The 67,435-nt window shown below is 56.2% G+C and overlaps 3 protein-coding genes across 3 annotated transcripts; 1 reads left to right on the forward strand and 2 right to left on the reverse strand.

The window, feature by feature from the left end:
* Window positions 1-27,003: 27,003 nt before the first annotated feature.
* Mcm5 (minichromosome maintenance complex component 5) lies at window positions 27,004-48,212 on the reverse strand. Its single transcript, XM_026409985.2, has 17 exons — window positions 48,116-48,212; window positions 47,748-47,922; window positions 46,281-46,407; window positions 46,070-46,198; window positions 42,147-42,319; window positions 40,693-40,848; window positions 38,801-38,967; window positions 37,419-37,590; window positions 36,505-36,616; window positions 35,039-35,182; window positions 34,663-34,728; window positions 34,350-34,526; window positions 33,473-33,585; window positions 30,653-30,781; window positions 29,692-29,834; window positions 28,103-28,230; window positions 27,004-27,117 (listed from the first exon to the last, which is right to left on the reverse strand). Exons 2-17 carry the CDS (start codon window positions 47,912-47,914, stop codon window positions 27,016-27,018), a joined length of 2,205 nt encoding a protein of 734 aa, XP_026265770.1. The 5' UTR covers window positions 47,915-47,922; window positions 48,116-48,212; the 3' UTR covers window positions 27,004-27,015.
* Window positions 48,213-51,813: 3,601 nt separating this feature from the next.
* Hmox1 (heme oxygenase 1) lies at window positions 51,814-58,585 on the reverse strand. Its single transcript, XM_026409984.2, has 5 exons — window positions 58,495-58,585; window positions 56,961-57,081; window positions 54,970-55,461; window positions 53,883-53,982; window positions 51,814-52,410 (listed from the first exon to the last, which is right to left on the reverse strand). The coding sequence occupies exons 1-5, from the start codon at window positions 58,515-58,517 to the stop codon at window positions 52,280-52,282; spliced, it is 867 nt and encodes a 288-aa protein (XP_026265769.1). The 5' UTR covers window positions 58,518-58,585; the 3' UTR covers window positions 51,814-52,279.
* A 5,010-nt stretch (window positions 58,586-63,595) lies between these two features.
* LOC144254939 (small EDRK-rich factor 2) lies at window positions 63,596-63,917 on the forward strand. The gene has a single exon (XM_077798939.1). It carries the CDS (start codon window positions 63,646-63,648, stop codon window positions 63,823-63,825), a length of 180 nt encoding a protein of 59 aa, XP_077655065.1. The 5' UTR covers window positions 63,596-63,645; the 3' UTR covers window positions 63,826-63,917.
* Window positions 63,918-67,435: the final 3,518 nt, after the last annotated feature.

The following is a 67,435-nucleotide window of genomic DNA, read 5'->3' on the forward strand; positions in this document are numbered from 1 at the left end:
TCCTCCTCCGTGAGCCTCCTCCTCCGTGGGCCTCCTCCTCCGTGGGCCTCCTCTGTGGGCCTCTTCGTCTTTGCTGTGTCTGTGGTTTTTCTCCTACTGTCAATTCAATGTGCCCACAGAATTTCTGACTTATGAGTTTTGAAGGGAAAAAGAATAGTTTTGACCAAATATTTTCATGAAGTCTAGAAAAAAGGGTTCCCAGCCCCAGATGCCCTGCCCTGTGGGAGCTACGACATTGGGACAGTCAGGGGACCAGCCCCCATGTCCTCAGCATCACCCCAGGGACGGGAGGCTGGGTTCCCAGCCCAGCACCAGATGGCTCCTAGGACCAGCAGGGCCAGGCACCTCCCAGGGTCCAGGGGCTTCCTACCGGCAGAGGAGGCCCTGCTCAAGGTCACACAGGAGTGGGTGGGGCTGGAGTCTGATGGGCAGCCCTGCCCCTGCGTGGACCGTCCCGTGGCTCCCAGTGCCCACGAGATGAGTCCTCCCCTGCCCTTGGCCGGCAAGAGCTGCTGCGGCGCCCACCCTCGTCCATCGGCCCGGCGCCCTGGCTCTTTAAGTCCAGCTTTGCCGTTGGGCACGAGGACAAGGCTTCCCAGAGAGGCCCCGGGGGGTCGGGAAGGGGATGGAGTTGGGGCTGCGTGGCCGACCCAGGGTCTTCAGGGTCACCTGACCCTCGGTGAGGACTGCGACTTCTGCTGTGTCCTCCTGGGAGAGGGTCTCTGAGGCCCCCCACAGGGTGCTGTGCCAGGGGCATCGGGGGCACGGCCAGCCGCAGAGCTCGGGACCCCTCCCCACGGCCTGGGACCAGGCCCTGGGCTGCCCCTTCCCTCCCAGCTCCGGGGGCTGGAGGCCTGCATGCCGCGTCTTCTCCGTCCTCCGTCTCCATCTTCTCTGCCGCTCGTGGGCACAGTAAGGGCACCTCTTAGGGCCAGGGCACCGTCACCGCCCAGTGCTGGCCGTCGGCAGATGACTGGTGACGATAAAGTACTGCCCTCGGGAAGCCGCAGTCCACCAAGGCACCGGGCAAGGAGCCGGCCTCTTCCTCTGCACCCAGCGCTGCTCCTGGGCCCCGGGCGACGAAGAAGGGCGCCCGCCTGGCCGCAGCTCAGGGCCGCACGTGCAAAGGCCCAGGGGAGAGGACAGCACAGCCAGGGCTCAGCCAGGCCCCCCCCCGGAGCAGCTGACCCCCAGCTCTTCACCCTCAGCAGGATTCCTCTGACAAAACTGGGGCACGGCCAGGGGTCAGCTCTGTGTCACCAGGATAGTGCAACGTGGCTCCTGTCCTGGCCATCCGCAAGGGGAGGCCACAGGAGGTGTTCTCCTGTGAGAAAAAATAAATAAATAAATCTGGGCCACAAAACCGTCAGGGGCCAGCTGCTGTGTGACCTTGGGTAAGTCATCTGACCTCTCTGGACCTGGCCCTCATCTCTGTGTGTGGAGGTTGGGGGAGGGGGAGACGCCCATCAGCTCCCCCCTCCCCCCCACCCCCGGGCCTGGGAAATCATGCCTGTGGTCTGGGACCCTTGTCTTAGGATGTCACTTCCCAGATGTCTCCCTGTCCCCTGGGACTTGCTGCAGAGGGAATGCCAAGCCCCACCCTCTTTGAAACCACTGGCTACTCATTCCAGGCTGCCTGGCGTCCCGACCGGTCACTCACCACCATCCTGCAGCCCAGGGGAGAGGTGAAACCCTGCAGAGCGCCAGGCGGGAACCCGAGTCCCGAGTCTGAGGCTCTCGCGGGTGTGCAACCTCTCAGCCCTCACCAGAACCAGATGAGGGGACTGTTCCCATCCCCACCTTGACAATAAGAAAGCTGAGGACCAGAGAGGTAAAGTCACTTGCCTGAGGACACCCAGCCAGTACCTGGCTGGACCCAGCCCTGCAGCTCCACAGGAGGGAGCCAGGAGGGGGCTCAGGTCAGGGAGCATCTGGGAGAGGCTACGCCAGGAGCCATCCTCACCTCCCGAGATGGCAAAGCCACCTTGGCCCTGCTCAGGGTGGAGGAGAGGGCCACGCGCCAGCACTGCCCAGCCAGCTCCCCGAAGGGCAGAACCACGTGACCGCCCTGCCCTCATGAGGCCCCAGTCCAGGGCCAGAGACAGCGGAAGGGCAGGGCAGGGGTGAGAGGGGGCTCCCAGGCCAACCCCGAGGTCGGGAGCTTCCTGGGGAGGAATCTCCCACGAAGGCTCCTCGGTGGCCTTGGGCAGGAGAAGGACGTGCCGGGCAGAGGGGCTCTCGGCCACCAATGCCCAGCACGGACAGGGTGGCTGCTAACACCCACAAGAGCCCCCCACGGCTTTACGAACAGGGAGCCCCACAGAGGGCGACACGACAAGTTCGTAAAACAAACTTTGTTTTAATGTTCGAGGACATGGAGCCGCTAACGCTGACCGTCTGGTGGCTGCGCAGAAGTGTCATGCGGGTCCCGTCCGTGGGCACCATGAATAACGATCAGGAGGGGCCCCTCCAGGGAGGACCCGAGAAAGAAAGGCTGGGGGGTGCTGAGGGGCTCGGGGGCTGGAGGGGACAACCGGGGCCTCGGAGCCGGCGGAGGGAGGCACCCACTGGGAAGGGAGGCCCACGGGCCAGGGACCCCGAGGGGCACAGCCGGCGTCACTTCTCCACAGCTGGAGGGAGGAGGCCGGCACCGGTCAGCGAGGCTGGGCCCTGTGGGAGCTGGGCTGGAGGCCTCGACAGGAAGCAGAGTGGGCGTGGTCTGAAGGTCTCTGACTCGGGATTCATGGACCCCAGAGCCGACTCCTTTCGTCCCTGCGAACAGAATCCCAGGCAGGAAGGACGTCACGATGCCCAGCACGGGGCTGGGGATGAGTGTTCTGGACCATTGACAACGGCTTCCTTTGCCAAACCCTTTCCCAGCCTGCTCGCGCTAGCATCAATCATGTGTCCCAGTTCTGGCTGTGTCTGCTGAGCAACTTCTAGAAAAGATCTGTGTCCTCCCCCTCTCTGCAGCCCACCCACCTACAGGCAGGCCTCTTCAGTCCTTCCTTAGGGGATGATGGTGTAAGGTCATGAAGCTTGGCAACCATTTTGAGACTGCAAGGTAACAAAGCACAGTCGAAAAGCAAGCGCTCAGGGTAGCCAAGTTCAGGATGGCAAAGCTCAGCAAGTCTAAAAGTGCCACCTGTCACAATGTGCATTTTCCCAGTTAGCCCTCATCATGCCTCAGTCTTCCTGTCTCTCAAATGGCAATGGTGAGATAACAGGCGTTATTCTCACCATTATAATAACAGGCGTTATTCTCACCATTATAATAACAGGCGTTATTCTCACCATTATAATAACAGGCGTTATTCTCACCATTGCCATTTGAGAGACAGGAAGACTGAGGCATGATGAATCATCTTCCCGAAGCCATGGTGGCAAGGACGGAATTTGAACCCAGGGAGCTCCAGCCTGAGGCAGCACATGGGGCAGCTCTGGCCCTGGGGTTCAGGCCCAGCTAGAGGCTCCTCCAAGCCCTGCTAACAGAACGGCCTCCTCACCCGCCCCCTACCAGCAAGTCCATCCCCAACCCACGTGCCTCCAGGCCCTGGGCAGGGCAGGACACCGGGCTCCTGAGCCTGGCGCTGGTCCCAGGCCCCAAAGAGGGAGCGAGGCCCTGCAGGAAGTGGGGAGCTGGCCCAGTGGGTACCCAAGGGGGCAGCAGAGCTGGCCAGGCTGGAGCCGGCTCACACTGAGGCCAGGAGCTGCCCCCAGCTTGGGTACTTGCTTCGGCTCCAGTCCTGCTGTCCTGGGCCTGCGAGCCCCATCTCACCTGGCGCTCTCAGACTTAGGGGACAGCCCCCAGCAGATGGCCCAGCCAGCCTGGCCCACGGCTCAGAGACACGCAGCCTGACCCGTCCTCCCTCTGCCCAGGGACGGCTGGGTCTGGATCAGAGACACTTGGAGGCTGAGACTAAAGAACTTGGGAAGTGAGGGACCCGTCACCTGGCTTGATTGTGCCCCTGGCCATACGACTGTGTGCATTTGTCAAGACTCGCAGGACTGAGCCTTAAAAAGAGAAAATGACACCCCAAGAAACCTGACTCAAAGTCGCATCTATAAATACAAAAGGAAAAAAAAGAGAGCGCACACCTCAATCCCAGGGCTCAGAGGCTGAGGCAGGAGGATCGCAAGGTCAAAGCAACTTAGTGAGGCCCTAACAACCCGGGAGACCTGTCTCTAAATAAAATACATAAAAGGGCTGGGGACGTGGCTCAGCGGTTAAGCGCCCTGGGTTCAATACCTGGAACCAAAAATAAATAAATAAATAGAGTTGACAGAAGGTTCTGAACCAAGGGGAGAGGAAGGCCCGTGGCACACAGGGTGCCCAGAAGGGGGCACCAGTCCCTGGGCTCCGGCACAGCTCGGCAAGGGGACAAAGGCCTGCACCCTCCCATGGCCACAACCCCCGGCACCTAGCAGTCCCCAGCCAGGGCCTTCACCCTAGAACAGGTGTCCCTCCTGTCCGTCCTGTCCCAGGGGGACTCGTCCCCTCTCAGAGCCTTTTCCCATGTGAGGTCCATACTGGGCTTATTCTTGTCACAAGTGAGACAAAACTGCGGCTCAGAGAGGCCAGAGTGCCTGCCCACGTCCCCAGCCCATCCTGGGAATCACAGCCCTGCTGAGCTCTCACCTGCATTGTCCCCATGGTCCCAGGGCCCTAGAGGGAGGCACTACTGGGGTTCCTAATTAGAGCTGAGAAAAGTGTTGCACAGAGTGGTTCAGTAACTTGCTTTGAGCCACACAGCTAGTAAAAGGTAGAGCTAGGACTCCAGCCCAGGGGACTGGCTCAGGGTCCCATGCTCAGCCATCATTCTCTTTCCCCCTGAAGAGTTTGAGCAGCCACTACCTCCTATCTGTCCCCAAGAGTGTCTGCTCAGGGCCTTCTCCTGTCCTTGATGGTCCCCTGTGGCCACACCATTCTGCTAGTAGAGCAGCTGGCACCATGTGCAGGTTCTCAGAGCAGTCCCAGGGGAAGTCACCCCTGGACAACACCATCCAGTGGCCCCTCCTGGGGCCCCTCCTGGGTCCCTCACCTGTCCCTCCATTTCTTCTGCATCTAGAAAAGTTGGGGGCGGGGAGGAGCTGAGACCGTGGTTAATCGACAAGAACAAATTTAGAGGAGAAAACATTATTTGGGTCTCCTGGTTTCAGGGATGACCAACTCTGTTATTGTGGGCTCGAGGTGAGGCAGGACATCATGGCAGAAAAGTGTGGCGGAGGAAAGCAGCTCAGGACGGACAACAGGAAGCAGAAAGAGAGACTGCTCCACTCACCAGGGACAAAATACATAACCCACGGCACGCCCCACTGACCCACCTCCTCCAGCCACGCCCCCCACCCACCCACCTCCTCCAGCCACGCCCCCACCCACCCACCTCCTCCAGCCACGCCCCCCACCCACCCACCTCCTCCAGCCACGCCCCCGCTGACCCACCTCCTCCAGCCACGCCCCACTGACCCACCTCCTCCAGCCACGCCCCCACTGACCCACCTCCTCCAGCCACGCCCCACTGACCCACCTCCTCCAGCCACGCCCCACTGACCCACCTCCTCCAGCCACGCCCCACTGACCCACCTCCTCCAGCCACGCCCCACTGACCCACCTCCTCCAGCCACGCCCCCACCCACCCACCTCCTCCAGCCACGCCCCACTGACCCACCTCCTCCAGCCACGCCCCACTGACCCACCTCCTCCAGCCACGCCCCACTGACCCACCTCCTCCAGCCACGCCCCCCACCTCCTCCAGCCACGCCCCACTGACCCTCCTCCTCCAGCCACGCCCCCGCTGACCCACCTCCTCCAGCCACGCCTGGCCTGCCTGTGGTCACCATCCAGTTAACCCATTCAAGTGGATTAATGCACTGGTTGGGCTAAGGCTCCATAACTCGTCCACCTTCACCTCTAAGCTTTCTTGCATGTGTGAGCTTTTGGGGGACACCCCATAGCTGAACCGATCAGCACCCAGGTTTGGTCCCAGGGAGGGTCCCCCAAAGACAGCCACACTTGCTCTCTACCACTTGATCTTGTGCTAAAATAGAGTCTGTCTCCCTCTTGACTGGGAGCAAGATTGCCCAGGGCCACCGCAGCAGGGCAGGTGTGGACCTGCAGAATTCGGTTTAATGCAATTACTTCATGATGGACTTGCAGACGGACAGAGTGGTTCAGTAACTTGCTGAACTGGGAACAGGGTGGTGTGCCCTTGTCCACAGCTGTATCTCCAGGGCCTGGCACTTAGCACAAGGGAGGATGGATGGGAGGGTGAATGGCAGGAAGGAGGGGTAGATGGACAGAGAGGTGGGTGGCTGAGTGGATGGGGATGGGTGGACGAATAAGTGGATGGAGGGGGGATGTGTGGATGGATGGGTGGGTGGGTGGAAGGAGGAAGGAAGGGATGGAGGGAAGGATGGGTGAATAATGGGTGGATGAGTGGGTGGGTGGATGATGGGTAAATGGGTGGATGAATGGAGGGAGGGAGAGAGAGAGGGATGAGTGGGTGAGTGATGGGTGGGTGGGTGATTGGTTGAATGGAGGATGGAAGGTGGGTAAATGGGTGGATGAATGGAGGGAGGGAGAGAGAGAGGGATGAGTGGGTGAGTGATGGGTGGGTGGGTGATTGGTTGAATGGAGGATGGAAGGTGGGTGGCTGAGTGGATGGGGGATGGGTGGTTGGGTGAATGCGTGGATAGATGGTGGATGGATGGGTGGATGAGTAAGTGGATGGAGTGGGGGATGGGTGGGTGGGTAAATGATGCTCAGGGAGACCACTTGCCCCCACCCACACTGTTCAAAGCTGAGGACTCCAGTGACTCTTCTCTCTTGGTCCCATCTCTTCTCTGTAGGCCTGGTCTCTAGGGTCGGTGGCTCAGTCCCTGATCAGACAGTGTGAGGCTGAAGAACAGTCCTGGCACAGGAGGAAGATAGAGGTCAGAAGGGGCCAGGGCCGGGCAGCTGGAGGAGCAGAGCAGGCCCCTGGGGGCCGAGGAGAGGCCGGGGGCAGGGAGGGTTGGGGAGCTTGCTCTTCCCTCTGTGTGTCTCAGGCTCCAGGCGGGAGGGTTTGCTGCTGTCCCCCCCCCAGAGGCGCTGGGGGGAGCATGCATCAGCACCATCTGGCTGGGAGATCTTGGGGGGTCATCCTGCCCCCGAGTCCCACCGCTTCCCCTGTAAAACGGGGGTGACCACGATGCCATCGGAGGAGGCGTCACAAGAGGAAACAGTGTGGGGGGGTGGCACAGGCAGGTGGCCCCTTCTTCCCTCTCTCCTCTTCCTGCATTGAGGACGTGGTGCCCAGAGGCTGGGGTCTGCTTCTGTGGGGACAAGCCCCGGGCCTGCCCTACTCTGGCTCCGCTGACGGGCGCCAGGGCCTGAGCGAGGAGCCTGGTCCCAGTGCCCGTGGGGCAGGGCCAGGCACCACCACACGCCCGGTCCCCTGGGAGGGCAGCGGGCGGCCAGGGCACACGAGGGCAGCGTGGGAGGGGAGGACTTTGCTCTGAATGCCCCTGGGCCTTGGGACCGTGTCCCATGTGCACGTCTCCTCCATCAAACCCAGCGCTTCTAATCAGAAGCAAATGGAATCCAGCCCAGCGCGCCATTCCCAGGACGGGCAGGACGTCCTGCGTGGGGGGATGCTGAGTGTGTTCCTCCTGGTCACCCCACAGCTGTCACAGGTGGCAAGGGTCCCACCAAATCCGTATGGTGAAGAGCCGACCCTGTGCCTCGGAATGCCACAGTGCAGAGCTGGGCTCTCTTCTTTCTTCTTTTCTTTTCTTTTATTCTTTTTTATTTACTTATTCATTTATTTTGTAACCTTGACAGCAGTCAGTTCATCACATTAACTGTGGTTTTTGAGCTTGGTGACAAGGACGTAAGCACCAAGTCCAGGCTTCCGTGGTGAATCTTCACCCCATTACTCTTTCTGGTCGGTTGTGTCGGATGGAAACTTCTGGCTCCTTCCGCCCCACGGCTTTATTAGCCTGGTGTCCCTGTGCCCATCTGGAGTCCCCGTGTCCTTCACGGTGGCTTTCCAGGTCCCTGTGAGTGCCTGGGGACAGCGTCTAGGAGCCCCCGTGTGGTGCCCTTGTGACTCTCGGGCGTGTGCTCCCAGGTCACCGCCTCCGTGGCAGGACGACCCGGTTCTCACTGCCCACTCTGTGAGCCTTCCTAAGGCTGCCGACGGGGGACTCTGGGGCCGCGGACGAGCCAAGCCAGTCCCCCTCCCAGCTGTGCCTCGGGCTGCCTGCAGCCCAGCTGGTACAGGGCCAGGCCTGTCCCCTGGTGGCCTGTGTCTCTGTGCCATCAGATGCCCCAACCCAGCTGGAGACAGGCTTTATACAGAGGAATGAAGTCACACCGAGGTCTTCGGGGGTCCGAATCCAGTGCCACTGTGTCCTTAAACGAGGAGGAGATCAGGGCACAGACACTGTGGGAGGCCACGTGAGGACCCGGGAAGACGACAGCCACCTACAGGCCACTGAGAGAGGCCTTGGAGGAAACCAGCCGGCCACACCTCCATCTTGGAGACCCTGCCCTCCTGCAGTCCAAGCCTGGACCCCAGACAGCGGTGACTCCAGGCCGTCTTCTCGCCCTCCTCTCTCCGCCTTCACAAGGCCAAGGCTCATATCCCTGCCCCCTCCTTGAGCATCTCGTGGGTTGACACCCAGCGGGATGGTTCTGTCTTCTGTCCCTCTTCCCTCCCTCCCTCCTTGCCACGGTCTTAGAAGTCTTTCAGTTGCCAACCGGCGGTGACACATTTGAAACTAGTTTAAGAGAATCCGTTGACTCATAGAATTCAAAGAACTGTAAAGTTGAGGGAGCCATCTGAATGAAGACTTAGGTGTGGGCTTCAGGCCTGGCTGACTCAAGGGTCTCAAGTGATGTAGCCAGACTCCATTTCTCTCTCCAATCTGTGACGGGATCGCCTTCTACAGGAGACCAGAGCCTCCAAGAGGGCCAATAACACATTCCGAGCCCTGAGCCACAGTCAAGGGCAGGGGACATTCTGATGGGCCAAGTCTGAGTTACAGGCCCACCCCTGGAGTGCAGAGGGAGGGTGGGCCTCGTCCACTGCTGTGGTCCAGATAGGAGGTGTCCCCCAAAGCTCATGTGTAAGGACAGTGCCCTAGAGGGAGGCGAGGCCCCAGAGACCATCTGTCACTCTGAGTGGGACAGCATTGGGAACAAGAGAAGTCACCCCTCCAGCACCCAGAGGCCCAGCCTCCACGGCCCGGCCCTCACACTGCCTCACAGAGACCCGGGCAGGGCTGTCAGTCTCCCATGGGACAGAAGAGGACACCGAGACCCAGGGGGGTCCTGCACAGCTGGAGTCCAGGCTCCACCCCTAGATGGGCGCGCAGGGTTTGCTGGGCCGGGTGAGGGCTGTGGCAGGAGAAGGGAGAGCCCCAGCGTGGGGACCTGTCCTCCATGGCTAAGTGTCTCTGTCCCTCGGTCCCTCTCTGACTGGCCTTTCCCAAGGACCCTGGCATCTCCCTCCCTCTCTCCTGAGTGCCTGTCTCTGTCCCTGATGCTGTTCCTCTGTCTCATCTCTGTCCCTCCTGTCTGAGCGCACAGGAGGGTTGCAGCAGGGGTAAGGAGCTCTGGTCGGGCCCTGGGGACCCGGCCTCCGCGTCTGGAGCAGGGAGCCTGTGGTCTGCAGCAAGAGTGGCCGGGAGGGCCCAGGCCAAGGCCTGCTGTGCCAGACTCCTGGACAGACAGACAGAGTTCTCAGGGAGAGAAGGAGCAGGAGGCAGAGGCTGAAGCAGCACGGGGGGATCTGGTAGCAGCTCCCGGGGAGCAGGCACGGCCGGGCCCACGGGGCCTCCCATCCAGTGCAGAGGCTCAGGCCCTCCTCCGTTTCCCAGCCTCAGTCTCCTGTCTGCAAGGGGGAGGGGTGGTGTCACCCCCTCAGGCCTGACGCAGGACCTCAGTGAGGTGCAAGGAGAGCCACCAGCAGGCCCAAGGAGCAAAGCAGTGAGGACACGGTGTCCCCCCCCCCTCCCACCAGCCGCACAGGTTTGCTCAACGAGAACCAGTCCACAAGCGGCCGAGCTGTGTAAACCCTGCTGTCTGCCTCTCTGGCCACCCTGGCCCGGAGCCAGGCAGGGATCTGGACATCAGCGGGGGCAAGACCCTCCTCCCGAGCACACGGAGGACAGCCGTGGGCTGCTGTCACTGACACTCTGCCGGGTGCCAGGCGTTCCCCTGTGGCATTTCTTTTAACCCAACGCAGCATCACTTGACCTGGGGAAGCCAGGGGTCACCCACCCACCCACTCATTCCACACCAACTCCACAGGCACCCGAGGCCCCAGGCCTGCTCCCTGCCTTAGGCAAGAGCGGCCTGTGAGGGACTCGGGGTCCCCACCGGGCAGAGCCCGCATTCCGCTGCAGTGACAGTAGAAACACGAGTTTCAGCGAGTGGCCCTGGCCACAGGAAAGTGGGCGGGGTCAGTCACGGAGGACAGTGGGGTGACCCAGCAGGGCCCTGGGAGAGGCAGTCGCTCAGGGCCTGCTCTCGGGGGGTCTGGGGGAGTGGGCCGGTGGGACGCGCAGCCCCAGGCCCCCAGCGCCAAAGGCAGGAGCCAAGTTCAGCCCTCCCTGAGTCTGATCCTGCCCCTCGTCGGCCTGCCTAGGTCACCAAGGAGCAGACGAGCAGGACAGAAAGGAGGAAGGCCGGGAGCCAGGGCCTCGGCAGCCCAGGGCAGGTAGGGCCCAGCTCCTTCTGGAGGTCAGGCACACTGAGAGGGACCGTGCCTTGGGGGATCCTCCTCAGAAGCCAAATGGCCTGGATTCCCTGTAAGTGGCCTTCTCCACACAGGGCGTGGTCACCACCTTGGCCCAGTGCCTCGCCCTCTCTGCCTCCCCCTTCTCCCCCTTCCTCACCCCCAGCAACACTGCTGACAAAGCGGGGCCCAGAGAGCCACTTGGTCAGGAGCTGAGGGCACTGTCCGCTTCTGTAGGAGGACAAGGGACACATGTCCACAGGAGGGGAGGCCAAGAGGCAGCAACAGCAGCAGAACCCGCCACCCGGCCCAGGGCGCCAGGGAGGAGGCCCAGGAGGTCAGAGCCCGCTCGCTCCCAGCCAGCCCGGCTCCCCAGTAGGCAGAGACCCAAGACACCAGGTCAACCCTGTCGGACACCATCAGCCCCTGGAGTCGCCTGGGGGCTGCTCCCGCCCTGGGAGCCCGTGGCCGGTGGGCAATCGCCTGGCAAGGGGCCCAGGGTATTGCCTTGCTAAGGATAGTCTCCCCCACACCGAGACCCAAAAGTTGACTGAAATATTCCTGTTGCCCTGGCAACCGTCTCCGCTGGTGCGCCCTGTCGTTCTCCACCACAAACCCTGGGAGGAACTTTTCCCTTCAATTGGAAACTTGCAGTTGCCAAGGCAACTCCCTGGAGGCATCCTGAGGCTGCAGGTGGACCGCAGCTGGGGTGAGGGGTCTTCTATTGTGGCCCAAGACAGCAGCCTGGGGGAGAGGAGGGTCCCAGCTGTGGGAGGACAAGGTGAACACATGCAGGGCAGGGCACGGGGACCAAGGGGACATTACAGGAAAGGAGACACGCTCATTCATCCCCTCGCCTGCTGGCTCAGGCACCCCGAGCGCCTGTGTTCTCGTCCACAGTGCCCGGTGGATGGAGGCCGGGAAGCCGCTGCACACACACACACACACACACACACACACACACACACACAGAGCTCTCAACATGGAGAAGGGGAGCAGAAACAGTGCCAGCTTTGGTGTCAGACAGGCCCGGGTTTTCATCGGGACTCCCTAACTCTTCATCTCAAATGCAGCACAAGAGTAGAACTGCTCTGAAGATACTGGGAACATCAAAGGAGAGAGTCGAGTCAACAGTCTGAGTTCCCCACCACCACACTGAGCCTGAGTCTCGCCTACCACACTGGGCCAGGCCTCTCGCACCACACTGTGCCTAGGCCCCACCATCACACTGAGTCTGGTCCTCTCTATCACACGGGGCCTGAGTCTCCCCCACCACACTGAGCCTAGGTCCCCACCACCACACTGAACCTAAATCTCACCAACCACACTAGGCCTGGGCCTCTCACAAACACTGAGCCTAGGCCCTACCACACTAAGCCTGAGCTTCCCCACCACCACACTGAACCTAAATCTCACCAACCACACTAGGCCTGGGCCTCTCACAAACACTGAGCCTAGGCCCTACCACACTAAGCCTGGGCTTCCCCACCACACTGAGCCTGAGTCCCCACCATCACATTGAGTCTGGTCCTCTCTATCACACTGAGCCTGAGTCTCCCCGACCACATTGAACCTAGGTCCCCACCACCACCCTGAGCCTGAGTCTCACCAACCACACTGGGCCTGGGCCTCTACCACCACACTGAGAATGAGTTTTCCCAACCACTCTAGGCCTGGGCCTCTCACAAACCCTGAGACTGGGCTTCCCCCACCACACTGAGCCTGAGACCCCACCATCACACTGAGTCTGGGCCTCTCTATCAGACTGAGCCTGAGTCTTCCCAACCACACTTAGTCTGGGCCTCTCCACTATACTGAGCCTGAGTCCCCACCACCACACTGAGCCTAGGCCCTCACCCCAATGAGTCTGAGACTCTCCACCACACTTAGCCTGGGACTCCACTATACTGAACTTGAGTCTCCACCACCAAATGAGCCTAGGCCCCCCATACTGAGCCTGAGTCCCCACCACCACACTGAGTCTAGGCCCTCACCCCAATGAGTCTGAGTCTCTCTACCATACTTAGCCTGGGGCTTTCTACCACACTGAGCCTGAGTCCCCACCACTACACTGAGCCTAGGCCCTCACCACACAGAGCCTGAGTCCTTACCACCACACTGAGCCTGAGTCCCCACCACACTGAGTCTAGGCCCCACCACACTGAGCCTGAGTCTCCCCCCTCCACACTGAGCTAGGCCCTCAGCACACTGAGTCTGGCTCTCTCTCACCACACTGAGCCTGAGTCTCTCCCACCACACTGAGCCTGAGTCTTCCCCACCACACTGAGCCTGGGCCTCTCTACCACACTGAGCCTGGCCTCTTCACCTGGTTTGTTCCTCACTGGGGGTGAAAGGGTTAATCCCCAGGTAGGCAGCTGGTGGTAGGAGGGTACCCACATGGGAACTGGGCCAAGACAGGACGGGTAGAGAGAGAGGACAAGTGCTAGCGAGCCAGTGCACTCCCTTCCCCAGGTCTGTCCAAGGAGGAAGGGGATGGGGAGAGAAAGAGGAGATGGGACACCCAGGGTGTGGCCTGTTGTCCTCTGGACTCTCTGGATGTGTCCTAGGTAGTCCCGACACCCCAGGAGGAAGCTTCCACTCTCCTGTTTTGCAAACTGGGAGGCTGAGGTTACAGAGGTGGAGTAAGGTCGCCCTAAAGTACGCAGCTGATCCAGAACCCACGTGGGCGGGGTTCTTTCCAAATTTCCTCACTTAATTCTCATAATGTCCTAGGAGGCGGATTCCATTATCCCATTCTGCTGATGAGAAAAACAATCTGCAAGATCAGACGGCTCCCCTGGGGTCACGCGGCGCCTGGGCTCAGAGTGGCCTCTTCCACCCTGCTGTCCCCTGCCCCTCGGAACCAGTCCTCCCTCTCCTCACTGAACCTCGGGGAAGGGGGGAGCCAGAGGGGCTAAGCCAACAGTATGAACATCCAGCCCCCTGCTGGGACCTGGGCCTGGCCTGGTGGGGGACAGGGCATCTGCCCAAGCCACAGGGGGATGGAGCAGGGCTGGGAGGTCAGGCAGCAGCGGGACAGGGACTGGGGCAACATGAACAGCCCAGAAGCCCCTCGGAAGAGCGAGGCCTGGGTAGAGAAGAGGGGAAGGCGGGGCACCACCCGGGGCCCGGGGAGCTGCAGCCCCCTCAGCTGCCCCCTTCCAGAGGAGGAAACCACCATCTAAACACCGAGTGATACAGGCAGAGCTCACAATGACAAGGGACATGCGGTCTAGGACCCAGGCCGTCTGTGGCCCCGTGTTGGCCATGCTGGCAGCTGCAGAGGGTCAGGTCTGTCTCTGGCCCTGGCTTCCCCCACACTCAGCCCAGGTGTCCCCCAGCTGCTGGCCCTTCAACTACACTTCCTGCCCTGAGCTGGCTCCCCCACGTCCACCAGGCCTTGTCCCCCTGGAACCCTGACCCTCGTCTCCTGCCACCCAGAATGTCCTCCCTGCAGAGAGCCTCTCTCACTCATTCCTGTGGCTGGAACCCAGGCAGGGCTGGGCGGGGGCAGGGTCCACCAGCAAGACGGCCACTGTAGCCATCGCTCTGGACGAACTCCCATAGGCCCCAGATTTTCCAAAATAAAAATTTTCAAAATACTCAACAACAGAAACCAAACCCTTCCGTCGCCTTCTCTCCCATCGTCCTGTTTCACTTTCCTGCGTGTTCCGCTCCCCACCCTTGCCCTGTGTCTACTTGTCTATTTGCAGGTGGCTCTGAGAGCCGGGGCTTGATTGTGCCCACATCTGTACCTCAGGCTGCTCCTGGTACACAGATGGTGCTTAATAAATGTTGGCCAAGTCATCCAAAAGACTCAATGCAGTGCTGAGGTGTGTTCTTGTGGCCGGAGCCTTCGGCCCAGCCCTGCTCTGCTCACAGGTGTGGGGTTCAGTCACTCACTCAACGAAGGTTTGAGGACACCCCTTCTTGCCAAGTCGGTCCCGGGAGAAGGCCCTGGTAGCTGGTGACATGCCTGGACCTGCTGGGACCCCCAGAGGGAATCCCCCTCCAGGGTTGGGCCCAGGCAGGGCTTCCTTGAGGGGGTGACATCTGGGGTAGTCAGTGGAGGGACAGGCAGGGTTTCCAGCCGAGGACCCAGCACAGCCAGAGGCCCCGGCAGGTCTGGCTGGGCGCTGGTCAGCTGCCTGCTCCGCCCGGCCAGGGCAGGTCGTGGGCCAGCGTGGAGGTCAGCATGGTCCCAAGGCTGGAAGAGGAACCAGGCCTGCCCTGGGGGGACCCGCCCGCCTCCTGCCAGTCCCAAGGTGACGCAATTCCTCCCTAGGGTGGGCCTCTAATGCCCTGCTCCTTCTGAGGTCCAGGCAGGAGGAAGTGCTGTCGGGCCAACCCTCGCCAGCCATCCAAGGTGGCCGTCTCCAGCGCAGCACCTCTGTCCCTGCAGAGCCCACGGCAGGCGGCTCCCCTGGCCCTGGCTCTTCACCCCTCCCACTCCCCCACCTTCCCTGTGGCTGCGCCACGTCTCCCTCCAGGGGCAGAGTGGATTTCCCCAGCACCCAGCTGTTGGGCTTCACCATGAGACTTGCTCTGACCAATGGATTGCAGCCCTGGGCGGGGACCATAGGAGACACTGCATGGTTCCCCATGCTCCTGGCCCTTCAGCCATCAGCATGGGACAAACAGATTCCACGTAGCCTGGTGGTCCATGGATGAGAGGTCCCTGCCCCGCTGAGCCCTGCACCCTTTATTGATCCCCTGCTGACCTGCAGACTGCAGAGCAGACACCAATAACTGTTGTTCTAGCCTCTGGATCTGGGGGTTGTTTGTTACATGGCATTATTATGATAGCAGCTGACAGATACACAGCACTGAGCAGCTTTCTCCTTGTGTGGCCACCCTCCTTATTCCACAGGAGACCACAAGCCCCTCCAGGGCCAGGCCCCCCACCTGTATCAGGATCTCGTACAGGGTCTGTGCATCACACAACTTCAGATAGGAGTTGAAGGAAGAAGTGACTCTGGAAGCCTTTGGCAGAAGAGCGACATGATCAGACCCGTGGTTTAGGAAGACTCTGGCTGCTGTGAGAGGAAGTGGGCGTCAGTGGGAAGGAAGCTGAGGAAGCCCCTGCGTGGTGCAGAGGGGGTGAGGTGCTGGTTCTGGAAGGAGCACAGGAGCAGGCAGACCTGGGAAGAATGAGGCAGAGCTCCACAGATTCAGCCTTTCCCGGAGGGTGTGGGACCATCTAGTCACAAGTCCCACCCTCCAAAAGAGGAACCTGCGGTCCACAGTGACCTCTTCCCATTGGCCAGGGAGGGCTGCCCTGGGTCCTCATGCTGACCTCCACCAGGCCCTTGAATTCCAGTCTCATGTCTCAGGTGACACCAGGGGGACACCAGAGTGTGAAGGAGGAAGGACAGCTCCCCACCAGGGGTGGGGACCCAGGGGGAGCACGTGCTGCTTTCTATGGTCTCATTAACTGCTGAGCCATTTCCTGGGTGGCTCCATGGCCAGCCCAGGAGACCCCTTTCCCTGGGTGGATGGTGGGGACCAAGGAAGCACAGGGCCAGGGGCCTCACCAGACCATACAACTGCCCTTTCGCTCCCACCCTGTCTGTGCCCTCGCCTGGCCCACCCCCACAGGTTTCATCCTGAAGCAGCAGCAAGTCCCCGTCAGCCACTCCTGAGATTAGAGACCCCAGAGGCCGGCTGGGCAGTCCCTGGGGAGGGGTCCTCCTCCGGCAGCGAAGTGCCCAGAGCCCACAGGGAGGGGCCGACAGTGGAGCCGTCCTCCTGCCCTCTGCTGTTCACAAGCATGTCCCCACACAGCTCCAGGTCACCCCAGCAGCCCAGGGAGGCTGCTTCCCCCCAGGGACGGGAAGCCTCGGCCAGCTCAGACCTGGAGCTGGGACCGCCACTCTGGCCCCCGACTGCCTGCCACCCCCAGCTGGTTGCACGGTCCTCACAGGCACAGGGTGCTTCCTGGGGTTGGGGACGCGAGCTGGTATCTGATGTCTTGTTGTGCAGGTGACACCGAGGCCCAGGAAGGCTTGGCTCGGCCAGGGGCCCCGGGACTCCACCTGCGAGTCTGGGCCTTGGCCAGGACACTGTGGGCTGATTTGTCTCCATGGAGGGAACCGAATCCTTAGGCCTGGCCCTGCGTTTAGAAAGACTCTGAGGACGAATTTGGGGGGCAACGCTCAGAAAAATGGAGAGGGAAATTCGACGGTGGGAGGCGGGACAGCCTCGTGGTGAAGAGCAGCTCCGGCCGGGTCTTGAGGGGAAGCTGATCTAGAAAGCTCTTCAGGCCGAGTCGGGGAAGCTCCCAGTTCCCGCCTTCCCCCTCCGGCGGAGGCAGCCCCTCTGCACATCCCCACACCCTCAGGGCGTTTTCCTTGGGGGTTTCTGTGTCTGCCTCGTCCACTAGGCCAGGAGCTGCCCCCGAGTCATCTGTTCACCCAGAGACAGTGCCCAGCAGTCCGGGGTGCTGCGAATATAACAAAGGGGACAAGGTCGGACATATCCGTGGTGTGAGAGAGTTCTAGAATCTGAGGCAGGGCTTTCCTTTGACCCCCAGCTGGGCATTTGGCCTTCTCAGTGGGGAATCCGGTGCTAGAATGTTCTAGTCGGGTCCTTGCGTGGGTTCCTATGTAAGTGGCACCTCCTCGTGCCTGGCGCTGGGTTGGTGCTGGAGATCTGGAAGGAACCAGACACAGGACCACGGATCTTGAAGATCAGGACTTACAGCACGGGGTGAGCGGGCACCACAGTCTGGGTGTCACTCCTAGTTTCCAAGTACAAGCTGTTACTAACGTCTCCACTAAACTAGAGCAAACCAAGTGCCAGAAACGTTTTCAAAGCAGAGTCCCCACATCGGACGTAGGGATACGGCTCCCTGAAGGCCCGGGAGCCCATTAGACTGCAGAGCGCACCAGGGTCCCTGTCGGGAGCAGCTGCATTGGTGTGTCCCCACCTGACAGGTGAGATGACGGAGGCTCAGGAGGCTCACCCAGCCAGCAGGTGGCAGAGCTGGCGAGAAACCCCAGCAGTGTGACCCGAGTCTCCATTCTCACCAGGACAGTGCAGCCCCGGCTCCCAAAGACCAAGTGCACCTAGAAGGCTCCACTGGTGTCTCACTGGCCAGGAGCACGTCACATGGTCCCTCTAGCTGCAAAGGAGTCTGGGAGGTACAGGTGTCCCTGGGCTGCCTAGAAACTCCTGGCCTTCTCCTAAAAGGAAGAAGGGACAGTGGCCACAGCTGTCCCTGTGTTGGCTCCGCCTCATTGCTAATGCTGATAGCGGCACTGTCATTATCGTCACCACTGTGGCCCCTCCCTGCCTGTCCCCAGCACCCAGCCAGCCCCAGGCTGCCCCACTTTCCCCATTCCCACCCACGACACAGGGGCTGGCTGCACCCCCACCTCAGACACAAGGGGGCACGGGGGCTCCTGGCCGCGCTCTGGACCCAGCTGAGTCCAGATGGGTCCCCCACTCTGCCCTCCCGCAGCCCCGGTCCAGCAGGAGAAGCTATTTCGAGAGCAGCTGCCTGGCAGATGGCACCTCGTGATGGAGCAGCTCTCCCTTGAGCAGAGTTATGAGACCCACGAGCGGGGACTCGGGACTCCTTCTCCTGGGGCTTAATGACAGCAATGCGCCCTGTGGGACTCACTCACAGCCCGCCCCTGTGGCATGGGGTGCGGTAGCTAATTTTGCACCCCAGGCTTTCCCACCCTATTCTGGGGACCGGCCCGTCCTGCCCGCCACGGTACAAGAAGTAGCTAGAGCTGACAGCAGACTGTGGCAGCTTGTGGCTCTGGCAACGCGAGGCTCCAAGAGATGAGGACACCCAGGAGAGCCAACCTGGCTGGTCTCTGGATGCTGAGGGAGGGAGGTCTTGCTTTCCTGTGGGGGTGTTCAGGTCCCTACTTGGGACTTTCAGTGACTGTGTCCCACACACTGTGGAGAAGGAGAACCAGTCGTGGTTCAGGGACAGCCAACAAAATCCATAGTCGAAGTGAAAGAAGTCTTTCTTTTCCGCCTGTGAAGTGGCTGGGTTTCCAGGGACAACTGTCCCAAACTCACTGCACAACCAGGCTGCCGGGGACACGGCCGCTCCAGCCTCCCCAGAAGCCACCGCGACAACCGCGGGCTGCAGAACTAGGCTCGCACTCTGCTGAGATCCACACAGCAAGGCAGACGTCCCTGTCCCCATGAAACTCACGTCCAGTGAGAGTATCTGTGCATCCAGACACCAGCGCAAGCCAGAGAAGCGCGGTCCTCAGGTCGCGCACAGGCTGGCACCCTGCAGGGTGAGGAGCCCGCACGTCACCGCAATGCTATCACAATCTCCCATGCTGCCCTGCTGCTGGAGTCGGGGACCCCAGGCCCGGCAGGGGCCCTGCTGTCCTCACCCGCCGTCTCCCAGCGCCATCGTTCTTCTCAGGGCCTCAGTCGCTCACTGTCATTTGGGAGCCTTCAGACCACAGACCACTCGTCTGAGCAGTTAGGAAGTTCAGGAGACACCGAGGGTGGGAAAGGCCTCTGACCTGTGCACCTGGGACAACTGTGTTACTCCTCAGTGAACGGCCTTGACCCAGAGGGAAATGAGCCAGGGAGCGAGAGATGGCTCGACCGAGCTCAGAGCCTCAGCCCCGGAGGACTAGAGGGGAGGACTAGAGGGGAGGACTAGAGGGGAGGACTCTTCCTGAGGTCTGGGGGGAGGACGGCGCAAGAGGAAAGAAAGGGAGCAGCTGGGTGGGTCCCAGAGGGGGTGGCAAAGAGAGAGGTGCTGTAGGAAGTTACCTGGGGCTCCAGAGGTCCCCAAACCCAGAAGCTGGAAATAGCAAATGCTCCTGGTCTCCTGGGGCAGGGTCTGCTGCCTCTCACGGCGCAGTCAGGGCGGGATCCCACAAGACGCCAGTTCACTGCTCGGCTTGGCAGCTGGTTCCCAAAGGAGAGAGGGGAGAGACAGAGAAACAGAGAGACAGAGAGACAGAGAGAGAGAGAGAGAGAGAGAGAGAGAGAGAGAGAGGAGACAGAGAGAGAGAGGGAGAGAGAGAGAGAGGACCAAGATGGAGCTGCAGCCCACCGTACTGGTCTCAGGTGTGGCCCCCACCACATCCCACTGGGTCTGGACTTTGTGCCTAAGCCAGCCACACTCAGGAGGGAGGACGGATGACACAGGGTATGGGCCCCAGATGGGGGACTTTCAGGGTTATCTTAGCAGCTGCCCAGCCTGGGCCTACGAGAGAGGTGCTGCTCCAGAGTCCAGCTCCAGGCCTCTAGGGAAAGGGAAGGGATAGGTGGGCAGGAGGGGCTGTCCCCTGCTCCTGTGCACCCAGGCGCTCCTGTGGGATCCAGCCCTGGGAAGCCAGAGGAGGATGGAGAGGCAAGTGCAGGGTTACGTGTGCCGACCGGGGCAACGGCATGACATCTGACTTCCGGTACAATGAGAAGCCCCAGCCAGATGTGGTGGTGCACACCTGTAATCCCAGCTACCTGCGAGGCCGGGGCAGGAGGATCACAAATTTGAGATCACCTTGGACAGTCCAGATCCTGTCTCCAAATGAAAAATAGAAAGGGCTGGGGATGTAGAGCAGCTCTGGGTTCAACCCCTAGGGCTGTAAAAATATAACAAAATAGGAAGTCCCAAGGCCCCCAAAGTCAGCAAGATGTCATGCCAGGAGCTACTGGGTCTGTTTTCTGGTCCTGGGGAAAACAGACAGGCTGTGTGTCTGAGCAAGTGGCATGCCCTCTCTGGGCCTGAGTCTCTCCATTTGTAACAGGACAGTGATCTGGTATTACAGGTCTGGTCAACTCCAAGGGTCACAACTCCCTCTTCTGTCACACCCAGGGAACACTCCTAGGACCCACACACCAGGGCTTCCTCTTGGAAGATAAAGATGAAGGATGATGAGATGCCAACCACCTAGGGCCTTGGCCCGCCCCCAGCAGCGCCTGCCCCAACATCCAACAACCCTGCCTCCCTCCTGAGCGCCGGGCTCCCTGGTCTCCTCCCTGAGCTGCCTGCGCTGGCCTCACACTGTCCACAATCCAAACTGCCCCTCCCCAGCCCCATCTGGCCTCATGTGCCCCATGGGGCTCAAAGAGGCCAGACCAGACTGGACTGGAGGAAGGGGCTGAGCAGGTGGCCTGGGCCAACTAACAGACACCAAGGGTTGGTGCTGGAGATTAGGTCTGGCCTCCTCCCCATGAGAGGTGGGACCCTGTGATGTCCCCTCTCCCCCCCAGATCTGCTGCTAAGGAGCTGTTCCACGTGGGGGCTGTGAACACAACTGTCAAAACAGTTCCCTGGCTCCCAGAGCCCCTCGGCTTCATCTCAAAGAACAGGGCCACCCTGCACCCACAGCCCAGGCCTTCACTGGCTGCATCCTCTCGGGCCATGCCAATCTGTGCTCTCAGTCCCTCTGTGCCAGCCCCGATGTTCTCTCTGGATCTTTCTCCCCCAAGGCAGAAACATGCTTTGTTGGCTCTCTCTATTCCCCCTGTCCAGGAAACATGTGGCCGCTTGGTGAATTTAGTCAAACGAACTAAAAACATCAATAACCGTAACAGACTCTTCCAGGGAGTGCACCTGTGCCGGGCACTCTAAAAACTCTGTGGACACACGGAAACCTCGCCCACGCCCTCCAGTGCAGGCAGAATTACCCCGTGGCGTGAATGAATGGATGAGTGACAAGGAGGGATCACCTCCGCCCAGCCATCTACAGCTCTCTGGACTATTGCAACCTCAGGGAGGTAAAAAGGCAAAAATATCCCTGGGAGTGGTGGCACACACCCGAAATCCCAGTGGCTCCGGAGGCTGAGACAGGAAGGCCACAAGTTCAAAGCCAGCCTCAGCAAAAAGCAAGGTGCTAAACAACTCAGTGAGACCCTGTGTCTAAACAAAATACAAAAGATAGGGCTGGGGATGTGGCTCAATGTTCGAGTGCCCCTGAGCTCAATCCCTGGTTACACCCCCCCCCCCCCGCAAAAAAGGCAAAAATACCATCATTATCCCCATTTCCCTGATCTGTGTTAGCCAGGATGGATAAGATTAAACTGAGTAACAAACAGCCTCATGGCTCCAAAACAACTAAGGCTCAGTTCTCACTCCAGCAATGTGTCCCCTGCAGGGGTGGGGACGGGGCCCTGCTCCCCAGGAACTCACCTGGAGGAACAGAGCTAGTTCTCAAAGGCCGCCTGGGACCTCACGGCTCACTCGAGAGGCAGGACATGGGATGCTTCATGGGCCCAAAGGGGACGGTGGGTTTGGCCAAGGGAGTTGGGGCGAGTGTAGAGCAACTGCTCCAAGCTGGGCATGGAGGGAGACGTGCAACTCGGCTGGGCCCTGACCCTGGAGCGCCCCTCCTGAGGGGAAGCAGACAACAGCCAACAGCCCATCCAGCCAGACTGGGGCCGCAGAGGCGGACCTGCCAGGGCCCTGGCTGGCTGGCTGGTATTACGTGTGTGAGAATTCCTGAATCCCACCTTCTGAGCCACTAAGATTATGATTCTCACAGGCAGCTGGCAAAGTCCGGGGCCAGACACCCCTGGGTCTGGATCCCAGCTTCACCCACTGCTGGGACTTAACCTCGCTGTGACTCAGTTTCCTGGTTTGAAATGGGGATGGAGATACCTACTTCCCCTGGATCAAGAACTGATTAAATGAGACCAGTGTGTCAGGCATGACCCCAGGGTGTGGACCCACAAAAACCTTTGTCCAAACAAGGCCAGCGTGAAGAGCTGCCCAAGCCCAGCTTCTAAAAGGGAGCCAGAAGTTTCCAACTCCCGGGTGGGGAGCCAGGAGGTCCTGGGAAGCCCTGGGGAGGCAGGCGCTGTGCAAGCCAGACAGGGCTCCCCCTGCAGAGCAGGAAGTGCTGCCTGGTGACTGGTGCTCTGGCGCCCTCTCGTGGAAGGAGGAAGACTAAGCGCAGGTATGAGGCCTCACTGAGGCGCCCAGCCCAGTATACAGCAGGACCTGTTGGCCACCAGGGCTCTGGGAGTAGGAGCCTGGCTCTGAGCACCTCCTCTCCTCCCAGCAATGAAGCCCAAGCTCCAGCCCACTCCCCAGGAACTGACCCACTGACCAAGAACTTCCATCCAGAGCAAGCCCAGTGGTCAGGCTGTCTGACCAGCAGCTTCTGGGGCCCCTCCTGGGCCTATAGGCCCCCAACAATCCACGTCCCAGGGCAAGAATGCACCCTGTGTCTGCAAAGTCCTCCCTAGGAACTACAGAGGCTTGAGAAAAAACCCTGACAAAGGTCGCAGGGATCTTTGGGCCCCAGTATGACATCACATGACCTGGAGTCTGTTCTCTGCTCAGATACACCTGTGTCTGTCCAAGATGAAAAGGCCAGAGTCCTCATGAGATCCCATGGCTACCACTCAACAGCTGTGTGACTCTGGGAGAGTTACCTAACCCCTCTGGGCTGTTCCTTACCTCTAACGGGAATAAACCCACTAAATCACAGGGCTGTGGGAGGTTGAGATCAGGATGTGCATCCAGTGCTTCTGCGGTGCCTGGCCCATTGAGCAGCGGGTGTGGTCCGGTTACCACTCAGGCACTGGGGAACCCTAGGACCTGCACATCCTGCCTCGCTGGACCTGTTCCAGCATCCCTCCAGCCTCATCCCCAACCCCTCCCTGTCTCCCTCTACAGGGACAGGGACTTGGCTCACTGCTGAGAAGCCACATCTGCCTTCTGAGCTCACTGTGCGGTGTGCCTTTCCCACTTCATCTCTGGTGAGACAGGCTGAGGCTACCAGAGGGGCACTCAGACTGTCCTGTCCCTCCTTAGCTTCCAAGAAAACCCGTTCTGCTGGCCAGGGGACTTCTCCTCTGTCCCGGGCACCCAGGCCTCCAATCGTTTCTGCCCTGACCACCCCTCCCCTGTAGGATATACTGTGCCCCAGCCCCTGGGCCCCAGAACGGTGGACTGGACTGTTAACACTGGGCTGGGGGTGCAGCTCGGTGGCAGAGCTCTTGCCCAGCATGCACAGGCCCTGGGGTTTCCCCCAGCCCCAGCGGGCAAGAGGACACGCCAACCTGGACACCTCTATCTAGGACTTCCAGCCTCCAGAATGAAGAATGAACTTAATACACCCTCACCCACTTTGTGGCACTGTTATGACATTCCTGGCAAACTAGCAAGTGCCCCTGGCATAGCCCTCTTCCCTGGGGCCTGCTCCAAGCTGGTCCACACTGGCCTTCTGCTAGATGCTGGGGAAGGTGCCAGTCACCAACTCACCCCCATGGCTGGTTCCCCAACTCCCCACTAGCAGAGCTTAAGACTCAGAAAATAGAACCCAGAGATCACAAGTGCTTCTCACAAGGATCAGGTTATAAATAACCTCTGTACCACTTTGCTGTAATGTTCCCTGCACTATCGAGGTAGAGACCGATCACCATGTGCAGGCCTTGCCCTGGTCCTCCTTGAACGGCATGGCAATGCAGTATCCCCTTTTTTCAGGTGAGCAAATTAGGGCTGAGGGGTACAGGATGTGGATGAGCTGGGATTTGAACCCAGGCCATTTGGCCAAGCCCGTGTTCCTCCTGAACCTCACTCGGCCTTTAACATTTTCCCTTGGGGTCGGGGGGGGGGGGGGGGGGAGAATCCAGGCCTGCACACAGCACACTGGGCGAGCCCACTACCCCTGAGCTACACTCCCACCCCTCATGGCCTCAGACTTCAGTAGAAAATGCAGTTTGGGGGTCTGTATCCTACCAAAAGCCTTAATGGAAACCACTGGAAAGCAGTCTGGCGACGGAAGCCAGGGCCTCACATGTGCTAGGCAAGTGCTCTGCTACTGGGCACATGCCTGTCCCCAAATGTTCTAAAACAGATGTCTACTTTTGTTCACCCAGACTTGAAGCTTCCAGTTAAACCCTGTTAAATAAACATCAAACTGCCATTTTAAACTTATATATGAGTAACTGCTATGGCATCCCAAAGCATGAAAACTCCCACTAGCCTGTCTGCAAGGTTACCTTTTGCATTTTGGGAATTTGATAGTTTTTCTTGAAGAGAAAGCCACTACTTACAAACACATCTAAAATTACACATTTTCATTAACACTTTAATGTTGTGTGGATTGTCTACTTCCAACAAATAGAAAACAAAGTTGGACATAACTTCACATAATTTTAAGTAGCAAGTGCTAATGGTCCTCTGCAAGACTTCTGGTCTAGTGGGGGTGCTGAAGACCATGTGAGACCTATTGTGTCCCATCTGTCCTCTTCAACAGCTGCTCGAGCTCCCTCCCGCTGCCAGTATTGGGGGTTGAACCCTGGAACACCGTACCATTGAGCTACATCCTCCACCTATTTTTATTCCTGAGACAGGGCCTGGCTAAGTTGCTGAGGCTGGCCTGAACTTGTGATCCTCCTGCCTCAGCCTCCAAAGTGGCTGGGATGACAGGTGTGCACTACGGCAATGACAGACCTCCAGGCCTCCGCCACTACCGAGCTGAGGGCTCCCCTCTCAGAAGCTGGGTTCTGCCTGCTTCTTCCTGTGTTTTTCCCCTTGGCTTTTTGGGGCTCAGCTAGCTTGCACAAGGCCTGAGGTATTTCCTGGCTCAGGTCTTTCTTCAGCTCCAACCCCCATGACTGCCAGGTTGCTGGGCACGCTCCAAGTCCAGCCATTCCTATGAGCCTCACATCCTACCCCAATCAAGCCAGCAGTGCCCTCTGGTCCCACAGCACTGCATCTGATGGTCCTGCCACTGCCCTGTGGGACAGTAGCCAAGCAGGGCTCGTCTCCCCCACTTGATCAGCTACTCCAGAAGGCCAGGGCCATCTGTGCCCAGTGTTCACTCAGACTGGCCACAGGGAATGCCCGGGAAGGGAATGGAGGCCACGTGCCATGGGGTTCGGCCCAAGCCTGGCTTGAAGCCTGACCTTGCTGCACTCCCTGCCAGTTACATCTCCATCCGTAAGACAGAGGTGATCCTGGTGGCACCACACCCAACTGGGGGAAGGGCACCAGCAACACCAAGCTGCTGCTACAGGTTTAAGGTCACTCAAGTCCAATATGAACACAAAACAGGCAGTGCTCAGGCTGAGGGATGCAAGCCTCCACCTGAACAAGACGCAAGGCTCATAGCAAACGGAAATGCCGCCTCAGGTGCAAGGAACCAAGATGCCACCCAAAGCAAGCATCTGCTGTTCCACGTTCTCCTAAAAATCAGAAAAGGAACAGGCTTTGAACGTAGTGAGTCAGGGGAACATGACTTAGCTCCTCTCATCTCACCATTTCCTGGAAAAGGGACGCCAGGTCTTTGAGCAACTGGCAATCTACGCACAAAAACACCCTTGTGATGAACAATGACCACGGCGATGCCGGCTTCCTTGTTCCCAGCTCAGTAGCTTCGAGTGCCTCCTGACACTCAGTGTTTATCTGTAAATACGTCACCTGCTAATAAAGCACCAGGAGAAGTTCCAGCAGAACTCAAAGTTCAGATTCCCTTGAGACGTCACATTTCTAAATGTTTTAAGTATCAAATATTTTATTTCACTAACTTTTCCTCAATTTTGTGAATCTTAGATTCTAAAAACCGAAATACAAACTATGTCAATATTAAGAAAAATAAGGACAAAACACCAGCAGTTTCCCTCCGGCCCCGTGGCCCTCGTGCTTCTGGCCAATCAGTGCTCATTGTCACCTCAACACTTGGGCTCCGACCCGTGCCCCCCACCCAGGGTTACGGGCCCACTGGACCCCAGCCCTCTGCTCCGACCTGCTATGCTCTAAGGCTGGTAGAAATCCGTTGCCAGACTCCACATGCCACTGGAGCTCTGATGGGCTGCCAGGCCTTTCCTGCTCTTAACCCCAAGGAGCAGGGAAGCTGTACCTGCTTAGGACAACGAAGACTGAGGCACAGAAGGGCTGAGCAGGGCACGGCAGGGCAGTCCAACCTGCGGTGCAGAGCACTGAGGCACACACTGCCTCGCTGCACCCACTGGAAGGGACTCAGGCCAGTGTGGCCCCGACAGAGGAAGACCCCGGGGCACAATAGTCTAGCGACTCACCCAGGCACCTTCGTGAAGGCACATGTTGGGAACCAAGATGGGTGGCTCCAAAGCCTGGCCCTGCTCCAGCTAGCCCCACCATGAGGGAGACGCCACCAGGTGCAGAAGCCCCCAGGTACTGAGCACGGCACGCTTTATTCTTTCAACAGACAATAAGCACATTTCCTGAAATTGCAGTGAAGGCAGTCGCCTGAGGCAGATGAGGGCTCCTTCCTCCAGGGCAGAGAGGAAGGCAGACGGTGGCAGAAGCCATGGCACAGTCCCGATGGCGCAGGAGCTAGGTGCAGCTGGCGTCCAGGAAGGCAGCTCACTTGAGGCGGTAGAGCACCTTGCGCTGCAGGCGGTGCTGGATCTCGCCCCTGCGCAGCATGAGCTGCAGCACCTTGTGGATGGCGTGCTCCGGGTACTTCTGCAGAGCACAGGACAGATACAGGAGCATGTCCCCGGGGACACGGGAGCCCATGTACCCGCTGCTGATGGCTGTTTTCAACTCCGGGCTGCCCTGGCTGTAGGAAGGGCTCGGACTTTCTGAGTGCCTGCTGTGCACCAGGCATTAACTTATCCCATCCCCAATAACCCCATGCAGCCGGCACAGCCCCATTCACAAAAAACGGAAGCACAGAGGGTTAACTCTCATGCTTGGGGTAACATGGCAATTAAGTGGCAGAGCTGAGACTTAAGTCCCTGTAACTCCAGGCCTCAAGCCTTGTCATCCCTAAACCTAAGATTCAGTCAGCTAGAGACCACCTGCCCCAGAGTGTGCTCTCGGGATGAAAATGAAAATAATATTGCAGGGGGAAACAGAAGCGAGGACTTGCTGTGATTTTAAAGGTGGCAGCTCCCCCCAATTTGGCACTGGGAATTTATCTCCAGGGTGGCTCTATCTGAGCACATCCCCACATCCCCAGACCTTTTTTCTTGAGTCAGGATCTTACTAGGGCCTTGTTAAGTTGCTGAGGTTGACCTAGAACTTGCAATCCTCCCGTCCCAGCCTCCCAAGTTGCTGGGATGACAGGCGTGCACCACCACGCGCGGCCCTACCTCTTCTCTATGGGATCAGTAACCCTGTCCTCAATGAGCGGGAAGGCTCACCCTCCTGGCTCTGGCCCTCCCTGCCCCGTAAGAAGCCAGGCAACCGAGGGGAGGAAGAGGAGGACTAGGGGAACTGAGTAGCCTCTTCCCTATCCCCTGGGGAATATTAAAAAGTATCCTTGCCCCTGACTAAAGCATCCCTGGGAGGGAACCACAGTTGTAGCACCCCACCCCACACAGGGCCCATCTACTGAGCAAAAGGACACTAGTGCTGGGTGGTAGGAGTTGGGCCAAAGAACACTTCCTATACCCCATGCCAGGCTCCCAGTCATCCTGCCCACCCAGCCCTAGCAAAAGCCCACCTGCTTGGTGAAGTCCTGGATGATGCTGTGCTCGGACACCTGGGAACCAATGGCAAAGCGGCGCTTGAGCTGCCTCTCGATGCGGCTAAGCATCTCCTGGTCCTCCTGGCTGGTGAAGCCCTCCACCCCTGCAGGTGTGAGATGGGTGGGTGTCAGAGTGTTGGGGACCTCTGGCCCAAGCTGGGAGGCCTGGAGAAATGGAGGCCTCCAACCCAAGAAAGGGGCCCGAGCCAAGTCCAAAAGAGTGCACTGGAGAACACAGGGCGCTGAGGGCCAGCCACGACCAGCCACGTGAGGAAGGGCGCTACAGGCAGAAGGCACAGCAGGCACAGCGCAGAGGGGGGACACGCCTGACTCGCTCAGCAGTCCAGGGGCCCCAGTGCCAGCATGGTGACTAAGGGCCAGCTCCCACGGGCCCCTGGGGGCCACAGCACGATTGTCTCAATTTTGGTGAAAGAAGAGCCACGGCAGGGCTCTGAAGAAAGGACACGGGCAACTTCTATGTGACAACTGCTGGCAAGCGAGTCCTACAAGACTGGACCCACGGATTCCATCCAGCTGGACAGCCACAGGACAACTTCCTGATGTGGCCACCCTAGAGACCACATCCAGAGGGTGCCAAGTAGCCTTCGGCAAGGAGATCCATGATTTCCAACTTCCCTGAGCTGACAGTGTTCCCTCCACCTGGGGTCTCCAGGGAGCCCCAGTTCCTCACTTCACACAGGTCACCCTGAGAGCCCCCACCACCGATGGAAAGTAGCACCACTCCTCCAGTATCCTGGTCCTGTGTCATGTCCCCAGTGCACCTTTCACTTGCATTTGTCTGTTTATTATCTCTTCCCCTCAAGAAAAATAGAGCCCACAGGGCAGAGACCTCCTGATGGTCTGCTTACGTCCCCAGGACCCAGAGAGTGCCCGCCTGTGGGGAAGGGATGGCCCACCTCTAAAGGGCCTGCGCACATCCATGCTCAGAAGGGCTGCTGGAAGGCTGGCCAGAAGCAGGTGGTGTGCACAGGGACAGGGGCCAGGCAGCCTGCACTCCCACTAAGACCCCTGACCGGGGGGCACCATGAGAAGGGCTCTCGGAGGGTTGGCTTTCTCATGGCTAGCACAGGAAGGACGGACAGACCAGACCAGCTGGGTGTGGCCATCCAGGAAAATGAGAACAGCTCGGGAAGCACCGAACAGTTCTGAGCTCAGCACACGGAGGGCTGACGACTGCTCCTAAGCAACAACAAGGTTACCCCCAAACACCTGGACTGGGGACTGAGCCAGGGGCACTGCACCACTGGCCACAGCCCAGCCCCTTTTATTTTTTGAGACAAGGTCTCACTAAGCTGCTGGGGCCTCTCACCAAGTTGCTGAGGCTGGCCCTGGACGTTCCTGTGATCACAGGTGTGCGCCAAGGCACCCAAGATTTCTTTTAATGAACTAAGCCACAAGACTGCATTCAAGGGTCTGGAGAGAAGCTGCCTCCTCCCATCCTAGAGGATAGCCTGGGGGACAGTGTGTAGAGGACGCTCAGAGAAGCCGCACCCAGGGCCGTGGGCACCCAGGGCCCTGCCCATACGGCCCCAGCACCTGCTCACCTGCTAGGGTGCCCGATAAGGCCGCATCCAACGTGGACACTTGGAAGAGCCTGAGGGCCTCCTCCACATCTGCCTCGGTGGCAAAGGGCTGCAGCTTCATCTTGCTGAGGGCCTCTGCAATGCGCACAATGGCCTCCAGCTGCCTGTGGGAGCAAAGGTAGGCGTGCTCAGGACTGCCGCAGCCCACACCGTGCCCGGGGGGACTCGTCCAAGGCAGCAGTACCATGGTGGAGATGGCCACTGCCTATAGTCCACCTTAGTCATGGAACTCTGCGCTTTACTCCAGCACTTGCCAGCCCTCTAAAGGACACTTCCCAGCCTCTTCTGGTGTGTTTGTGTGACCAAGTGTGCCCAGTAAGCCACAAATCTGACCCTGCGAGGGGACGTCAGGAGGATCCTCAGAGCATGTGCCCTTCTATCCCTTCTGCTCCTGCAACGTGGAAGAGCAGCTTTCTGCAGCAGGAGCGGGCTGACAGAGGACACGCTGCAACAACTAAAGAACCTGAACAGGCCGTCACCTCCCGACACTGCAAACTAGAAATAAACTCCGGGCTACCTAAGCTGCTTGAGTTCTCTACTGCCACAGCCAAATCCACTTCATCCATCAGTGCTGAGGGAGGACTCAACCGCACAGGCCCCTAATGCATCCACTATGCAGTCTCCACACTCACAGCAAGGAGGGGCGGAGGCTGAGACAACTACGACTGCTGGGCCAGAAGCTGGGTCCAACACCCTGACTTCCAGGTCTGGGTCCTCCACTCACCTTCAGGCTGTCTCCCAGCGGGAAGCCAGACCAAATTCAAAAGAGGCGAGGTTCAAAGCTTCCCCAGACTTCAATAAACTGAGAAAGGCAGGTCATCAGGAGGCCACAGTGCAGACTCCTGAGGCCCTCCCCACCTGGACCCTCCCCGGGCCTGTGCAGGGTGGTCAGCAGCGGACCTCGGAGCCCTTGCTCACTCACCGCACAGTGATGGGGATGCTGGAGCGGCGGTCACTGTCCCTCTCGTGCTGGCGGGCCCCACTCCGCATGATGATATAGCGGTTCTTGAGCTTCTCTGCAGCCTCTGCTGATAGCCGAGGACCACACTTCCTGCAGGACGGTAGGGAGCAACTAGCCTGAGCCCAGGAAGGAACCCTGGGGTGCCCACCGTGTCCCCAGTCAGAGCTCCTGCTGGCATGGGTTAGCCACATCAATGAGAGGGACTGAAGAGAAACCTGGGCTGCCTGTGGGCAGGCACCAGAGATCAATGCAGGGGACAAAAACTGGTGCCTCTGTCAGAAACAGGTGGAGGAGGTCTAAGCACGTTTCCAGTGGTGAACCCTACTACTGGACATCATGGAGTGGCTACCAGCTGGCCGTCCTCACGGCAGCCTCCTGCTCCTCCACCGCAGCACACCTGTGGACACATCCACAAGAGGCTGGACAGGGCAAGTCCAGGAGTTTGAGACTCACCAGGAGGACGTGCAAAGGGAAATCTGGTCGGCCTCTACCTCCATTTGGCCTCTCCACCCCAGGCCAACTGACAACCTGACTTAGGGGCACCCTAAAGCTGAGGAGACTGAGGACCAGAGGGAAGAAGCAGCTCCCCAGGATTTGGTGGTGAGGAGACTATATTTCAGGGCTCCCTGACTTGCAAACATGGGCCTTAGCTTCTGAAGACTCCGAGCTTCATCCTGGCAGAGGCGTCTGAATTAGGGACCTACCTGACCGCCATGGTGGACGGACCAAGAGCCCTCTACCCTTGAGGTTTGGCCTCTTCAAAAGATAACCGAGAGATGGGACGACCTCAGGGGTAGGTGCTGGCTTCACATGCCAGAGGCCCTAGGTTCAATCCCCATCATCAAAAACAAATAAAAGAAAACTAAGGTGTTGTGTGTCAAGAATCTGGCTCTGACAAATCTTTACTCCTCACACTTCAGATAGAGCCCTAATATCCAGAGTATACAAAGAACTCAAAAAATTAAACAATAAGAAAACAAATAACCCAATCAACAAATGGGCCAAGGACCTGAACAGACACTTCTCAGAGGAGGACATACAATCAATCAATAAGTACATGAAAAAATGCTCACCATCTCTAGCAGTCAGAGAAATGCAAATCAAAACCACCCTAAGATACCATCTCACTCCACTAAGATTGGCAGCCATTATGAAGTCAAACAAGTGCTGGCGAGGATGTGGGGAAAAGGGTACACTTGTACATTGCTGGTGGGACTGCAAATTGGTGCGGCCAATTTGGAAAGCAGTATGAAGATTCCTGGGAAAGTTGGAAATGGAACCACCATTTGACCCAGCTATTGCCTATCTCGGACTATTTCCTGAAGACCTTAAAAGAGCGTACTATAGGGATACTGCTACATCGATGTTCATAGCAGCACAATTCACAATAGCTAGACTGTGGAACCAACCTAGATGCTCTTCAATAGATGAATGGATAAAAAAAATGTGACATTTATACACAATGGAATATTACTCAGCACCAAAATATGACAAAATATGGCATTTGCAGGGAAATGGATGGCATTAGAGCAGATTATGCTAAGTGAAGCTAGCCAATCCCTAAAAAACAAATGCCAAATGTCTTCTTTGATATAAGGAGAGCAACTAAGAACAGAGCAGGGAGGAAGAGCATGAGAAAAAGATTAACAACGAGAGGTGGGAGGGAAAGGGAGAAGGGAAATTGCATGGAAATGGAAGGAGACCCTCATTGTTATACAAAGTTACATATAAGAGGATGTGAGGGGAAAGGAAAAAAAAAATACAAGGGAGAGAAATGAATTACAGTAGATGGGGTAGAGAGAGAAGATGGGAGGGGAGGGGAGGGGGATAGTAGAGGATAGGAAAGGCAGCAGAATACAACAGTCACTAAGATGGCATTATGTAAAAACATGGATGTGTAACCAATGTGATTCTGCAATCTGTATAGGGGGTAAAAAATGGGAGTTCATAACCCACTTGAATCAAATGTATGAAATATGATATGTCAAGAGCTTTGTAATGTTTTGAACAACCAATAAAAAAAAAAAAAAAAAAGAATCTGGCTCTGGGGACTGAGGCTGTGGCTCAGCAGTAGAGCATTCACCTGGCACGTGTGAGGTGCTGACTTCAATTCTCAGTACCACATAAATAAATAATATAAAGGTATTGTGCCCAACTACACACACACAAAAAATGTTTAAAATAAAAAGAACCTGTCTCTGGAGGCAGGCGCCTGAATTCATATTCTCCTATGTGAGACCCTAGAGCTACTGAGCCTTGCTCTGCCTTGGTTTCCCCAATGGTGCAATAAAAGGTGATAGTATACCTCATCACCTAACCTCTCAGGTTTGGGGGGACAACTAGGAGTTTAACAAAACACTCAGAATGTGTATGTGTACGATCATGATTACTGAAAACCTGTGAGCGTTATCATAACCCTGACACTCACGGGCCCTTGCTTGGTGCTGGGCTGGGCCAGGTCCTTGTCGTCCTGTGCAATCCTTACAGAGTCAAGCACACTGTCCAAGGTCAAGAAGGGTGGGTGTTACCCAGAGCCATGTCCACGATGACCTCCCTGTGACTGACTCTAGGGGTTCTCAAGACCATCTTAACTCCCACTCCTCATGGAGCTAGAGAAACTGAGGCAGAGTCCTATGTGTGAGGCCGGAGAGGAGCAATGCAGATCCCACAGGGCCACTCCACAAGCAGCCTTGTCGGAGGCATCCCAAGCCAGGAGGCAGGACCAAGGCCACTGGGCCCCTTCCCTTCACATGGGGGGGGGGGGCTGTGTCCTGCACTCACGCTCGGCAGTACGCGATGAACTTCTTCAGCTTGTTCAGGTCGATCTCGCCCTCCACGGCCTGTGTTTGTGTCAGCGCGCTAACATGCAGAGTGATCACATGTTTGGCCAGCATCTGGGAGCAGAGGGGTCACCAGGTCATCCCACAGGCCTTAAAGGTCAGGCAGGCGAGAAGAGCTGATGGGGCCCTGGCATCATGAAAGCAGCAAGAGTGCTCAGGTCTCAGGTGTGCTCGCCCCACAGGACAGGCCCCAGCCCTTCTGCACACATCTGCCCAGATACCATGGCTCGGATGGAGTCCAGCCTCCAGTGCTTGGGAATGTGTCTATTTTAAGGATGGACACTGGATCCAACCAACAACTCTCCACCCTGGGACTTTTGCTGGACCCTCCTCTTAACTTAGGGGCAGATAAGCTACCAGCTCAAAGACAAAAGCTCACTGGTCCACCTCAAGGAGAGCAGCTGCCTGAGAACGAAGCTTCCAGGGGAAAGCAGAGGAAGAAGAGCTGCCCAGCAGCCTGGACCCACTGCTGGGCACGTCCATTCTACAAGCCTTAAGTTCTTCTTTCAGAAACCTACTAACCAGAGCAGGGCTTCTCTTACGTGTAACCCAGCATCAGCCCCTCTGTTCCACAGTAAGAAGGTGACACCCAGGGAGGGTGATTGGGCCGAAATCACACAGGGTCTCCCTCCTGGCAGAGGCCAGGCAGGCTACAGGGCTCCAGGCACCTCTGAGGCTCCAGTCTACCATTTTGTGTTCTCCCCGCTAACTCCTATGTGACTATGGGGGCTTCACTGGCCAAGCACCTTGTTCCCCCTCCTCCAGGACCACAGGCTGGTCTGAAGCCCTGTGTCCAGTGGCCCTGCCCCTGGACATACCAGATCCCTCTCCTCGTTGTGCTCATCCTTGACAATGAAGATCATGTCGAAGCGGGACAAAATGGTGGGCATGAAGTCAATGTTGTCTTCCCCCTTTGTTTCATCCCAGCGGCCAAACACTGAGTTGGCAGCAGCCAGGACGGAGCACCGTGAGTTCAGGGTGGTAGTGATGCCAGCCTACAGGGACAGAGCAGGAGGGGAAGAGGGGAGACAGGTCTGTCCCACATACGCCCAGGTGGTACACGCTCACCTCTAGGCAAGTCTGGGCAGGCAGGGTCCAGAGCAGGCTGAGGAGGCTGACCAGGGTGCTCACCTTGGCGATAGAGATGGTCTGCTGCTCCATGGCCTCATGGATTGCCACACGGTCATCTTCCCGCATCTGAGAGGGGGAGAGAAACATGCACCACGCTTACCCAGGTAGGAAGCAGTAACAGAAGAAAAACCAGCAGGAGTTACCATTCTAAGGACAGGCTGTGGCAGTGGCAGGAACTTGGTCACCTCTAATCATAGTGACAAGCACATGGGCTTGGCTTTACTCTCCCTCATTTCTAGATATGGAAACTGAGGCTCACAGAGGTTAAACAACTCTCCAAACTTGCCCTAGAATAAATACAAGTCTCCCAAGTCAGGAGCACCTGACGTCACACACCTGGGTCCCATCTTCAACTCACTCACCTCATGAGACTCACCTTATCAAACTCGTCAATGCAGACAACCCCACCATCGGCCAGGACCATGGCTCCGCCCTCCATGATGAAGTTCCGGGATGAGGGGTCTCTCATCACCGAGGCAGTCAGCCCTGCAGCACTGCTGCCCTTCCCAGACGTGTACACCTGGGGAGAGGCAGAGGTGGTGGCGAGGGCCCAACACCAGCTCCAACCCATGCTCTGACTCAGCATGTCAGTCAAGGGGCCCAGTGGGTCATGATTGGCCCAGGTCTCACATCAAAGCAAACCGCGAAACCTGCAAAGAACTCAAGGCTCACTGAGAGCACCTCTCTCTGGCAGGGAGGAGCCTGGCTTCAGCTGGCCTGGACACTCACCCTGGAAAAAGCATGGCTCAGCGGTTCCTGCCATCTCCCACGAGAAGAGCACTGACTCCCAGAGAAGGGAGACACACTGCTAGGTAGCCTCAGGGCTTAGGTGGGGATTACTGGTTCCCACATGGCTGGCCCCACCCAGAGCCCCCTGGCATCTACATAGACCTGTGTGCCACATGCTGCCACTGAGCCCTTGGAACATGGCAAGACCAAGCTGAGATGCCATTTAAGTGCCAGGTGCACACCGACCACAGCACTAACAAGAGCATAAAGCGCTCCCTGGATAGCTGCTGCATCGGGGCGGGTGCAGCGGAATACGGCAAGCGTCTAGCCTGCAGAGCGCAGGCTCCTCTCCCGGCACCACAAAATAAACCACCATCATCAACACAACTGTTTAAATCACGTTATATAAATTACACTGAGAAAATTTCTGACCCCTTTCACTGGTTTCAGTGTGGCTGCTAAAAGACAGAAAATGATGCACGGCTCACACTCCTAGGTCACATGAGCTTCTACCATGGGACAGAGCTGGACACTTCCTCTACTCCTGCCACCCACTGTGCAGCCTTGTCCACTGACCCCAGCGGCCACTCCCTCCCCGACTTGGACAGCCAAACCCACTCGATGCACAGGGGGCCCGGTTCAGATGGCTGGTGCCAGCCCTGACCTGGTGCTCACCATCAGGGGCACCCTGGGAAGACACTTCTCCATTCCGTTCCCTCAGGGATAACGTGGGGTAATGGCTCTCACTGCAGAGCTGGGGAGTCAGTAAACACACCCCAGCACTTCCGCAGTGCCTGGCCCTTGATCTTCACAATTATCATTACCAATGTCATTAATCTCAGGGAGATAGGAGACTTGCTCAAAATCCACTGTCCACTACTGCCCTGGCTGAGAGCCCGTCTCAGTCCAATGCGCTCGCCCCGACACCCAACCTGCACATGCCTGTAAGTTCCCTTTCTTCCCTCCCCTCTGCCGTCCCCACACAGCTAGGAGGGAAGAGGAGGTTCTGAATGAGCCAGCCCACCCTGGGTCATCCAGGGACCCCACAGTCCTGCTCATAGCATCTTCCTGCCTGGGATAGCCAGCTGGGAAAGGGTATCCCAGGCCACTCACCCCGATGGGAGAGCACTTCTCCACGAACTTCAGGAGCTGGGATTTGGCCGTCCCGGGGTCTCCCAGCATCAGCAAGTTGATGTCTCCTCGGCGAGTGAGTCCATCTGGGAGTCTGGGGACACAGGGAGAGAGAATTCACTTGAGTGAGGGCTTACCTGGGCTGGTCACCCCAGCCTCTCGTGAGGACAGAGCAGTAAGAAGGCAGGAGCTCTGGTCTAAGACCTCGGTTCTCAGCCAGCTCTGTGGCTCCCTGACCACGGCAGGCCTGGCCTAACAATGGAGGGCAGAAACTACCTCCCAGGGGAGGAGAGGGAAAGGAAATGGTGCTTATAGCTATGCGGGGCCACACCCAGCAAGAGCTAGAAAGGAAAGGCCTGTGGGTGGGCTGTGCATGCTACAATGGAAAGGGAGCCAGAGGGTGGCTCACCCAGATGCCTAGGACCAAGTCCCTTTGCTCTCTCTGCCTCAATCTCCTCATCTATAAAACAGGCACAAGAGCAGCCTTCTCACAGAGTTCCTGCAAGGACTGCTGGGTTCAGACACTCAGAAGAAGCCTGGAGCACAGTGGGACTGCAGGAAGTGGCAGCTGTTAGCGTTTCGAAAGGACATAATGTCCTGTGTCAGGCTTTTCACCCATTTCTTTCACACAGAAAGTTGGGTTCAGATAAGTGGTGTCTCTCGCCCAAGGACACACAGTAAGGAACAGTGTTACCCAGACTCTAAGCCCAGTGCTCTCACTGCTCCTGCCAGCTCTCCCTGGCCCACTTCCAGCCAGGGCCAGAGGAGCCTGAGACTGGCACCAGGATGAACAGCTAACAGCAAGCCTGGAACACGCGGAAAGAGCACTGATCCCCAACCACCTAGCAGCTGTCCTGCAGGCCATGTCACTAGCCCCCTTTCCCCAGGCCCTTCACCTCTTGCGGGAACCCCCAAAGAGCAGGCAGGCAATGGCCTTCTTCATATCTGTGCCACCAAAGATAGAGGGGGCGATGCTCTTGGAGATGACCTCATAGACGTTGGGGAGGGCGGCCAGGCGACGGAACTCTTCCTCCTCCTGTGGGCTCACGGCCCCAGCAAAGCTGCGTCCTAGGTGGGCAGGGAGGGTGCAGAGTGTGAGGGGATCTACTCCAGCTCACCGTCCAGCGGGGCCCCCGCTCAGGCACCCCGAGAGCAGGGCCCACACAGCACAGCTGCAGCCTAAGTAAATGCTACCCTGGAGACCAAGCCCTCACGAGGGCCGGGTAGGCTCTGGGTGCAGGAGGACGGAGGACGGAGGGTTCAGAGGGCCAGAGGGTGTCGGCCTCGGGGACTACTGGCCATCTCGGCCAGGGAGTAATATGTCTTCAAACAGCACCGCTCACTCTGGCTACCATGAATGGGAGGGCAGGATGAGGACCAACAATCCAGGGGAGAGGGCAGAGGCTCAGACCAGGTTGGGGTGATGGGCAGTGGTCAGATCCTGGGCACATTTAAAGGAGGAAGGGCCAGATATGCTCACAGGTGAGGCACAGGGAGGAGAAAGGCACTGAGGAGGTCTTGGAGGGTTCTACTGAGCAACAGGAGGGGGGGAGAGAGGGGAAGGAAAGACTGAAAGGGAGCCAGTTTGGGGGCGGGGGATAAAGGAGATCAGCCGTAGCCACGCTGAGTCTGAGACGCCTCTTGGACGCTCCAAGTCAATGGCTGGATATGAGTCTGACACAGGGAGACTCCAGGCTAGAGATGGACATGTGCAAACTGACAGCATACAGGTGACTCAACTATCCAGGCAGTACAGTGACCCCTCTAAACCAACTCACCGCAGCGGGAGTAGGGACTTCTCCCAGCCTCAGCTGTCATCACATGCCCTCCACTCCATTACCCAGCTCACCCCATCCCCTCCCACCTGGAAGACCTCCCCCAGCCTTCTAAGTCTAGCTCAGACACCCCATGGTCACTCAGCGCCCCATGGGAACTGAACGCCCCAGCACCTGACACTCCTCGCTCCTGCCTCCCAGAGGCCTGCACTCCCCTCTCCCACCCCTGCTGCTATGGTGATGCAGACCGCCACTCAGGAATTCCCGCCAGCTTCAACCCTGCATCTAGGCAAACACCCTCAGTCAAGGGCCAACAGCAGGGACCAAAGGTGCAAGTGTCAGGCCAAGAAATGCTTGCTCACTCTAAAACACCAACACTCAAGGGCCTGAACAACACAAGGGTGTCTGGGCTGCCTCCCAAGGTGCTGCACTACCTGCTGAGGACAGTGTGCAAGCCCAGCCTTCCAGCAGGGGGCCACACCAGGACCCCAAAGCCAACTCACCAGAGCCATCTGTGTCCACCTGGATGCCCAGGACACGAATATAGGAGCTCCGGATGCCCACACCCACCCTGTCACGACCCTTGGTGGAGTTTAGGCCATACTTCTTGATGGAGTAGATGCCCATGATGGTGACCCTGTTTCCAGGGACAACCTTGTCACACAGGTACCTAAGATGAGGGCAGGGAAGGAAGAGAAAGAAGAGTGAGATCCTGGTAGGGACAGCAAATACCTGCTTATGCCCATTCCCACAGCACCCAGAGCCACCTTGGCATTCCCACCTCCAGCACGACACCCTCAGCCAGCACCACCCACACCAGGCCCAGAGGAGGGTCCCTCTCCCCTGACACCACCACCCCAGGCCTGGATGGCTCAGTCATTCAGAGCACAGCCTCGACAGTGTGGCAGCCTCACTCTGAACTCAAGAACTCGTTTGTAAGGTGTCCGAGGAGGTGGCTCAGTGTCCTGCCCCTAGTCTTTGAGAAGCGCCCTCTGGTCTTATCTGAGTCAGGCTCCTGTGCGGATCCCTTCCACCATCTTGGGAGGACTTCCTCCCCAGGCCCTCCTTGAGGTGCTCCCCACTTGAGCCTCTGCCTCGCCCCATGAGCTTAGCCCAATCAATTTGCCTCTGGGCTTTCATTTCCTCTTTTTAGAAATAAAATGTTGCAACAGGGAAGTCTCCAAGTTCCCCCCAAAGCTGGGCAGCACAGAGCAGGCACACAGAGGCCATGTGATCTCAAAGAAGTCACTGCAACTCTGAGCCTGGGGGGTGATATACTATTTCTAACCTGCCTCAGCCACAGTGGGACCAAGTAAGGTAACAAATACAAAGGTGCTCCACACACCACCAAGAGTCACATCTAGTGAAGGACCACCACTGTCCCCATCATTTTCCCATTATTTATCCCAACGACTCATTCCACACCCTACTTAACTTTAGGAACACGTACCTCTGAAGAATAACCCAAGCCTTAATTTGTGTTAAGGGGTTTTACTAAGCTCTTGGCTTGTATTTTAAGCAGCCCTTTCAGAGATCAGAATTGTGCTTATCACCATTTACACATGAGGAAACCGGGGCTTGGCAAACTAGTAACTAGCTCAAGTCTGACCTGTCCTGCACCCTCCTTGGCCACAAGTGGGGCCCAGGAAAGCTACTATCACTCCACAGTACGCTCACATATAGAACACGTGACCTCCACCTCAGAGGTGCAAGGCCAGGCTAAGAACTCCAGGCCAGGGTCTCTAAGCCTCTCCAGGTCCCTGTGGGGGACCAAGCCAAACACCCACCTCTCCTTTTCCAATTATTTAGCAAAACTCTAGGCTTTTTTGGTACTAGGGATCACACCTAGAGGCAGCACTGAGCTACATGCCTAGCCCTTTTTAGTTTTTGAAACAAGAGTCTTGCTAATTGCCCAGTGTGGCCTTGAACCTGCAATCCTCCTGTCTTGGCCTCCCAAGTGGCTAGGATCACAGACGTGTACCACCACAACCAGCTCCAAAAGCAGACTCAACAGAAAGCCTGGTGGGGTGGGGTGATCTGGGCAGAGGCTTTCCACGCTGCTGCTTAGCTGGATGTGCCCAGGGCCTGTGGGTCATGAGAGTGCTGTGGAGATCTCCTAGGAAGAACATGGGCTTTGGCAAGCAACAGATGCAGGCTTGAGGCCGGCTCCTCCGCTCAATCATTTAACCTCTAAGTTACACTTCTTCACATACAAAAAAGGAGCTGATGTGCCCCTGCTGACTAAGGGAAGCCAAGAAGAGGAAGCCAACAGGAAGCACCAGGCACAGAGCAAGTGCTACCCAATGAGCTATCCTCCTCCCACCGCCCATGCTTCAAATGATCCACGCCCGGCAATAGCCTCATGAAGGCCCCCTCGCAGGCCTGCCCACCTCACCTGTCACAGTAGAGCTGCATGTGCCTGGGCATCTCGCCGTGGGGCACTGCATCAGGCAGCTCCTGCAGCTTCAGGGTCTGGAAGTCCACGCACTTGCACTTGTCCGGCATGATGAAGTACGGGTCGAGCGGGCACTTGGGGCGTCCAGCCTGGTCCCTGTTCAGGAGGGAAAGTCACCAGAGCTACCCTGAGAGCCCAAAGGCTGGGGCTCATCCACTCCAGAGGTCAACAACAAGATGTGGCTGAAGGTCACTGAGGAAAGGCCCTAAATGGAGGGCAGGTCTGCTGTACTAGGAGTCGGGGGAGTGATGGGAGGCCTGGCCCCCCAGCATGGTGAGGCAGCAGACAAGCCTCACTCACAATCCCCTGCCAGGGCCCAGCACCCCACAGTTGAAGAGGTCGAGATCATCAGGTCCCTTACTGAACCCCACTCACATCCCAGGACCTTTTCTCATGAGACTCGAGGCACCTGCAGGCCATTCTGAGGGTCCAGGCCTCTATAAACCCTATGCAAAGTCTTCATTTAACCAACACAACAGCAATGGGCACAATGCCACAGCAATGCGCTCACTGCACTCCAGACACTGCGCCAGACACGGCGGTGAACCAAAAGCTCCCGCTCTCAAGGAGCCAAGTTCTACACAACACAAGCAAGTAACTCAGTAATAGGATGACTGGCACGTGCTCCAAGGTAGAGACAGGCAGATGAGTAGCCAAACTGTGTGCACCAGACCAGGATGAGAGTGGGCAAGACGCCTATTGCGAGGATCGTGTGAAGAGCACTCAGGACAGACTGGCAGCCTGAGGAAAGGGAACAGCAAGTTCAGAGGCCCTGAAGCTGGGAACAGAAAGGTGACAGAGGAGTGGGGAGAGCCCAGAGGGAGGCGGAGCAGACTGAGGGAAGGCCCAGCACCTGCAGTGAGGGCTGCCTGGCGGCAGGTGGAGCAGACCAGAGGGGCCTAAGCCCACATGACTCCAAGGTGAGACACAACAGCAGGGACTGAGGCAGACATGCCACAGGTGGCTGGGAAGCCAGGCAGGTGCCAGTGGAGGCCAAGGAGCAGCCAGTGTGAGCGTGGAATCCTCTAGAGGGCCAGGCAGTGAATATGCCAGGCTCTGAGCACAGGCCACAGGCTCTGCCTCTGCAGCCATGGCCGCGTGCAGTGAAGGCGCGCAGCTCTGCGGTTCACATGCAGCACCTGGCCAGCAGCCAGGCTGCTCCAGGGGATTTCCAACAGACTCTGCCCTGGATTGTGCTTCCTTCCTAACCTGGTTGCCCATTCAGGCTGTCTGGGCATGCTGGCAGGGACACAACTCACCGTGGCGGAAGGACATCACACCCCAGGTATCAGAGCACAGCCTGCCCCAGCAGGTCTCTAATGAGATGCGGCAGGCAGGGTTGTCACCAATTTCCACTGCTTTACGGCCCCAAAGACCCTCCTGGCCACACTCACGTGTTGCACTTCCTGGGCAGGGCGTAGCCCTCCAGGCCAGGGCGCATGGCGATGTTGGTGAGGGTGTTGCGGCAGCTGCGGCACTGAATGGAGATGCGGGTGGCCTTGGCACGGACTGCAGAGGCCGCAATGACAATGCCAGGGATCTTCACCAGGTGTGACATCAGGTCTGACTGTAAGGGAGCCATCAAGAGGCTTGTTGGTTAGGGAGCCAGAGGACACCATAGAGCTGCTGGGGAATGACTTGCACAGGGTCTGGAGGAGGTGGCCCTGAGCCACAGGGAAGGTTGCAGCTCTTCTGCTCAGCTCAGAAGATTTCTTGGGCACCCACCAAATGCCAAGCTGTCTGGAAACAAGGGCTCCAGGAGCCTCAGGTGCAGCCTCTGCTTCTCAGGACTTCACCACACAAGGGAAAGGGGCAGGGGCGAGACAGGAGACCACTCCACTCCACAGCAGCAGAGCCAGGAGACTTGACCCAGCTCTGACAGCAATTTCCCTGGCCAGGGCAGACCAGAGCACCAACCTGGAGGCAGAGACCCAGGTTCTCTTTCAAGTTGTCAAAAGCCACACAGGGCCCTCTCTCTCAGCCTGAGTTTTCCCATCCTCCTCCTCCAGCTTTAGTGCCCACGATCAAGTCCTGGGTATGCAAAGCACACTTCTGCCACAGACTAAACACCCACCGCAGCTTCTCCATCAGTGACCACCCGACGCTGGACACCAAGGCAATAATGTGAATTTGTAAGTGTGAAGTTGCAGTTACCTGCTTTCTTGTCTTTTTAAGATACACACCCGAAAATTTTCAGATGAATTGACGATATATGGGGATCACTTCAAAAGAACCCCAGGGCCACAGAGGAGGCAAGACTGACTATAGATGCTATGAAGCCGGGCGAGAGGTACAGGAATCCACTGGCCTAATCTCTAAATCCTAAAACATTAAGGAAAACTCCAGGCACCCGCTGCTTCCTTGCCAGCCCCCAGCTCACAAAGCTCCTAGAACACAAGTCTGCAAGACTAGGACAATCTTTCTCCACCAGGGCTACCTTGGGCTGAATGAAAGAACAGACACAGGCACAAGGCTTCGTTGGAGCTCTTGAACAAACCAGGCACTGTGGGAAGGAGTGAGGCTGAAAGAGGCTAAATTCAAGGGTCTGTGCCTGTGTTGTCACTATGGGAAAATGAAGCTGTTGCCACCTTAACCTGGGACCTGATCAGCACCAACATGGCTGATGACAGGCACCCAAGCCATCCCTCTCCTCTGCTGGGATGCAACACAAAGCACCAACACCACTCAACAGTACTCTTGCCCAGAGTGTGAAACCACACACAACCAGACCTTTGGACCCAATTCCCAAGTTCCAAAATTCATGGGTGGCAAGGGGCATGCCACCAACCCAAGGAAGCCTTAGATAAATTGACAAGGCAGCACATTCTTCTACAGGACAATGAGCCCTTTCTAATATAACTGAGAAAAGATTTATATCCAGGAACATATAGGAGGCTCCCTGGATTAAAGAAGACTTCCATATAACAAGCTAATATAATTCCTGGTCCTGCTGAAATACACGAGTTATAAAAAGCATGGGGGAGCTGGGGTTGTGGCTCAGCTGTAGAGAGCTCACCTAGTATGTGCCAGGCCGAGTTAGAGCCTCAGCACCACATAAAAATAAGTAAATGAAATAAAGGCATTGTGTCCAACTACAATTAAAAATTAAATTAAAAAAAAAGCATCTAAGGGAATTAGGAAAATATGAATCTATATGATATCTGATACCAAGTTCAAAACCAGCCTCAGCATCTGATACCAAGGGATCTTTGTTAACTTTGGTTGGGTGTTGATAGTGCGGAGTATGTGAGAAGCCATATTTTAAAATGATCTCAGTGATCTCAGCAGCTTGGGAGGCTGAGGCAGAAGGACTGCAAGTTCAAAACCAGCCTCAGCAATTCAGCAAGGTCCTAAGCACCTCAGCGAGACCCTGTCTCTAAACAAAATATAGAAAGGGCTGGGGATGTGGCTCACTGGTTAAGTGTGCCTGGATTCAATCCCCAGTACCAAAAATAAATAAATAAAAAGAAGTCCCTTCCTGCCCGGGCTTAGTGGCACACACCTATAATCCCAGTGGCTCAGAAGGCTGAAACAGGAGGATCCTGAGGTCAAAGCCAGCCTCAGCAACTTAGCAAAGCACTAATCAACTCAGTGAGGCCCTTTCTCTAAATCAAATACAAAATAGGGCTGGGGCTGAGTGGTCGAGTGTCCCGGAGTTCAATCCCCAGTACTAACAAAAAAAAGTCCCTTCCATCATCTTTTCTTCCTATTCCAGTAGGTTTTCTGGAACAGAGGAGCCACATCCATGCTGGAGCCCCCTCTGAAGCCTGAGGTTTAGGAGAAACACAGGAGGCTGGCCACCTCTCTGGAGTAAACATGTCCAGAGCCACAAGGCTCTGCCCAGACCAGGGACATAGAAGCCTGCAACGACCCACAGAGCAAGTGTTGTGCAAAACAGCCTGCAAAGGACAGGGCCCCTGGCTCTCCAGGATCAAAGGGCCTGAGATCGCCCCCTTAGACCCACCCTAACAGGCAATCCTTCCAGAGAGGGCTCATGCTCACTGAAGTGGGCCACTCATTACGCAGCAAGACAGAAGACCCTGAGAAGTTGGCCTCTGATCCAGCACTGCCCTGCCAAACCATGCCACCCTACAGGCAGGCACTCCAGGGAAATTCAATTGGCTCCACACAGGCTCACAGAGTCCCTATCAAAGTGGACACCATCCAGAGACTGGAGAGCCCAGAGCTTTGGGGAACAGACCCGCTGTCCTGCTAACCACGGAAGGCTGGATAATGACCCTGACAAAGCTGTGAGGACTGTGGGGTTCTTGTAAACACAGCACGGCCTTCTCAGACACAGAGCTTGATGGAGGTGACACTAGGTGACGGGTGACACCTTCACTGGCTCCCTACTGTGCTCCAAACAAAACCCATGCTCTTTCCTATGGCCATGAAGGCCCTTGCAGTCTGGCCTCTCCACCTTTCTCTCCCCAACCCTGTGTTCTCTGGGTTCCAGCTGCTTCTTCCTGATCCCTGAAAGTCCCTCTGCTGCTGCTCTGCCTGGGCATACGCCGCTCCCTGAGCTTGGAAAGCTGATTCACAGACTGGAACCTGGCTGGCTGGGCATGGGCACGCTCCAACTCCAACCCACTTCCTCCTGGAGGTCTTCTCTGGCCACCCTCCACCTCTCGGGCAGGCTCAAGTGGCACCCACTTTCTTTTCTTCATGCCTCTATCACGCTGCGATCTTCTAACTGTTCCTTTCCCGTTTCTCCCACTGTAAATTCCAAGAAAACAAGCGCCTGTTCTGCTCACAACAGTGAGCACCCAGCGCATCTGCTCAACAACACAGAGAGTAGACAGCAGATTGTTCTGCCAGCCTCTCCTGCTTCCTCGTGACTCCTCAGCCACGGTGGGGGGCTGCGAGCATGGCCCTGGCGCGGGCGCGCGCGCGCACACACACACACACACACACACCATGCTCTCTCAGGCTCTGCACCAGCTGAACCCCCCTCGGATGTCACCTCCTCCATGAAGGCTTCTCCATCTTTCCTAGAGAGGCTTCACACCCTCAGGTCCCTCTCTTAATGGCTTTTACTGCATTTCCAACCATCCAAGAATATGTGACATTTACTGGTTTCTTCATCTCCCCAGATATAAACTGAGAACAGGAAAGAGTTGGGCGTGTAACGTTCACCATGGCTTCTCCAGGACTCAGCCGAATGTCTTGCCCATGGGATAAGCTCAATAACTATCTGTCCAATGACCTAACTTTAGAGAGAAGAAAACAGGCTCAAAAGGGCCAAGTGTCTTGCTCAGGGTTACACAGCTAGGCCCAGGGCTGCTTGTCTTGAAAGCCCTGGCCTCTATGGACCCACCTTGAGGCTCCGAATGCTAGACGGGCTGGCGTCTGACTTCAGCATGACCTGGATGTCCTGGAGCACCTCCTCACCAGAGGGCCGTGGCCTGGTCACCTCGTCAGCCACCTCCTTGGCAGCTTCCTCCAGCTGAAGAGGAGGGAGAGCACAGGCTGTTGGTGGTTGGGTAGGGCCAACCCTGGGGGCTGAGCTGAGGCAGGGTCCCACTCACCAGCTGCAGGTGCTCGGCTGGCTGCTTGTACAAGTAGTCGGCCAGGTCCTCATCAAAGCTGGCCAGGTCCTCCATCTCCACCTCGACCCAGTACTCCCCCAGGTTATAATGCCGCTTGAGTTCATCTCTGGAGTAGGCAGGGAAGGGTGCAGAGAAGAGGGAAACAACTGGCTGTGGCACACCTGCACCCCCAGGACCTGCCCCACCACTCCTCATTCCACCCTTTAGCCCTGCAGAGGCTCCCTACTGCCAACAGAAACGTCTTACAAAGAACAGCTCCATGGCGCAGCTCGTGAGGTGTGTCCAAACACAGTGACAGACACACAACGGCCAACCAGTTCCTACACTGCAGGACTCCTCGGCACCATTAATTCACTTTTGGAGACAATAGGACACATGCCTCAACTTAGAGGGTCCAGGGCAGTAAACCCACATCTGCCTTGCAAACTACCATACAGACTCTACAAGGAGCATCCCATGGGCTCCTGTCCCAAGGACACATCTGGGGACCATAGACCTAAGCACAATCTGCTCCCAGCCCCACCGCATCACAGATCCAGTCCCTCCTACCTCTTATATCCAGGAGCCAATAAAATGTGCGCTCTGGCCCCGGCTGTAAAAGCACACCCTGAACACCATACTCCATGCACACGGCTGCTCCTACCTAGAATGCCACACATGCTTGGCACTGTCCACTCAGCGAGTCACCTTAAACTCTAGCTCCTCTGGAAACCTTCCCCACCTCCCTCCACTGAGGCAGTACCACTTGGAATCCGTTGGTGCCCACACCTTGCTCCCCTGACTTATGAGCTTCCTGATGACAGGCAGTTTGTCTTTCCATGTCGGTTTCTCAGTGCCTGGCACATAGGCAATGCCAGCTGCTGCACCAACAGATGGTGGCAGGAATGGCTCTACCCATCCTTCTGATAAAGAAACTGAGGCCCAGAGAGCCTGCCCCCGGGGAGGCAGTGGGCTAACGTTGCTGGAACTGTGAATTCACATTGTGGCATCAAAAGTCATGGGTGCCGCGGGAGGGGGAGGCTAGGCCTGCAGGGGCTCCACCTGCGGTGGCCGGCTGCCCAGTGGACCAGGAGCAGCAGGGCCAATGAAAACCAGAACTAATGCACGGGCAGGGAAGTGAATCACACCTGCCATCCCCAACTTTTGTGCCACTGAGAATGCAGGGACCTTGTCACAGACGCTACGTGCAAGGACGGAAACTAGGAAGTGGTCCTGCTCTAGCTGGGCTGCTGGCAGCCCACGCGACAGGCGACTCCTTCCAACCTTAACTCTGGGTACAAAGCAAGCAAAACCGGGGGTTGAGGCGAGCAGGATGCGCCGTGGACCCGTCACCCGTTTGCCCCGCTCGTCCCCGCGGGCTGGACCTCGCGCCCCGGCCGCGCGTGCGGGACCCCGCTCGCCCTGCTCGTCCCCGCGGGCTGGACCTCGCGCCCCGGCCGCGCGCACCTGTACTTGAAGGTGAAGCCCGTGCGGTCGGTGCCCACCCGGTACTGCCGCAGGAACTCCTTGAAGCGCCGCTGCAGTTGCGACTTGCGGGCCTGCCCCTCGTCGGCCCCGGGGTCCCCCCCAAAGCTGTCGCTGTAGAAGATGCCAGGGTCGTCGAAGCCGGACATGGCTGCACCTGCACGGGGACCGAGAGCTGGAGCGGGCCGGGGGCGCGCGCGGCTGCCCCTCCCCTACCAGGCCCGGGTCGTCCGCCCGGAACCGGGGAAGTCGCGGCCCCGACACGGCTGCCCTCCCGGACCCGCTCGCCAGGCAAGCTGCGGCCCACCCCCTGAGCATTCCGCGGACCTCCGCGAGCCCCACAGCCTCACCTTTACCGCCGCACTACACACTCCGAGACACACGCAGAACCCCGCGCACTGCCGCCGAGTTTCGCGGGAAAAACGAGACGCTGCGTTCGTACGTCGCGGGCGGTGCGTTCCCATTGGTTCTTCAGGGCCCCGCGACCAGCGATTGGACCGCTCTGAGCCCGGGAGTCCCGCCTCTTGGGACGGCTGCCGGAGCGGATTGGATGTGGCTCGCGTGACGTAATGCCCCCGCCTCTTTCCGGGCTCCATTTTGTGTGCGGAATAATTTGGCGCGAAACTTCTGACTTGGAAGGAAGTGGTGCGGTAGACGCGGAGCGGCCCGAAGATGGCGGGAGGGCGCGCCGCCGGCTGAGGACTGCTGTGCCCTTCTCTTAAGACTTTTTAAGGTCTCAAGAGCAAATGACTCCATCCAAAGCCATGGGGAGAAAAAAACAGAATGGCGGAAATGATAGGGTCCCGTTGCCCCGTTTTGTAACGGGAGACGGGCCCGAGAAGGACTGCAGGGTGCCACGCCGCTCGCTGCACCCCAACAGCCAGAGGCGACAGTGAGTCACAGATGGTGACCCGGTCCCTTCGCCACCCGCGGAGGACCACCGATCTCGCAGGCCCGGTCCTAAGGAGCTGTTCTGCCCTCTAATGGTGGATTTTACAGCCTTTGGCGATGCCTAAAGCCTTGGGGAAAGGGCTGGCCTGGGCCGCGTCCTCCGGCACCGCCCCGGCAACCCGCCGGGGACCCGCTTCTCTACGCCGGGACACGTGTTTACTGAGAGCCTCAAGTCGGGTGGCTCCGGAGGCCCAGGCAGGAGGGTCGCAAATTCGAGGCCAGCCTCACTCAGCCACTGAGCGAGTGAGTCCCTGAGCAACTCAGAAAGACCCAGTTTTAAAATTTAAAAAAGGGGGGGGGGTGTAGCTGAGCATGTGGCTCAGAGGTTAAGCGGTCCTGGGTTCAACCCCTGGTGCCGCAATAACTAAGGAAAATATCTAGCTAAGGACGTGCTCAGCGTTGGAGCTGCGGGAGGTCCTGGGTTCCATCCCGAGTACCGCAAAAATAAAACGACGATAAAAATGAGCTCAGCGGCTTCCCGTATTTGAGAAGGGGCATAATATCTGCTGTGGTTGGAATGTGTCCCCAGGTTTCCTCGTTGGAGAAGATGCCCAGTGCAGTGGTGTTGGGTCGTGGGGCCTAACGGAGGTGTTTGGGTATTGGGGTCACCGACCTTCTGAATGGATTAAAGTGTTATTTTGGAGTGGGTTTCCAACATCAGGGAAGTTGGGTCCTCCCTTGCTGTCTCCTTCATTCTCTTGCCCTTCTTCCTTCTACCACGGGATGTCATAGCAAGAAGGACCTTGCCAGATCCCGCTGGCCCCTCCACTTAAACTTCCCAGTCTCCAGGACATTGAGCTAAAGAGATTTCTAGCCATTGTAGACTACTCAGGGTCAAGTATTCTGTTACAGCACCACAAAGTGGACCTAGACAATACCAAAAAAATTATTTTGACTTTGAAAAGCCTGCGTGCATTGTCCCCACCTGCTAAGACCTGGTAGGAGAGGGTGAAGCAGGACGGTAGGCTGAGAAACTGGGCAAGCACAGTCCTCAGGATGCTTAGGGACCCGCAGAAATATTTTCATCCCAATTTCTTTTAAAATCAGATTTGGGCTGGGGTTGTGACTCAGCTGTAGAGCGCTCACCTAGCACATGTAAGGAGCTGGGTTTGATCCTTAGCACCACATAAAAAAATAAAATAAAGGTCTTGTGTACAATTATAACCAAATTAATTTTTTTAAAAAATCAGAAGACCTGGGTGCTGTGGTGCACTCTTGTAATCATAGCTACTGGGAGGTTGAGGCAGGAGGATCCCAAATTTGAGGCCAGCCTGGGCAATTTTACAAGACCAAGGTAGGAGAGGTAGAAAGAAGACAAACAGGGAAAGGAAGAGGGTCTGCAGGGGTTGGGGCTTGTAGCTCTGCGATAGAGCGCTTGCCTGGCATGTGTGAGGCACTGGGTTCAATTCTCAGTACTACATATAAAATAAAGGTCCATCAACAACTGAAAAAAAAGTTATAAAAGAGGGCATGTGGCTCAAGCAGTAGAGCGCTCGCCTAACACGCGCGGGACCCGGGTTCGATCCTCAGCACCACATACAAACAAAGATGTCCGCCGAAAACTAAAAAAAATTAATATTTTAAAAATCTCTTTAAAAGAAAAAGGGGCTGTAGCTTTAAGTCCAAAACCTCCATGAATGCCCTCACCTCCACCTGCCAGGCCTGTTTTCCTGTTGGCCTGAATTCTTAAGATGTCCAATAAATCTTGAGTGCTGTAATCCTGGTTAAATAGTGCCTATACGTTTGGTTAATGGACAGAACATATTTTTAGACTAATTAATAGAAACCTGGAGAAACAATGTTCAAAAACCTTGATATGTGTATAGTGCAAATGCTATCTATTAACTGAATGACGCCAGCTTGTTCTAAGAATCAGAAACCTGTGAGCTGCTCTGTGCTCCAAGATCAAAGGAATCAGCTCCTTAGGCAGATGCCGCCCCCATGTTTCTCAGGTTAAGATTAACAAGATTCCTCAGAGAGCCCAGGATCCCAAAGCACAGCTCCCTCCCTCGAGGCTGCTCTGCCCCATGGCTTGTGCCTCTATTGACACATCCTGAAATTCCTTCCCATAGCATAAATCAAGAACCCACCAGGGATGTGTTAAGGTCCCCTTCACCCCTTTTTTGGAGGCAAGGTCTCACTAAATTGCTTAAGGCCTCACCCAGTTGCTGAGGTTGATCTTGAGCCTGCAATTCTCCTGCCTCGTCTCTGGGGATTCAGGTGTGTGCCATCCCACCTGGCTCCAGGTGCTTCTAATGCTGCCCTGACTGGTGTTTGAATACCACTGAACACTCCCTCTGGCCACAGGAGGGAGTCGTACTTATTGAGATTTGAAGTGATTTTTGCCAAGATTCAACTGAGTGGCAGGGCCGGAACCAAGCGCAGGAGCAGGAGGTACTCAGATTCCCAGAGCCTCACCCTCTGCACTGCCCTGCACACCTTCAGTGGAGGGTCTGCACTTTCTCAGTGTTTAGTATGTCACAGCTTTTAGTGGAAGGGCTTGGTTGAAATCCTTCCTGACCCTCAGTCTGGTTAACTGTTTGAGGGCTGGGTTTATAGCTGGGGGGGGGGCCCACACTTGCCCAGCCTGTGTGAGGCACTGGGTTGGATTCTCAGCACCCTATGAATAAAGTTCTATCAACAATTAAAAAGTGATTTAAAAAAAAGGTGGCAGGTGAGGTCACCTACAGTGACCTCGGATACAAGAATCAGAACACTGGCTTCTCCTTGTACAACAGCTCAGGGTGCTGGCATTTAGTGTGCAGCCCAGTTGCTTCGTGACAGGTGAGGTAGGTAGGCCCATATGCATGAGACAGAGGCCAAGTAACTAACCCCAAAGAGCAGTCGCATTTGAGCCCAGGGAGCTCCCTCCATTCCCTGTCACTGTCCACAATACATGTCACCCTAGGATCTGCTCACTCCCACCCCATCCTCAGCAAACCCTCACAGCAGCAGGGCTCATCTCAGTGATTCAAAGTGCTTTGAAGCTCACCTGGGGTGCCAAAGCCCAACATCCCAAACCAGGGCTGCCAACCCCATCCCTGCCCCTCCGCCAGGCGTTCAGGAAGTGGGGAAAGGGCAGAAGCCCAGGAAAACACCTGGTGGAAACATCAGACAGCGTCATTTATTATTACAGAGACCAAGGTCACAGGGCTGTCAAACACCCCCCAACCCTGTCATAAAAAACAACAGAACAAAATACCACAGCTCAGGCTGAACGTGAGCAGCCTGGCTCCAACACAGACACGACACAACATCTCTGCTCATTGATATAAAAATTGCCTCGGCGCACGGAAAAGTGGTTGTGGCCACTGTCAACAGACACTGAAGCAAGGGCACTGGAGGGTCGACAGAGGCCACTTGTGGCCAGTTCTCCTGCAGGAACCGGGGGCCAGATCTGGAAGGTGAGGCCGCTGGGTGTGCTTTCGGTTGGGGAAGAGGCCTCCAGGGGAGGAGGGACAGGATCGGAGCCCCCGAAGCCTCCGATGCCCAAGATATTCCCCTTCTCCAGAAGGAAGGCCCTCGCTGGACAGTTCATGGCCCTAGGGCCAGCATGCTGGGGTTCACAAGGCATAAAACCCCATGGCAACCGTGGCCACCACGACACTGAGAGTGAGGAGCCATCTGATGAGTGGCGTCTGGGAGAGGCTGCTGAGCAGGGGTGTCCCTCGGGGCTGCTCCGCAGGGATGGAGTCTGAAAGAGAAGGAAGGCCAGGTCAGCAGCAGGTGGCAGATGTGGGCACCTGCCACCACTGAGGGATGGCAGAGGCCCTGGACTCCAGTGTAGTTTCCACCCATGCCAGGGCTCCCCAAGAACACACAGGTGTCCTGCTGGCCAACCGCAAGGCGGAAAGCTCAGGGCTTCTCCCAGGGGCCTGCTCTGTGCTCAGCAAAGCCATGGGGAGAAAGCCCCGCTGGGCACGGCTTTCAGGCTCCTGCGCCTGCATCGCTGACCCGGAGCCCTGGCTGTACACTCACCCCAGACCCACGTTCTCTGAGAAACACGGTACTGGGGATGTGTATTTTGGGGTGTTCATTTGGCTGTGTTTGCAGGTTTGCAGAGAGGCTAGAAAGTGGAACCTGAGATTGGAACTCAGATTCAGCCCCACCCCCCTCATTTACAGGGGACCAGTCCCAGCCAGCTGTGAGGTCGGAGTGGGCAGGACAGGCAGTCTCTGGAGTCAGACAATGGGTAGGAAGCCTGGCCCCATCCTGATATGGAGCCCTGGAGAGGCCTCTGGAGGCCAGAGTCGCCCTCATGGCAGGCATAGGGTGGCTCAGGCTGTGTTCACAGGAAAGCCCCTGAGGCCTGTGGGAGTAACGCTCAGGCCTGGGCCTCAAGACCCCTTTCTACTGGGGGGGCGGGGGGGGGCAAGGATTTGGAAGAGCCTGTGTTTCCTGTCTGTGTCCTTTGCCGTGTTAAAATTAAAAAGAAATTAAAGCCCAGAGATGTTTCAGTGCTGGAGATTGAACCCAGGGCCTTGCACCTGCCTGAGCCACACCCCAGCCCCCCAGCCTTCAGACCAAGAGGTGTGGCATGCACTCCCTGTCCCACTGTTTGACAAGGTCACGATGATGAAAGCTGGCAAAGCATGTTCATGTTCCTAACAGGAGTGTTACTTCAGGTGGCTAGAACAGGTAGTAAATATCTATTTACTGAAGGCTGTTCTATGCTCCTCTATCTCAGTACATTGAGGACAAAACTGATTATGGACAATCATTCTCTGAAAGGTCACCACATTGATTATATCAACTTAAGACCCAGGCCCCTATTTCCAGCCTATTAGAAAGCCTAATCATTATGCTTCTTGCACAAAGCCCACCATATGATTAAGGAAAGTTAAGACATGTCACCTTGACTCAGAAGCCAAGAAACAACTGAGAAAGCTGTTTTGAGAAAAAGTGCAGGAATTAAGTAGCTTTAATCTTAGCTTTAATCTAATCTTAGCTTTAATCTAATCTCTAAGGTTAGTGATAGGTTAGGAGACAGAGTCTGGTTATGTAGTTTGGCATTAGTTAATTAACTAAAGGTCACATCCTGGAAAAATATAAACTGAAGACTCCTGTCGTCCTTTTCGTCGAAGCCAACTTCAGGACCCCCTGGACCCCGCTAGGGCAGGACCCCAGCGGTTCGTCCCTCTCAAAGGGAGCCCAGGAAGTCCTCACCTTGCAGCCGGCTGCTGGCACGGTGGCGAAGGCCTGCTGCCTGTGAGGGGTGCTGGTCCTCGGGGTCCTGCTTCAGCAGCTCCTGCAACTCCTCAAACAGCTGGAAGACAAGAGACAGGCCGCTCAGGGAGATGTGGCACTCCTTCAGTGTCCCTAAGAGGGGAATCCCAATGCATGTGTTCTTTTGCAGCCCGCTGTCTTCACGTGACTTTATATGTGAAGCTCCCTCTTAAGGAGGGTGTATTTTGGGGTGTTCATTATCTGCAGTTCCTGGAGGATCAGGTTGCACAAGTCAGGATGAAGGACCAGGATGCAAGGTCAGGATGGGGATCAGGATACAATATCATAGTAGATCAGGATGAAGAATCAGGAAGCAGAGATCAGGATGGAGGATCAGTATGGATGTAAAGGTCAGGATGAAGGATCAGGATGTAAAGGTCAGGATGAAGGATTAGGATGTAAAGGTCAGGATGAAGGATGAGGATGCAGAGATCAGGATGAAGAATTAGGTTGCAGAAATCAGGATGAAGGATCAGGATACAGAGAAATCAGGAAAACCTGGATGGAGAGCCAGCCAATGGGTGTCCTGTCCTCTCTTCATGGACACCTCTCTGAAAGACTTTCTAGGGGGAGTAACTGGATTTGAGGGTGTAAGGGAGGGGCACTTGAGCCCAGCCTGAGAGCCTGTGCCCCAACATGCCTCCAGGTGGTGGGGTTGGCAATAGCACAGGGCACCACTGGCAGTGAACCCCAGCCCCCCAGCTTCACCCAGGACTCAGTGTTCCAGAGCTGGCTCCAACCCCTAGTCTTTCCCTTGGATTTGAGGCAGTTACAAAATATCCTTGGCTTCAGCAATTGTCACCTTTGCAGGGCCAACCTGGCCACACACAAGTGCATGCACACCTTAGGTGATGCCACGGGGTACCTCCACTGTGACTGTCACACCCGTGATGACAGTAGCTAACAGAGGGCTTCCCTGTGTCTGGCACAGCTACAGGAACGTCACCTATACTCAAGAGCATCCTCTCCCCCATGAGACAGGGTCACTGGAGGAGGCAGTGGCCACCGAAGGGTGCCAGCCCCTCACCTGAATGTTGAGCAGGAACGCGGTCTTGGCCTCTTCGGTGACCCTCTGCCTGACCTCGGGGGTCATCTCCAGAGTGTTCATGCGGGAGCGGTAGAGCTGCTTGAACTTGGTGGCGCTATCGATGTTGGGGAAGGTGAAGAAGGCCAGGCCCTCTCCGGAGCTGGGCAGGTCCAGGGCCTTCTGTGCGATCTTCTTGAGGACCTGGCCCCCGGACAGGTCGCCCAGGTAGCGGGTGTAGGCGTGGGCCACCAGCAGCTCGGGCTCCCTGCGCCCCACCTGCTGGAGCCGATCCACGTAGTGACGTGTGGCTGCCGTGTAGGGGATGGCCTCCTGCCAGCTCGGCCCGTACCAGAAGGCCATGTCCTGCTCCAGCGCGGCCCTGCGGTGCAGCTCCTCGGGGAAGTAGAGTGGGGCGAAGACGGGGTTGTCCTTGTTGCGCTCGATCTCCTCCTCCAGGGCCACGTAGACGTGGTACAGGGACGCCATCACCAGCTGAAACGGGCGGCAGGTCAGGCTGCGAAGACCCTGCAGCCCAGGCCCTGCTCCACCTCCCGCAGCGCCCAGTCCCCCTACAGCAGCCAGAGGGGTTTCAGGAAAGCAAAACTTGATCCTGCACTTTCTCCACCTAAAACAGAATCCTGCTAAGGCTGACCTCAAACTTGTGAGTCTCTGCCTCGGTTTCCGGAGTAACTAGGATGACAGGCATGTGCCACGGGCCCAGCTAGTTTCTTATAAAACCCAAAAGCCAGTTCCTATTCCCATTTTAAGGCTTGAGATTGCACTGCAAGTAAGAAATGAAATACTCCAGTGCAGCCCTGTGACGCCAGGACCCTCTAATCTGGGGAAACCAAATGACAGTGCTCACAGGAGACTGGCAAGGGCCCTGGCATTAGTCTGCAGAGGGAATCCCCTTCCTGGGGGCCCACTCTGAACCCACCTTAGTGGGACAATAGGCCGGGCACCTTGGTTCGGTGAAGTCCTGTTACACATTAATACTCCAGGTTGAGTCCCATGAGGACAAAGTTACAATGTCCAAGTTACTTCTCAGCCATAGACACTGACAGAATTCGTCTTCCTTGTGAAGGAAGAAAAAGCCAGGAAGCCTGGTACAGAGCATTTGGGGCTTTCAATTAGGACACCTGGCTCTTCCTTCAGCTCAGCCAGTCTTCAGCTGTGTGACCACGGGGGAGTCACTGGCCCTCTCCTAGGGGAGGAGATGATCCAGGGTCCATGGGACTCCTGTTCCCTCCCATGCCAAAGGGAAGAATCCACTACACACTGCAGGAGGGCTTAGGGTTAAGGGAGATGGTTCAGGCAGGGTTAGCAGCCTGGTACTTAGCACTCTAGGGCTATCAGTCTAGGGCTAAGCACCACCCCCACAGCATAATGGGCACAAGCACTGGGTCCCCTCACAGTTCCAGTATCCACTTTGAACTGACTTATAGGCACAATCCAAAGTCCACAGTGGCTGGGGATGGCCTATTCCAGCAGTCACCTCCATCCCCCACAGCCATCAGCCACATTATACCAACTGGGTGTGTGTCACTCCTGCTGTTGAAATGCCATTTAACAGATGAGGAAAAGTGGCTTGGGATGTTAGGAGATGCCACAGTTCCACTGTGAAATGGTCCTGCCAAGGCTTAAATCCACACTACCCCTGGTCTTCAATTAGAATTAGGGCAGGAGCACCAGATCTGAAATGAGATCGCTTTTGCTTTGATTTTGTCCTTTTCCACAGCTGTGTGACCATCTGTTAGTTACTTAACCTCCCTGAGACTTTCCTTATCTTCATCAGGACTGAGGTACATATGTATGAAAAACTTGCTGTGTGACCTCAAGGAGGTCACTTCTCTTGTCTGAGCCTCAGTGTCATTAGGAAAATGACTTCCTTGGACAAGCATCTCTGGCCCTCATCCCCATTAGTAAGTGGCTGGAGCTGGGAAACACCTGCCCCACCCTCCACATGCCTGTTCCCACCAGGCCACACATACCTTGAAGCCCTTCCGGGTCACCTGGCCCCTCTGGAAGTTCCTCATGAACTCAGCATTCTCTGCCTGGGCGTGCACCTCCTTGGTGGCCTCCTTCAAGGCCTCGGACAGATCCTGGGGCAAGCTGTGGAGGCGAGGGAGGGTAAATCAAGGGTGGCCCCTGAGCTGCAAAGTGCCACCCGCTGTCCCCAGGGCTTCAGGAGGCCGCTTCTCCCACAGATCTGTAGAGTTTGGACAGCCTGCCGATGACAGGCCACTATCCCAGCCCTGCAAACACTCGTCATCATGAAAGCACTATGTAATACAGTCCCCCAAACAAGGGGGCAATTCCTGTCCCCAGTTGCTCCCAATGAAGGAGAGGGGTGAGTGGGAGCTGGCCAGTGGAAGCACTTGAACTTGATGTTAGGTCCTAGGGATGGGAACCCAGGAGCACCACTGAGCCACATCCCCAGCCCTTTTTGTTTTATTTAGAGACAGGGTCTAGCTGAATTGCCTAGGGCCTGCTAAATTGCTGAGGCTGGATTTGGACTTGGTATCCTCCTGCCTCAGCCTCCAGAGCAGCTGGGATTACGGCATGTGCCACTGTGCCTGGTTGCACTGAACGTTCATTTTTAGGCCTAATATTTAATTCATTTCTTCAGCCAAAGTTCCAAATACAAATCTCAGATGAGGGGCTGGGGATGTGGCTCAAGCGGTAGCAGGCTCGCCTGGCATGCGTGCAGCCCGGGTTCGATCCTCAGCACCACATACAAAGATGTTGTGTCCCTGAAAACTAAAAAATAAACACTAAAAAGTTCCCAAAAAAGCCCACAAATCTCAGATGACACCCCATAACGTTAGGTTCAACATCTCTATTTTTAAAAGCCAGAGAAATTCTGCTTTACTCAAAAGTCCCTTACTGTTGGGGCGCTGGCCTGTAATCCCAATGGCTCTGGAGGCTGAGGCAGGAGGATTGCAAGTTGGAAGCCAGCCTCAGCAAACTAAGGAAACTGTCTCTAAATATAAAAAGGGCTGGGGATGTGGCTCAGTGCCTGTACCAAACAACAGAAACTCTGGGAGCATTTCTGCCATGTGACCTCCCCATTGTCAAGAAGTCGCTTCTCTTCCGCAGCCCCCTACACAAGCCGAGAAGGGAGCGTGGCAGCCTCGGGAGCTCGAACATCGGGGTTCCAGTCCCAGCCCCGGCACCTGCGAGCTGCCCAGCCACAGGCCAGGTGATGTAGCGCTCTGGTCCTTGCGGCTGCGCCCCCCGGAGGCGACACTGTCCGCCGGCCCGGGAGCCGCGGGGATGAGCGCAGGCAGAGCCTCCCGCTGCACCTGGGAAGCTGCTCCCCGACGGCGGGCGCGCCCGGGAGCACCCCGCTCGGCTCGCCGCGGGGACGGGCCGCCTGTCAATCGCCTCGTGTGCCTCCAGCTGCCCCGGCTCCGCTCCCCTGGCGGCGCACCCGGGCTACCGGCCCTCGCTGTCCCCGAGGTTGGTCCCGGTCCCGCGCTCTCGCCCCGTCCCCCGGGTCCCCGCGTCCCGGGCTGTACTTGCCTGTCGCTCTGCGGGCGGTCCATGTCTCGGGCGGGCTGGCTGGCTGGCTGGCTGGAGCGGTGGCTCTAGCTGGCGGTGGCACTGCGGAGGAGCAGGCAGCGGCTGTGACTGCGAGGCGCGGGCCGCGGCCTTTTATACTCAGGAGTCACGTGGGCGGCGCCCAGCGGAGGCCCAGAGCGTTGCGACACCCGCCGCCCGCCCCTGGCCCCTGGCCGGCAGGGAGTTGGGGGCGGCGGTCATGTGACCCGGGAAACAAAGCTCGGCCCCAGCGCCCCTCCCTAATCCCTGCCCTCCCCAATCTGGGAGACACTGGATTACCCACCCTTCTTCCCAGTTCAGGCAGATTGATCTGTCCTTGAGCTCACACCCACCTGCAAAGAAGTAATCCAGACTCGGGGGATGGGACCCGAAGGTCTCAGAAATGCCCACCTCCCAGATTAAAAGTGAATGACCACTCCAACAGAGACCGCGTGGAATGTCGCCTTGGAATCTGGCTTTAATAGCCCCCTGTTCCTACTGATGGGCAGAATCACAGCCTCTGGGACAGGAGTCCCCTGTAGCAGAGCAATATACCTTTTTCTTTTTCTCAAAACCTCTATATTGGATTGGCATCAGGGACAAGGACCAAGCTTTCCAAAACAAGATGGCAAATAAATGGCTGTAACATTGCTGGGCTGTCAGGAAGGACCATCCCAAGCTACAGTTACCTACTGTGACCCAGCCAGGAGCTATGGAATGCTTTCCCTTGCAGAACCCAGACTACGCACCCCCACAGCTAATCCTGAGAGCAGCCACACCCCAGATATGTGCAATCACCGTTTCATCTCTTTTTGTCCATGTAAGCTCCTTGGCACAGACAGGTTAATAATGTTCCTATGTCACACAGCCAGGGGTGGCAGAGCTAGGATTATAGCAGTTAGAAGCCAGACTGTACCCTCCCGTCCCAGAGTCCAGACCCTCTCACAGAGGGTCCAGGATTTAGGCGGAAGAGGGAAGAGATTTGAAAGCTGGCCACTTGCAGGTCCAGGCCTATCAACTCAGGGACCCCAGAAGGTCAAGTTCATCTTATTAAGTACCTGGGGAGCAGGGGCCCCATGCAGGAAGGCCACAGGCTGTGCCCTCATTTGGGGATGGAGTCTTCAGTGACCCAGGGTGCCTGGCTCCTGGCCCCAGCTTATTCCCTGGGAGCCCCCAGACTTTGCTAGAACAGAGACCACACAGAGAACGCTGAGGCTGAGGCGGCCCAGGGCAGTGCTGGCGCAGGCCTATGTCATCGTTCTGAGCTCCTGAACCTTGCCCAGCGCTGACTCAGCTTCCTGACTTCCCCTTCCCTTTCCTCGGGCAACCCAATGAACCAAGTGCCCTTCTCCCAGCAGCTGGAGGCCAACAAGACCCCCAGAGACGCCCACATCCCCAGGACCTGCGAATAGGTTGTCTATGTGACAAAGGACTTTGAGGACGGGGTTAAGTCAAGGATCTTGAGATGGGAGATTATCCTGGACTGTCCTCCTGGGCCTGATGTCACAAGAGCGAGTCTAGATGGCTCCAGCGGCAGGAGGTGATTCGACAAAGGAGGCAGAGATTGGAGGTGCTGGGCACCCAGCTCTGCGGACCAGATGGAGGCTGGGGGCTTCTGAAAGCTGCTCCCAGCCAGGGGGTACGTTCTTCCCTGGAGCTCCAGCAGGGGCCCAGCCCTGCCCCACCACCCAAGGACTTTTGACCTCAAGCATCCCAGACAATAAGTTTGTGCTGTTTTGAGCTACAACACTGCGGCGTGACAGACCCCACTCAACACCTGCCTTGCCAAAACCAGGGCAGATGCTCAGCTTCGGGAAGCTGGGAAAAGCATGGGTAGAGGCCCTGGGGGCCCTGGGGCCCTCCTGCACCCCCATATATCTCCTAGCATGAGGTCTGTTGTTCCCACCCTGGAGCTTTGCTGCTAGGAAACCCGCAGCCTCCTCTCAGCCCTCTCTTGTCATAGTCTTCTGTGGCCAAAGACCTCAGAGCCCACGTGTGCTCAGGATCCTAATGGAGGAAATCTGGGAAATGACCCAGGGAGGGGCACGGGTACCGAAGAGGGCTGCATGTGTGCAGAAATTGGAAAGACTTCGCATTTGAGGGCTGCCCTCAGCCAGGCACTCCCCCAAGCATGTCTCTGTGGATCCTTCTGTAACAGTGTCCACTCTGTGCTTTGAGTACAGCCCTTGCTGCTCGGTCACTATGACTTATTTTAAAAATGGACATGTTGGGCTGGGGATTCAGCTCAATTGGTAGAGGGCTTGCCTCGCATGCATAAGGCCCCGGGTTCAAAAAAAAAAAAAAAAAAGGAAATGTTTCTTTCCCTCCCTCTCTCCCTGCTCCTCCCTAATCTCTCCACTCCCTAATCTCAGGGGAAATTGGGTCACCTTTCTTCCCCATTTTAGGCAGATTGATCTGTCCTTGAGCTCACACCCACCCAAAGAAGTAATGCAGAGTTTGTAGATGGGACCAGAGGTTCTCAGAAATGACTATCTCCCATGTTAACAAGTGAATGACAACTTCTACAGAGAACACGTGGAATGTCACCTTTGAGTCTCTCTTTAAAAGTCCCCTCCCTGTTCCTACTGATGGGCAGAATCACAGCCTCTGGGACAGGAGTCCCCCGTGCTTCTCCTTTGCTTGCAAAGCCATAAAACTTGTTTTTCTTTTTTCTCAAAAGTATGGTTATTGGATTGGCACCGGGAACAAGGACCAAGCTTTCCACAGCAGTGTGTGTGTGTGTGTGTGTATGTGCGCGCGCCCACTGGAGATGTAACCCAGGTCCCCTGCGAGTACAGCACATGCTCTACCACTGAGCTGCACGCCCAGCCCCTCATCTCATCCTTACCAGCCCCAGGGGATGGGCTATCCATGGTGGAAGGAGCCCAAGCCTGGTACCTGGAGCCTGTGTCTGTTGGCACATATTCATACACATCTGACAGAGTTTCAGAAGAAAGGGAACCATGAAAGAGACAAGAGGAGTCAAGGAGGACTCCAACATTTTTGCCCCAAGCCACCGGGAAGAGGGAGTTCCAGGTTACTGCCATCAGACGTGCTGGGAAGCCTAGTAGTGCCCCCACCTCGGCTTGGAGAGACGTGCGGCCGGCTGTGCAGACGTGTACAGATCCAGAGATAAACAAGAGTTTTCTGCTCGCTTCTGGAAGTTTCGCTTCCTCGTGCTGACAGCTAAGGTTGCCCTTTCACCAACCACCCAGAGAGAGGCCGGAAAGCAGCCGTGACTCAGCAAAATCGGCCTCCCTTTGTCTCCGTCCCCCTCCCAACCGTGACACAGCAGAATCGCAGCTGCCGGCTCCGCGGAAACCCCGACTCAGCACCGCGCGGCGCCGCCAGGAAACAGAAGTGGTTTGGGCTGAGGGAGGGCGGGCGCAGCTCCCGGAAAACAGGGACGTGGCGGGGACCCGGGAGCGGTCCTTCTCCCCGGCTAGGTGACCATAAGGGGAATGGGACCCTGGCCCGGAGAGTCTCTCAATCTCTTCTTTTTTTTGTACCAGGGTTTAAACCCCAGGGTGCTTAACCACTGAGCCACATCCCCAGCCCTGTTTTGTTTTGTTTCTTTTAAATAATTTTTTAGTTGCTGATAGACGTTATTTATTTATTCATATGTGGTGCTGAGAATCGAACTCGGTGCCTCACACAGGCCAGGCAAGTGCGCTACCGATGAGCCACAACCCCAGCCCCGCCCCCGTCCTCTTGGCGTTTTATTTTGAGACAGGGTCTCGCTCAGTAGCCGAGGCTGGCCTTGGACTCACGATCCTCCTACCTCAGCCTCCCTAGGATTACAGGCATGGACCACCACACCAGCTATATTGCAGGGTAGTCTCAAGCAGGGGACCTCACAGAGGGTGTCCGGACCCCTGCAGATCCCGGCCAGTCGGGGAGCCCAGTGATGGTCTGCAGCCTAAAGGGAAGGAGAGGTAGCTCAGCCAGGCAGACACGCCCAAATCCTAGAGAAAATGCCCCTGGACTGAAGGGCAAGGCACACTCCTGATGGCAAGAGACCCAACCCCAGGCAGATAATGCGCTAGCCACACACATCATGGACAAGAGATGGACATTCCTAGTAAAAGAGCTCCCCGAAACAGTGTGACAAGAGAGGGCCACAGCTAGCTGGCACCTGGCACAGGGCCCCTCCTGAGAGAGCTGGGGGGGAAGAGCAGAAGGGGGCATCTCTGGCAGGACACCTTTCCACTTCTTCTCCCTTTGACTCCTCTTGCCCCCTGGGTTTGCAGATAAGGTGCCAGGTCACTGGGCCAGTCCTCTAGTCAACATTCTCCATAGTTCCCCACCACCCCAAGAGGCAGAGCAGGCTCTTTATCCCGGCCCACCCGGCCCACTGGCTCCCTCACACTGGCTTGTGCTAGTCTCAGAGGAAGGCCTACTAGCCTCTGGGCCTGTGATGGGGTGGAGGAAGCCTGCTCTTGCTTCTTTACCAAGCTGTTTATCTTCAAGACGCTGCTCAGAAACAGATCCAAGACATAAAAAAGTTAACTTTATACTATATACAGGATCAACCATAGGACAGAACCTTAATGACCTTAAGTTTGGCAAAGATTTCTCTACACACATACACAGACCCAGAAACACACAAGCTGAGCATCAAGGTATATGCTTTTAATCCCAGCTCCTCAGGAGGCTGAGGAATGAGGATGGCAAATTTGAGGCCAGCCTCAGCAGTTTACTTTTTTGTTTTTTTGTGGTGCTAGGGATTGAACCCAGGGCCTTGTGTATACGAGGCAAGCACTCTGCCAACTGAGCTATATCCCCAGCCCAGCCTCAGCAATTTAACCAGACTCTGTCTCAAAATTACAAAAAAAATTTAAAAGGACTACAAATGTAGCTCAGTGGTAGAGAAGCCCTGGGTTCAGTCTCCAGTACCACAAAAATGAAAGGAAAAAATAAACAGGTTTTATAAAATTAAACTCTTTTACTCTACGAATCATCCTCTTACAAAAAAAAAAAAAAAAAAAGAAGCAAACCAGAAACTAGAAGAAAATATTTGTAAAACATTGTCAACAAAGGACTTGTATCTAGAAGAGATTAAAATTCATACAATTCGAACGTCGGACAGAACGAGGGGACGCAACGGAGGCAGGCCGAGCCGCTGCCGTCGCCATGACCCGCGGTAACCAGCGTGAGCTCGCCCGCCAGAAGAATATGAAAAAGCAGAGCGACTCGGTTAAGGGAAAGCGCCGAGATGACGGGCTTTCGGCTGCCGCCCGCAAGCAGAGGGACTCGGAGATCATGCAGCAGAAGCAGAAAAAGGCAAACGAGAAGAAGGAGGAACCCAAGTAGCTTTGTGGCTTCGTGTCCAACCCTCTTGCCCTTCGCCTGTGTGCCTGGAGCCAGTCCCACCATGCTCGCGTTTCCTCCTGTAGTGCTCACAGGTCCCAGCACCGATGGCATTCCCTTTGCCCTGAGTCTGCAGCGGGTCCCTTTTGTGCTTCCTTACCCTCAGGTAGCTTCTCTCCCCCTGGGCCACTCCTGGGGGTGAGGGGGTTACCCCTTCCCAGTGTTTTTTATTCCTGTGGGGCACACCCAAAGTATTAAAAGTAGCTTTGTAAAAAAAAAAAAAAAAAAAAAAAAAAATTCATACAATTCAATGTAAGACAAATAAGAAAATTATCAAATGGGTAAAAAGTTTGAATGGAAAATTCACCAAGGAAGATACATGAGTGGTGACATCGCACAGGTCATTAAGGAAGTAGATTAAAACCGCAATGGCTAGAAGTAAAAAGATGTGCTATTCCCATTATTATCGAGGCTGTAGGCGATCAGGACAGGACACCCCAAGACATGCCTCATTGACATAAGGAGTGTTCCAGCTGAGGATCCCTGGGAAACAGACTCCCGGGAGAGCTCTGTGCAATGCACCCCCAACCCTGCCAGAAACAGATCCAAGACATAAAAGAAAAAGTTAACTTTATACCATATACAGGATCAGCCATGGGAGAGAACCTTAGTGACCTAAAATAGCAGTCCTCCAACCCAGAGGAAGCACCCAGAGGAATCTACCCAGGAAAACTGCTAAGCTAAACCTTACCTTCCTTAGTTCCCCCGTATATTTTTTTCCATCAATTCTCCTCTTTCTTGAGATGCTCCCCAAGTCCAAATCTAAACACTCCTTGAGTTACTCACCCGAGTTTCTCCCAGGTGTACGCAGGCGGTCTGTGTTCATCACGATTATTATCCTGTTCACCTGTCATCTGTCAGTTTAATTTCCAGGCCCCCAGCCAGAGAACTAGGCAGGTACAGGGGAAAGGTCCCTGGAGTACAGTCAGTGTGTAAAACAGCTTGGCAATCTCTTGTTCTTTTTTTTCTTTTGGAAAAACTACTTGGGTTTGGACACAGGGTGCTCTACCCCTGAGCTATATCTCCAGCTCTTTCTATTTTTTTCTATTTTTTGAGACACCCAGCAAGGTGGTCCACACCAGTCATCCCAGCTGTTTGGGAAGCAGAGGCAGGAGGATCTCAGGGCCCAGGCTGGCTTTAAACATGCAATTCTCCTGCCTCTGCCTCCCGAGTTGCTGGTATTATAGCCTGTGCCAGGGGCCTGGCTGGCAATTTCTTGAAAGGTTAATCATTCACCTCCCAACCAATCAGGGATTCTATTCCTAGGCATTGATCTGTGAGAAATGAAAGTGTAGTCCACACAAAGACTTGATCAGGAATGGTCACCACAGCCTTATTTTGGGTTAAATATATTATGGATATTCAGGAATAAGGTCATTATAATTCAAGGTCATGAGAAAACTTTTGGGAGTGATGAGTATGTATGAATGACTCTCAAAATTATTACACTGTGAGGCTGGGGATGTGGCTCAAGCGGTAGCGCGCTCGCCTGGCATGCGTGCGGCCCGGGTTCGATCCTCAGCACCACATACAAAACAAAGATGTTCTGTCTGCCAATAACTAAAAAATAAAAAAAAAAATTTTAAAAAAATGATTACACTGCATAAAACAAAAGGGTGTTATGACATCATTTCATTTATAAAATATTGCATATAACCTGTATATAGGACTATATAGAATTCTAGAAAATGTAAGATAAGCCAGTCAGATCAGTGGTAATCTGTAGAGGGCAGGGATTGCCAAGATCATGAGAAAATTTTGGGGAGTGATGAATAAGTTCATGATCTTTTTTGTTTTGCTTTGTTTTGTTTTCTTTTTCTTTCTTTTTTTTTTTTTTTTTTGATACCAGGGATTGGGCCCAGGGGCTCTTAACCACTGAGCCACATCCCCAGCCCATTTTTTAATATAATTTATTTTCATACAGGGTCTCACTAAGTTGTTTAGGGCCTTGCTAAGTTGTTGAGGCTGGCTTTGATCCTCCTGCCTCAGCCTCCCCAGCTGCTGGGATCATAGTCATACACACCTGCTCCCAGCAAGTTCATGATGTTGATGGGTAAAAAGTTGATGAGGCTTGCTGATTATGTAGTATGTCAAAACTGATCACAATGCGTACTTTATTTATTTTTTAAATTTTTTTTATACCTTTATTTTATTTATTGATTTTTATGTGGTGCTGAGGATCGAACCCAGGGCCTCCGCACATGCTAGGCGAGTGCTCTACCGCTGAGCCACAACCCCAGCCCCCACAATGTGTACTTTAAATATGCACAGTTGATCGTATGTTATTTTTATCTTCCACGAAGCTGCAAAACGGACTTGGCCCAGGCTTTCCTGCAGTTCTTCTGTTCACCTTCCACACAGCCACTTGTGCCCCAAGCTGCCCCCACCCATTCCTAAATTTGAACTCCTGGAAGGCAGGGAGGACCATGGTAGATCTATTCCTTGGTCCAGAGCTGGCACCAGGCAGACATTCACTACATATCTGATGGATGAGGCTTGGCAAGCAGGGTAAATCTCCCTGCCTAAGGTCAGACTGCTCACCTGGTATTCAAGGTCAATCTCAAGACACTCATGTTCATGACACCTGTGGCCCAAGAGCCCCTGGGCCTGGGCATCAGGGGTGCAGAAAGAGAATGCCTTTTCCAAAGACTGTCCAACCTCTATCACACAGACTCGGGGCCTGAGACCTACAGCCAGGCAAGGCGGTGGCCGGCCAGTCTGGAAAGTGCAGGCCCTCAGGACGCTTCTGCCAGCATGCAGGCTGACTATAGCTCTAAGACCGGTTTCCATCCCATGGCGGGACTCCTCTTCTAGATTGGCTAATGCAATGAACTCTAAGCAAAGGATTGCAGGCAAATCCGGGATCATGACTTATCAGCTGTGGGTACTTGAACCCCCTAAGCTTCTATTTCCTCATTTGACAAAATGAGGATCAAAGACAGCATAGGCTGAAGGGGATGTGGTGGGATTAAATCAGTTTAACATGTGTAAGAAGCTTAGAAATGGGCCTGGCACAGAGGAAGTACACAGGAGGCTTAGCTGTTATGTTTGGTCACAGAGACAGCCAGTTCCCCTTTCATGATTCAGCTAGAACTAAAAATTTTTGGAGGATTCTGCACTTATGGGGGTGAAGGGGCATTAACATCTGACAAATGTTATTCTCTATCACTAATTTTGTTTTTGTTATTGTTGCAATATTAGGGGATTGCTGAGAGCCATAGCCGAGTTGGAATGACGCATGGCATTTTTTCCAGAATGGAGTGGTTGAGAGGTGACACCAGCAAGCCATTGAGATGATGATGGTGATGTTAAGCTGTGTATTCAATTGTATATTAGACCCCTGCTGTCTGCCTCAGGTGCCGGCTACTTTGGAGTTCTGGGGCTTCTTTGGAGTTCTTGCGGGATTCCTGGGGAGTTCGAGTTGGTTGGGGAAGTGCTGGAGGAGGGATTTCCGTTGGTGTGTGGTGTCCCGGGAGAAGGCCGCGTGCGTGGCCTTTGAAGGAGTTCAGAAATAAAGTTTGTTCCTGCTTGAGTGGCTTGTGATTTGTGCCCA

Source organism: Urocitellus parryii, chromosome 5 (assembly GCF_045843805.1).
Source record: "Urocitellus parryii isolate mUroPar1 chromosome 5, mUroPar1.hap1, whole genome shotgun sequence".
In the NCBI taxonomy this organism is placed as follows: Eukaryota; Metazoa; Chordata; class Mammalia; order Rodentia; family Sciuridae; genus Urocitellus; species Urocitellus parryii.

What these genes read in the sequence shown, in the direction of transcription:
- Mcm5 (XM_026409985.2), bottom strand. Translation starts at nt 47,914, where the DNA reads ATGTCCGGCTTCGACGACCCTGGCATCTTCTACAGCGACAGCTTTGGG. An exon ending in GGTGGACACAGATGGCTCTG is followed by an intron (nt 37,591 to 38,800) that starts GTGAGTTGGCTT and finishes CTGCCCACCTAG; the next exon opens with GACGCAGCTTTGCTGGGGCC. An exon ending in CTTATCGGGCACCCTAGCAG is followed by an intron (nt 28,231 to 29,691) that starts GTGAGCAGGTGC and finishes TCACACCTGCAG; the next exon opens with GGGTGGAGGGCTTCACCAGC.
- LOC144254939 (XM_077798939.1), top strand. Translation starts at nt 63,646, where the DNA reads ATGACCCGCGGTAACCAGCGTGAGCTCGCCCGCCAGAAGAATATGAAA.
- Hmox1 (XM_026409984.2), bottom strand. Translation starts at nt 58,517, where the DNA reads ATGGACCGCCCGCAGAGCGACAG. An exon ending in CGTTCCTGCTCAACATTCAG is followed by an intron (nt 53,983 to 54,969) that starts GTGAGGGGCTGG and finishes CTTGTCTTCCAG; the next exon opens with CTGTTTGAGGAGTTGCAGGA. An exon ending in TGCCAGCAGCCGGCTGCAAG is followed by an intron (nt 52,411 to 53,882) that starts GTGAGGACTTCC and finishes CTTCTCTTTCAG; the next exon opens with ACTCCATCCCTGCGGAGCAG.